The sequence below is a fragment of the Humulus lupulus genome, chromosome 4, assembly GCF_963169125.1.
Source record: "Humulus lupulus chromosome 4, drHumLupu1.1, whole genome shotgun sequence".
NCBI classification, from domain to species: domain Eukaryota; kingdom Viridiplantae; phylum Streptophyta; class Magnoliopsida; order Rosales; family Cannabaceae; genus Humulus; species Humulus lupulus.
In genome coordinates this window covers 40,619,727-40,691,815 of record NC_084796.1, presented here as the reverse complement: position 1 = coordinate 40,691,815, position 72,089 = coordinate 40,619,727, and the positions used below count along the sequence as shown (strand labels likewise).

The window sequence follows — 72,089 nt, the reverse complement described above, 5'->3', positions numbered from 1 at the left end:
TCCCCTCATTGAAGTGTTCATGCTTTTGATATTTTTTTTCCCTGGAATTTTAATGATTTCTCATCTCCTTCTTCTTTTTTATTGTTTAAGTCAGATTTGGACTTTCTGTTTTCTAATTTTTGGGTCATCATCTGTAGTGTCGAAGCACTTGATAATCACTTGACTGCTATCCAAAGGGACCATGAACTCAGGTCCCAGATAGAAGAAAGGAAAATAAGAAGTGATGCGGCTTATGAAGGGGCCAAAAGAAAAGAGAAAGCTCTCCTGGAAGAAAAACTCCGCCAAGAAAAAGCCAAAGCAGAAGCTGAGCTTTGTTGACTTTGCCCAGATTATTCATTTCTTTTGGTAGATGTCTAAAGATGGTTGTCACAGTCCTCTATTATTCTCACATATTCTTCTGACATAATCTTAATGCGCTTTGGTATATTATCTTGGTTTTATGCTGTTGTTAGTAATAAAAGTATTTTCTGATGCAGGCAAAACTCAGAGCTGAAGAAGCAAATAGGGCTGCAATGGAAGCTCAGAGAAGAGAAGCAAAAGAAGCTGCTGAAAGGGAGGCCAATGAAGCGTCAAGCCAGGCTGATGTTCAGAAGGAAGCTTTAGGATTGCAAACTAAAGCCAAAACCAAGGAATCTGAATTTGAAAAACCAATAAATTCAGCATCAGCAGGTAATTTGGCTACCAGGAAAATATAGCAACCTTGTACTGATCTATAAATATAATCATTTGCCCTTTTATCTAAAAATCTAGTTTAGACCTAGTTTTCACAAAGATCAGCTAGATTTTGGCAATAGTTCATTTTTGACACTCCACTGTATTCCCCTCTGTTTTTTTCAGTTTATTCATGTTCTCTGTACTCTTTTAAGAATTTTTCTGTTATCTGATGCGTGAAAGGGGCTATTGGTGGTAGGTGACATTACTAAAGCTGCAGAAGCTGCACTAAAGTTGGAGCGTGAAAGATTAAAAAAGTTGGAAGACTTGGATGAAGGAAACAAGGCATTAGGATTGAATGTAAATAAGGTTTGCTCTCTATATTGTAATTCATATTTATTTGAAAATTGTTAATCTCTATTTGGTAACTAGAAACTAGTATTTTTGTTTGGGATTTTCTTGCAGCATTCTTATAGAGTTTAATTGTTTAAGTATATTAAGCTTTAGTTTATCTTGACAGGAGGTTTCTACTAGTGTGAAAAAGTTATTGAGGGAATCGTCTGGCCAGTACAGCGACTTCAGTATTCTTTCCTCTTTAAATTCTCAGGTAAATCATGTAACTTACTGTTTGTTTAGTAGGATATATGTTTTTATATATATATCTATAATATTTTAGGTGAAAATTTATGATCTTTAAGAAAGTGTTAGATGGCACTAGATGCATTAGATCAATCCATATGTGTTGTTTTAGGTTCAGATCACTTCCAGGACTTGTCAACCAAACCCAAAGGGATATCATAGAATGTAATGTCTGCTTTTATTAGCCTTTTCATTCTTCCTTTTTATACACATTACTATATTGAAGTCATAGGTTGTCTATGATTTTTCATGCTTACGTTTGACACTTCTATCAGATAATAGTACATATTCTTTGATTGCTTGATTGATGCTTTTGAAAGTATAATACAGATATATTTAATAAGAGCTAATAATTTCATTAATGCAACATGGATGACTATAGCTGCCACTTTAATAAGTTCTAATCTTCCAGTTTTATCAGATACTATATTGTGCAGTGACATAATATATCAAGTGACCGATTACACACATGCATAGGCACACACTGACACCTATACTTGGATTGATTGATAAAATCTTATAATTTCATTACTTCCAACATAGAAACCTAGAATTACAACTTTCATGCATTTTTAATTAATACAAGGCAATTTGGTTCTATTTTTTTTTATAAAAGCCCTAGAATTACCACTTTAAGTAATTGATGGTGTGATTCCATTATTACACTCGAATATTACAGGTGTGTAGATGTGACTGGAGCTTACACTGCTCTAAAGACGGAGCTTAACATAAGCTTGACAGCAATAGGATTACAACTAGCTTTATTGCAAAGAGGATTACACATGGACCTGTGGAAGAAAGGGAAACAGGTATATGACAAGTGCACAACAAATGGACTCACAACAAAGACAAGTGCACAAAGGATGATGAATTGAAGGATGGAGCAAGTTTCATGCATGGTTTACTTTTGTGTATCTTGTAATTTTTTGTTTTTCATTTTTGAAGTAAAAAATGTTCAAGATTATAAAACTTTATTATGTTATGCTTTCAAACTTAAGTTAGAACTAAGATCTCATGAAATAGACACATTCAGAGTTTGAATTAGTTATTGTTTAATGTAATACTTATGGTTTATCAATCTATTGAGAATTATATTTTATGATTAATTTTGATTTTTTTTATCAAAATACAATAATGAAAATCTTTAATTAAAAAAAAAACTTATAAGTACCATTATCACAATAAAAAACCTTAATATGTTATGATTTAGAAACATATTATAAGCGTAAAAAATCGTTATGGTTTATATAATATAACAAACTAAAAATGTTATCAAAATAATCAAATGTACCAGTTGAAAAGTGTTATGAAAAAAGTACAAGATTAAACTTCAATTTTATAACCAAAAACTCTATCTAAATGTTATTATTTCAATATTATAGCTCCTAAAAATGTGTTATTGAATAGTTTAAGATAACACCGAACATAACATTCAAAAATTGTTATAGAAAAGACTGGACTTTTAATAACAGGGGCTATGTTAGCATTTTCAGAAGTGCTATCAATAGTCTCGGTTAGCAGTTTTTAAGTGTTATGAATACTGTTTTTTCTTGTAGTGTCAACCTGGGGTCGTTGCTCTATTCAGTTGGCTTTTAAGCCAACCCTTGGGCCTATACCCTAGCTACGTGACCAAAGAGTCCCCTGGGGCCTCGCCCTTAGCTCTGTCCCACTAGCCATAGAGCTAGCCCAACCCCTGTGGTTCATCTTCGACCTTAGAGTCAATCAATGTAATAGTATGTTGTTGGCTTAGGCCAATGCCTTGCGACCAGCGCACAACACGCTATTGCCGTCCTTGATTTATAAGTCAAACCGTGATCCAAGATTACACACCCTACTTATAGGAAACAGAAATGGATAGGCATATCCCAGCAATTAAGCACATATTCATACTAATCATATAATCCCATTGAGTAACCATATCCACGATACTAAACATATTCACATAAGGGGTCGTATGCCCTAATCATAGAATGCATGTAACGAATTTAAGCACTTAAGCATTTATCAACAAGCATTTAGAACAATAGCCTAACATAATCAATCTTGGGGCCCAAGCCCTAATGACATACAACACGTTCTGGGTGCAGTTTTCTTACCTTAGGCACGCATAAATAAGAACGACCCTCGAGCACGACCCAGGTTCTAAGCCCTTAGCGATACCCTAAGTCACAACCATAAAATAGGATTCTATTAATATCGAGTGATCAAAGGCTTCCGGACCAAATTCTAGCCTCCGAAGCTTCGGGTTCCACCAAACCGAGTGGAAACAATCCCGAGCCCTATGGAAAAAGTTCTATTTTGAAAACAAACTCCCAAGGCAAACACACATTTATGCCTGCAACGGGCCAAATTACCAAATCGCCCTTCTAATAAGAAGCGAGCCCACATGCATATTTAATATCCCTAAATATACATTTCTAGTCATATTATCACATAATTCACATATTAACACTTAATATAGCAATTAAACACATAATTTCATATATTGCCATCCTGGCCCCCTAATCAAGGCCCTAAGCCATATTAAGTAATTTTGGGACATTACATCAAGTGTCCTTGCTATCTTTTCGTAATTTGAATGAACTTCCTATCCAAGCTACTCCCAGGTACTCACACCAAGATCCTCCACAACGTTCTCTACACCTCAAGAAGTGTGTGGGCACTTAGAGAATAAAGGATAGTTAATTTCTAATTCTACTTGATGTACTTAACACATGAGATCAAGAGAATATGCCTGAGATTGGTTCTTTAGCTTCTTCAGGGAGAGTTAGAAAAGTATTGTTCTTTTCTTTAGAGAGAAAAATAGTCTATCTTCTTATTTTTTGATAAGTCTAACTTAAATAGAAAATATTTAATTTTAAAAAATTAATCTGTAACTAATTTACAATTTATCTTTTAATTAACTAATTATCACATTAATGAAAATATCCAAAAAAAACTAACTTTTGAATATTCCATTAATTAATTAATTAAATAAATAAAATTGAAAAATCTATCCCTGAAAAATTGTGTAGTACACGTCACACACAGTCCATGGATTGTGTGTGTCGTGTACCACCCTATATTTTAGGGATATTTGATTTTTCCATAATTATTTATTCAAACTACCTTATCAGATAAAAATCCAAAAACCTGCTAATTAATTCAAATTTGAATTAATTATCTTTTTAACTAATTATCAAATATAATTAATTATTTGAATAAATATATTTCTTTTTAAATTCAAATCTAATTTGAAATTATCAGATTATTATCTCCCACTCAAATAAAGATATTTAATTAATTCTGCCAATTAATTAAAACCAATTTAAATTAAATAATAATTTCGAAATTAAATATATAATTTATTACAATTTCAAAAATTACATAATAATTAAATATTAATTAATTAATCACTATTATCACATAATTGCATATTTGGCCCGAAGAACAAATTTCTTCTTAAATATGTCTTTCAACCATTTTTTCCTTGAATAGTGTTGAATAGTGTTGATAGAGCTGTTGTGGGGCCCTATGGACCTATTATTCCAAGCTCTAATAAATTTGAGATTATTAATTAAACTCTTTAATTAAATAATCTTAATTTATTATTCTCGTGATTACTCAACTATAAATATGAGACTACACTCTTGTAATTATTGAAATTTCATTTATTGAGTACTTTATAAAATAAAGTGTTCATTGAATCATTAGATACAAATTAACCCTTTAATAATGGCTCATAATTAATCGGGAATAAAATTATTGTTTTACCCTTTTAATTATATCTTGTTTCCTTAAGTACGATTGACTTTACTTGCATAGGTTAATTCATAACTAAATTATGAATTTGAGCTCAATAACCTTTCAGTCCCAAAAGTCAACCCTTAAGAGAACCATTATTCAATCTCTTACGAGAAGGTATAGATTCCATATCTATATACTATGTCCCTAGCCATTTACATTAATGAGTTCCCAAAACAAATGTTTCTAGCCTGATCATTCTGACAGACCCTAACGAGTGAATCAAAGAACTCATATAACATAAACAGGAGTTCTTAGTAACTTTAGGATTAAGATTTATTTGTATATGATCATCAGAAGAGACATTTAATTAATACTTTGAAATGGTATTTAACTAAGTATTAATAAACATATCTGGTCCAGTTCTATATATTCTCTAATATATAAAGTACCTCCACTAAAGTGTCCTACTACACTAGTAATCCGGATCTAGTTCACATGTATTCATAATACTAGTGGACCATATTTGAAGTAATTAATCTAAAGATTCCTTAACTTTATTTTACTGCGAACTATTCAAGTTCATTTATCTCAAACACAATCCTCCCGTACCAATACATGTTTGAGATCACATATATGAACTTAGGAATTTTTCTGATATTTACATAATATTATCACATAATAATATAGTCCATAAAATATATGCATAACAAATTTAATTTATTTATTTATTTCTTAAACAGTGTCTACTACATATGCTTTCAAGGCACAATTCCCAACAATCTCCCACTTGCTCTAAAGCAAATGAGGCATCTCTCTCATTCCCATGTTTCTTACATGCTCCTTAAAAGATTTCAAGGATAAAGTCTTTGTGAAAGGATATGCAAGATTGTGCTCTGAAGCTATCTATATAACTACAACATCTCCTCAATGAACTATCTCTCTTACCAAGTGATATTTCCTCTCGATGTGCTTTCCCCTCTTGTGACTCCGTGGTTCCTTTGAGTTAGTTATTGCCCCACTATTGTCACGGTATAGGACTAGTGGCTTATCCACATCCGGCACTACTTCCAGATCGGAATAGAACTTCTTGAGCCACACAGCCTCCTTAGCTGCTTCACAAGCTGCTATATACTCGGCTTCCATGGTAGAGTCTGCAATGCTGGTTTGTTTAATACTTTGCCAGACTACTGCTCCTCCTCCAAGAGTAAACACTAATCCAGATGTCGATTTCTGACTATCTCTGTTTGATTGAAAATCAGATTCAGTGTAACTAGTGGGGTTTAGGTCTCCACCTGAATATACAAGCATATAATCTCTAGTATTTCTAAGTTACTTGAGAATATTCTTCAATGCAATCCAATGAATCAATCCAGAATTGGATTGATAACAGCTGACTATCCCTACTGCATAACAAATGTTAGGTCTTGTATACAACAGGGCATACATTAGACTGCCTACCACTGAGACATAGGGATACTATCTCATATCAACCTCAACCTGAGGTGTTTTGGGACACTACTCCTTGGAAAGGAATACTCCAGAACGGGTTGGCATATCACCCTTTTTTGATTTTTGCATATTAAAGCGTTCTAGCACCTTATCAATATAAGGTTCTTGAGACAGTGCCAAAGTTTTGTTCTGTCTATCTCTAAGAAATTTAATGCCCAGAACATACTTGGCTTCTCCAGAATCATTCATTTGGAATTGTTCAGCTAACCAGTTCTTTACCTTTGATAATGATGTTACGTCATTGCCAATCAGTAATATATCATCAACGTAAAGAATGAGGAATACTACTACACCATCTTTGATTTGCTTATAGACACAAGGATTATCAACATTTTCTTCAAAACCATTCTTTTTAATTGTGTCATCAAATCTAAGATTCCAAGATCTAGAAGCTTGTTTGAGTCCATAGATGGACCTAAGAAGCTTGCAAACTTTTTACTCTTGACCTTTTACTTCGAACCCTTGTGGTTGAGACATGTAAATGGTTTCATCAAGGTAGACATTCAAAAAAGTTTTTTTGACATCCATTTGCCAAATCTCATAATCCATGCACTCAGCAATGGATTAGAGTATACGAATGGATTTTAGCATGGCTACAGGAGAAAAGGTTTCTTCATAATCAACCCCTTATTTCTGTCTATAGCCTTTGGCTACAAGCCTTGCTTTGAAAGTCTCTACTTTCCCATCCACACCTCTTTTCTTCTTGAATGTCCACTTGCAACCAATGGGCTTGATATTCTCAGGTGGATCTTCAAAAGCCCAGACAGAATTGGAATACATCGATTCCACTTCTTGGTTCATGGCTTCTTGCCATTTTTTCCTTGTCATAATCATTCATTGCATCTTTAAATGTCAATGGATCATCTTTGTTTGTGTCAGACACAAGCATTTGAACTTCGTGTTCATAGCGTATGGGTTGCTTACTAACCCTCCCACTACGACGAGGTTCTGTACTATTCTGACTAGAACTAGCAGTTTCCTCCTGCCGTTTTTCATTGGTTGTTGCTGGTGACTTTGCAACTTCATTCGAGACCATCTTCTCCAGCACAACATTACTGCGATGTTTGTGGTAGTTGACATAGTCATGTTCAAGAAAAGTTGCATTTGTCAATACAAATGTTTTATTTTCTTCTAGAATATAGAAAATTCCACCTCTAGTCTCTTTGGAATATCCCACAAACATGCACACTTCAGAGCGTGATTCCAACTTCCTGGTCTTTCCTTTAAGCACATGTGCAGAACACCCCCAAATTCAAAAATGGTGTTAACTAGGTTTAAAACCATTCCATAATTCCATGGGTGTCTTCTGGATAGACTTAGATGGAGCAACATTCAATATGTATAGAGCATATTGAATCGCATAACCCCAAAATGACAGTGGTAATGATGAGAAACTCATCATTGATCTAACCATCTCTAATAACGTTCTATTCCGTCTTTCTGAAACACCATTTTGATGTGGCGTTCCAGGTGTTATGAGTTGGGATTGAATACCATGCTCACGCAAACGGTCCTCGAATTCTAAATCCATGTAATGACCCAAATTTACTAATAAGGATTAAGGGCCTTGATTAGTGTGCCGAGAGGGCATAACTGGATTATATGTGAATTAAGTAATTAAAAGCATGTTATATGGTTATTTCAATATCTGTTATGCATGACTATGTGTACTAGTATGCATGTAGGCCCTGGTTAGGTGAGAAGGGCATATTCGTAATTTTGGCCCGTTGAGGGCATAACTGTATATATATTTGTGATAAATTGTTGAGACCACATCATTATGTGGATATACTCGTGATCTGTGACTTAAGGTGATCCTAGTGAGCGATTTAGTGAAAAAGTCACGGCAGAGATTTATACCCGGCTCGGGGCGAGCCTAGGGGTATTTCTGAGAATTTAGAGAATATATTGGGGTCTATTTTGATATTGGGGAATATAATTGGTGATTAGTTAGGTGTCGGGAAGTAAGCGGTAAATATTAGAGACATTCGAGGAATTCGCGGGAATTGGGTGTAATGACCAAAATGCCCCTACGAGGTTTAAAAGCTTAGTTATAAAGGGGAGGGCAAATTGGTCATTTGGCTTATAAGGGATAGGTATTACTAGAATTTATACCTTAGTGGAGTGTGTAGAAGCCAGTAGAGGTCTGAAGAAAAGAAAAGAAAGAGAAAAGAAGGAAGGGAAAAGCTGGGGTTTTCTCTCAACGGTTTAGGCTTCTCATCACCAATTCTTGTGGTTTCTTGGAGCAAAAACTCAGAGAGAGTTTGGGCAGGAGCTTGAAGTTAGGATCCCTGGTTTGGGTATGAGGAATTGGCAGAGGATACTCATCATTTGAGGTAAGGTCTTGAGGTTTTAACTCAGTGTCTAGTTCTTAGTATTGATGTGGATTTTGAGCTGAGTTTTGATGGGGAATTCTAGGGAGTTGAGGCTGAAGCTTTGAGGAGGTGAAGGCTAAGAAAGTGTGGAAGATAACCTAGGTTGAGCTCATCCATCAAAGGTAAGAAACTCTGGTTTAAGTTCTGTGATTTCAGTTGATTTCTGTTGAGTTTTGAGCTCTAGGATCAGCCATGGTGAATTTGTGTTTTGGGGTGCATGTGATTGAATTTCTTGTGGTTGGAACTTATGGGAGGAGTTGAGGATGTTGGGAGGCTTGTCTTGAAGTTTGGTTGAGGTTTGATTGAGTTTTGGAAAGGTTTGGCTCGAGGAAATTCGAAGAGGAGAAAATTGGGTAGTGTCTGGTTGTGACTAGCGGTGTAGTGCTAGCCTTAGGGCGCTACAACGCTAGGCTTGGGCGTCTATGATCCTGAAGGCTCTGTTTGTAGCGCTGTAGCACCCACCTTAGGGCGTTGTAGCGATACCGTGTTCCCAGAAAGGGGTTTTAGGGTTGTTTCTTAGGGTTTTTGCCCGGGGGCTCGGGGTTTGATTCCACCACCCTGTTTGGTGGAATTAGGGCTTCCCGAGGGCTCGGGATTGGTCCCGAGGCTAGGTTTTATATTTGAGGTTTGGTGATGAGTCTGATCTATGGCTGTGACTGGGTGTACGCTAGGGCTTAGACGTGATCGTGCTTGAGGATCAAATTGAACATAGCTATCGAAATCTAAAGGTAAGAAAACTGCACTCGGTTATGTGTTTATGATGGGACTAAGAGCTCCCTATATCTATATAATGTCATAGATGGTATTATGACATGGGACATGTGATAAACGGCCTAAGGGTGCCATAAAAAATACTTGCGCATAGGGCGCGGCTCGGCCACTGGTAGCTGAGGACAGCTTAATATTCATTGAGCTCGGTTTAAGCGGGCCGGAGTCAGTGGGATAAATAGAAGGTGCGGCATAAGGGCGTTAACCTTAGTTATCATATGTGAATTGATTAATGATATGAGATGATGTACTTGGTATGCTAAATACTTGAACAACATGATTGTCTGAACTGTTGAGTATATGTTTATACTGTATAAGTTATCTGGTTGTTTGCTTAATGATTATGCTCTGCTATTGTGTTTTCTTGCTGGGCCTTGGATCACGGGTGCTGCGTGGTGCAGGTAAAGGCAAGGGCAAGTTGGAACAATCCTGAGATGGAGAGCTACGGGGATGAATGTATATAGTCAGCTGATCGGCCACCACGACCGAGGAGAGATACAGGACGAGAAAAGCTTAATTGTCTATTCTGCCTTTGGGTGGCTAATAACTGTATTTTAGTCCTAAAATTTTGTAGACTGTCTTTTAACTTTACTATTTTTGGGATCCCATGTAAATAAAATGTTTGTTTATAAGAAATGAAGTTTTTGAGGCCAAAATCTTTTAACCCTAGTTCAACTGTAGTTTCAGTGACACGTTTCAAATTAAACAACTTGATTAGCAAATCTTGCACCTTTATAAACACACAGTGTAACGGTCTTGGCTATCCAGGGCGTTATAATCCAAGTACTCCCCTCCTTGATCAGATCGAAGAACTTTTAGGGATTTACCAAATTGCTTTTCAGCCTCTGCTTGAAATTCTTTGAACTTTCATAAAGTTTCAAATTTTCTTTGCATTAAGTATAGGTAACCATATCCTGAATAATCGTCAATGAAAGTGACGAAGTATTCATAACCTCTTCTTGCTTGTATAATAAGTGGATCGCAAACATCCATATGTACTCGTTGAAGTGGTTCTGTAGCTCTTGAACCTTTAGCAGAGAAAGGTCTCTTGTTCATCTTGCCTTCTAGACAAGATTCACAAATAGGTAGAGATCCAATAAATAGCTCTCTTAAAGGACCATCCTTTACAAGGCAATTAATTCTGTCTAGACCAATAAGGCCCAATCTCAAGTGCCACAGATATGTTTCACAATCAGAAGTCTTTTGTCATTTAATAGATCTAGGATTAGTTATTTTAAATGATTCAGAATTATAAGCAGATTTCTCTTTAGCTTGCAGTTTATAAAGCCCATCAATAGATTTTGCAGAACATATCTTAAAACCATATCTTGAAATAACAATCGAATTATTATTAAAAAAAAACATTTTAAAACCTTGTTCATGCAACATAGAAATGGAAAATAAGTTTCTATAAAATCCAAGAATATAATAAATGTTCTTTAAAACAAGAAAATTATTCTTCTTAAATTCCAGACGGGTTGTTCCAACTGCTGCTGCAGAGACAATCTGACCACTGCCTACCTTCATAGTCACCTCTCCATCAGCAAGTTTTCTTGTCGAACTAAGAATCTGTACAGAAAAACAAACATGATCAAGAATTGTCTTCCACTAAACAAGCTTCTAACACAAGTAAATCAAATTTACCTTTCTTTTTCTCTTTTAGGTCAGCGAGATACTTTGGACAGTTTCTCTTCCAATGACCATCTACTCCACAGTGAAAATAAGTCCCTTTAGGGGTCTTCTTTTTGGAGCTTCTGGTGCTCTTGTTCTCTTTGCATTTGGATGACTATTTAGGCTTCTTTGAATTCTTGTCTTTTTCTTTCTCCTTGTCCTTTCCATTTCCATTTTGTATCTTTTTGGTTTTAGCCTTTGAAGAGGATGGGATAGAATTAGCAACATTTTCTTCTCCTTCTTTCTCAAAACCTTTGTCAAGAGATTCATAAGTTTGCAATTCATTCAACAACTGTGTCATGTTATATGATAATTTGTTCATGACATAGTTGGTTGTGAAACCTTTAAAATATGGAGAAAGTGATTCAAGTATAATGATTACTTGAGTCTTTTCATCAATGATTTTCCCATAGATAATGGCATCGTGCATTATATTGATCATGTCTAATACATGTTCTCTGACAGAAACTCCTTTCTTCATTTTCTTGGACATGTAGGATCTGGTGGCCTCATGCCTGCACTGATCTAACTGTTGCCCAAACATTTCTTGAAGGGAATCCCAGATTTCATAAGCGTTCTCAGTGTTCTCAAACTTCTTTCTGAGCACATCGCTCATACTCGCAAGCATATAACACTTTGGTTTGTTGTTTGATAATATCCAATTATCAAACTTTTCCCTTGTAGTTTTGGCCGCAGTAGCAGGAGGGACTTCAGGACATTCCTCAGTCACGACAAATTTTTGGTTCTCACATATTAATACAATGTTCAAGTTTGATTTCCAATTCATGTAGTTTTCACCAGTCAACTTTTCATTTGCAAGTAAAGAAGATACAAGATTTGAGCTAGACATGATTGCTAAAAATAAATAAATAAATAAAAATAAATTTATGCATATAATAAATATTAGTAATTTTTGGAATAGTAAACGTGATGTATGAATGCAACAATTAAAGAACACATAAAAAATAATTAGTAATTCCATGATTAATTAATTTGAACATTAATAGACCAGCCTTAGGGTAGGTCAAACTAATTCCAAATTAATTTTGAGATAAGTTCTCAAATTTATAAGTGAAAACTCAAATCAATATTTCTCTTTTGAATTATAAACAACCGCTTGTTTGGTCAAGAATACACTAGTCTGCTCAAAAGTCTAATGTACCTTGTGAGTGTAACCCATTATTTTAGATCAATGACTTAACTCAAGAGTGTGCCTTAGGGTCAGTCAAACTTGAAATACATCATTAAATCTTATTCTTGAAAAAGAAGTTTGCCTTGAGAATAACATGGTCGGAAGCCTTCCTTAGGGGGACACAATCAATGGTGTCGCGAGGCCCTCTTCATGCTACCTCGGTGCCAACTAATAATGGAGACCATGACACTTATTGTCATAACTCCCTCTCCCACTCACTATTTTAAAATGTGTGTTTTCTCAAAACATCCTATGCTTTTTAATTAGTTTGTAAAAATAAAGTGATCTATTTTTACCAAATGATATTATAATAATTACTAATCTAATTAAGCGAAATTAAAATTGTAGAACTATGCCCTAATTGATTCAATTTTAATTTGCTACAATTTTAATTTGCTATAATTACTAGGAATATCATTTATTATTTAATAAAATAATTTTATTAAATACTAGAAATTAAACAATTTTTAAAATCTATTTTCGCTCTTGAACTAGTTAAAACTAGATTTATTACTATATGGTCTATCACATAAAGCATATAATCACAAAGGACAATCCTAAGACATGTTTTTACTCGTATGAGAAGCATGCAAAATTTTTAAATACTATGTGGGTAATATATATGGCATGTAAAAAATGCATGATAAAGTATTAAAAAAATTTAATCACATTCAAACATTTAAATAAATAAATACTAGTTAAATAAATAAATAAATGTGGGCCGGGTGTCTTGGGTAATTCTACAAAAATTACAACACTTGCAAAAATATACACAAAAATGTAAGAGACTAAATGAAACCTAAAGAGGCCTCTATCTTTAACTTTGGGCCTTCATAAGCAGTCTTGATCCATTAAGCTATTTATCCATTTAATTTTGAATTAAAATAACTTTTAATTATCTTAAACAAATTTTAAGAATAATTAACTTGCGCTTTAATGCCCAATAAGTTGTTAGGCCATTTTTGAATTTGGGCTCAAACAATTAATTCAAAATTCAACAATTTTAATTATGGGCAAAAATTAATTAGGCCCATAATTTAAATGAATAACAATGTGCAAACCCTAGGATTAAAAACCCTAGGGCTAGTGGCACACTAAGGTTCGGCATGGGGCACGACAACTGCCATGAGAGGCGGCGCAAGGGCTCGATGCAGCAGGCACAAGGTGCGCGTGGGGCTAGCAGCAACGCAGGGGCGTGCGCGAGGGGCTAGCAGCAGTGCAGGGGCGCGCGCGAAGCTAGCGTGCGTGGCTAGGCAAGGTGCATAGGGGCTGGGCGTGTGGCTGGACGAGAAGCGCAGGGGCTGGCAGTAGTGCATGGGCGCGTGGTTGGGTGTAGGCTCGGACTTCGGGGCACGGAACCCGGGGCTCTGGCCTTACAGAATTTTTCCAATAATTTAATATAGAAAATAAAATTACAAATATTCCTATGCCCCAAAATGACTTACATTTTTCATATAGAAAGTTAATAACAATTCCTAAACCCAAAACATCATATAATTAACGACCCTTAAGAATAAACTTTAATCATACATACATCAATCCATTCACACATATTACAATAACATAAGAATGCATATTATGCTCACAAAGTAATTAATGTATGCAGAGATTAATGACTGCTCTGGTACCAATTGTTAGGAACGAGGTTCCTAATACGCAGTGGAATGGTGGTGGGTAGGCCCAGTGTACAACAAATTTTTTTGTAACATATTTAAACTATCTTTAAATATGCTGATCCATTAATATACATAAATTATTCATAAGCAAGAAAAGAATAGAAAACATACCTCTTGATGCCTATCAAGTGTCCTTGCTATCTTCTCGTAATTTGAACAAACTTCCTATCCAAGCTGCTCCTAGGTACTCACACCAAGATCTTCCACAACATTCTATGCACCTCAAGAAGTGTGTGGTCACTTAGAGAATAAAGGATAGTTAATTTCTTATTCTACTTGATGTACTCAACACATGAGATCAAGAGAATAGGCATGTGATTGGTTCTTTATCTTTTTCATGGTGGGATAGACAAACATCGTTCTTTTCTTTTAATTATATTAAACAAATTTTAAGAATAATTAACTTGCGCTTTAACGCCCAATAAGTTGTTAGGCCAATTTTGAATTTGGGCTCAAACAATTAATTCAAAATTAAACAATTTTAATTATGGGCTAAAATTAATTAGGCCCATAATTTAAGTGAATAAAAATGTGCAAACCCTAGGATTAAACACCCTAGGGCTAGTAGCACACTAAGGCTCGACATGGGGCACGGTAGCTGCCATGAGAGGCGGTGCATGGGTTCGAGGCAGCATGCACAAGGCGCGCGTGGGTCTGGCAGCAGCGCAGGGGTGCGCGCGGGGCTAGCGTGCGTGGCTAGGCGAGCAGCGCAGGGGCAGGGCGTGCGACTAGGCGAGGGGCGCAGGGGCTGGCAGCGGCGCATGTGCGCGTGGCTGGGTGTAGGCTCAGGCATCGGGGCATGGAACTTGGGGCTTGGGCCTTACAAAATTTTTCCAATAATTTAATGTAGAAAATTAAATTACAAATATTCCTATGCCCCAAAATGGCTTACATTTTTCATCTAGAAAGTTAATAAAAATTCCTAAACCCAAAACATCATATAATTAAAGACCCTTAAGAATAAACTTTAATCATACATACATCAATCCATTCACACATATTACAATAACATAAGAATGCATATTATGCTCACAAAGTAATTAATGTATGCAGAGATTAATGACTGCTCTGGTACCAATTGTTAGGAACGAGGTTCCTAATACGCAGTGGAATGGGGGTGGGTTGGCCCAGTGTACAACAAATTTTTTTGTAACATATTTAAACTATCTTTAAATATGCTGATCCATTAATATACATAAATTATTCACAAGCAAGAAAAGAATAGAAGACATACCTCTTAATGCCTATCAAGTGTCCTTGCTATCTTCTCGTAATTTGAGCAAACTTCCTATCCAAGCTGCTCCTAGGTACTCACACCAAGATCTTCCACAACATTCTATGCACCTCAAAAAGTGTGTGGGCACTTAGAGAATAAAGGATAGTTAATTTCTTATTCTACTTGATGTACTCAACACATGAGATCAAGATAATAGGCATGTGATTGGTTCTTTATCTTTTTCATGGTGGGATAGATAAACATCGTTCTTTTCTTTTAATTATATTAAACAAATTTTAAGAATAATTAACTTGCGCTTTAACGCCCAATAAGTTGTTAGGCCATTTTTGAATTCGGGCTCAAACAATTAATTCAAAATTAAACAATTTTAATTATGGGCTAAAATTAATTAGGCCCATAATTTAAGTGAATAAAAATGTGCAAACCCTAGGACTAAAAACCCTAGGGCTAGCGGCACACTAAGGCTCGACATGGGGCATGGTAGCTGCCATGAGAGGCGGTGCATGGGTTCGAGGCAGCAGGCACAAGCCGCGCGTGGGGCTGGCAGCAGCGCAGGGGCGCGCGCGGGGCTAGCGTGCGTGGCTAGGTGAGCTGCGAAGGGGCAGGGCGTGCGGCTACGCGAGGAGCGCAGGGGCTGGCAGCGGCGCATGGGCGCGTGGCTAGGTGTGGGCTCAGGCTTCGGGGCATGGAACCCGGGGCTCAGGGCTTACAAAATTTTTCCAATAATTTAATGTAGAAAATTAAATTACAAATATTCCTATGCCCCAAAATGGCTTACATTTTTCATCTAGAAAGTTAATAAAAATTCCTAAACCCAAAACATCATATAATTAAAGACCCTTAAGAATAAACTTTAATCATACATACATCAATCCATTCACACATATTACAATAACATAAGAATGCATATTATGCTCACAAAGTAATTAATGTATGCAGAGATTAATGACTGCTCTGGTACCAATTGTTAGGAACGAGTTTCCTAATACGCAGTGGAATGGTGGTGGGTTGGCCCAGTGTACAACAAAATATTTTTTAACATATTTAAACTATCTTTAAATATGCGGATCCATTAATATACATAAATTATTCATAAGCAAGAAAAGAATAGAAAACATACCTCTTGATGCCTATCAAGTGTCCTTGCTATCTTTTCGTAATTTGAACAAACTTCCTATCCAAGCTGCTCCTAGGTACTCACACCAAGATCTTCCACAACATTCTCTACACCACAAGAAGTGTGTGTGCACTTAGAGAATAAAGGATAGTTAATTTCTTATTCTACTTGATGTACTCAACAAATGAGATCAAGAGAATAGGCATGTGATTGGTTCTTTATCTTTTTCATGGTGGGATAGATAAACATCGTTCTTTTCTTTTAATTGCACTAAACAAATTTTAAGAATAATTAACTTGCGCTTTAACGCCTAATAAGTTGTTAGGCCATCTTTTAATTTGGGCTCAAACAATAAATTCAAAATTAAACAATTTTAATTATGGGCTAAAATTAATTAGGCCCATAAATTAAGTGAATAACAATGTGAAAACCCTAGGATTAAACACCCTAGGGCTAGCGGCACACTAAGGCTCGGCTTGGGGCATGGCAGCTGCCATGAGAGGCGGTGCATGGGTTCGAGGCAGCAGGCACAAGCCACGTGTGGGGATGGCAGCAGCGTGTAACATGCTGGCCTTGATGGCATGTTACAAGCTAGGATGGCGCTCGGTCAGATGCGCACGCGAGGGTGCAGGCTGGTGAGCATGGTGATGCCTAGTTTGTACGGCAGTGGCATTTTCGTAAATATCTTCAATATTGCCCGGAAATGGACGGGACTTGGTAAGTTCCATATTGAAGGGTCAATGAACGCAATGTTATGATTGGATTTTGGAGATTCGGAGAATTGGCGAGCTGGAAGCCAAATATGTCTCCTAAGCGAAAATCATATATGTTCCTGGTAGAAGGCTAAAAGCTCAGAAGGCTCTTTGTAGGGGGAGCACCTGGTGTCAGCTCTCCACCACCCCCTGGCGCAGGTGCGTCAAGTGAGCTACTACTAGTTGGGAGGACTAGTAGGGCGGGCATATGAGGACCACGAGGGGACTCATATGTCTCCATGAGTAGGAGTACTCATGGACATTACCGGGCCGCCCCGGTAGTGCGTCGAAGTGTGCTGCCAGAGGTTTAAGGGTACGGTTCCCTTGGCTTGCCGGGATGCTGCTTGCATGGAACGTGGCCCAAACCTTCGAGAGATGTCGTGGTGCGCCATGGCCACGAATCTCGACACGAGATGGCACGGGAAGCCATTCATGGGACTTGTTAGCATGCAAGCATTGGAGGGTACACTATGCTTGAGTAGGACAGAGGTCCAGTGTATGCTACTAGTCTGGCAGCCAGTCTCGAGGGCCTGCCAACATGCATGATGGTATGGTGCCTTAAGGATTGGACCATGGACGTATGGGAGTCCTTGGTCTGTGACGTGAGCTAATCGGATAGTATCGAATGGGACATGATGGGAGGTGTTGGCACGTCAGCTTGGTGTTGGCTCTTAGCCACACATGCTACCTTGACTTGCGAATGTCTGGGTGAGCATTGGTGTTGGGATTTGCCTTGCCATAGTGAGAACCTATGGACAGTGTGAGTGTCTTGGCTAGATAGCCTTGATGCATGGTTGCACTCATAGATGCTTGAGAGCATGACTCAGTGAGAGTTGTTCGAGAGACGGAAGTGTGTAGAGGCACACGGTCGCGCGAAAAATGTGCCCATTGTTATTCGAATGGTTGGAAGGCTGACCTTGGCTCAGAGGAGTCAAGGTGCCGCACGGGCATTTCCGCTGTCAAAATGTCAGCCCGTGACAGTTGGTATCAGAGACAGGTTCATCTCAAGTTGGGGTGAACCTGGTTGGCCCATCCTAGAAAGGATGTAGGCGTGCTGAAGGGCCATAAAGGTCTGGATGCTTGGAGAGATGTCGTTGAGCCTTTTAGTCACCTAGAAAGGATCAGTAGGCTGAGACGGGATGAGACTTGGTTACTCTTCTTCGTGGGAATATTGGACATCCTAGAGAGGGGACAAGTTATGGATGCTTCGAATCAAAGTTCAGAGATGCTAGAAAGACAACAACCACGTACAATTGTGGATAGGTGCTACAAAAGAGTTGGAACTCATTGACATGAGACAAGGTTTGATCGAGAGGTCAAGGTTTTATGCTTGGTTCACTAGTTCAGGTTCGCCTGAGTGACAGTGTAAGTCGCGTGAAGCACTATTGTTGAAAAGGGAACTTGTACGCAAGAGTGAGTGAGCATAATAGTGGCCGACAGACGCTTGTCAGTCACGACAGAAGTCGAGAGTGGACAACTTTGGGGAACTAGATAAAGTTGAGCATGGAATGCTTCAGTTGCTACTTGTGTGCCAAATGGCATCACAGGGAGACCAAGGTGGTCGTGGCCGCGATCATCAGAGGGCAGTCGTACTTGGAAGTGTTTGCATGTTTACTTGTTCTGGTCCGGAGGGGAGACGCCGAGACAATTGAGTGGGACGTGTTGGCTCACAGAGATGTTAGCTTGTGTGAGCAACACTAAAGCATTGTAAGATATGCTATGTTGTGGAATATATGCATCAAAGGCCAGCAGGGCCGAGTAGACCGCGCGCAGTGGTCAGAATAGTACTAGGGTTTCGAGAGCGCTGGAGGGCTGCGTCAGGGAAACTTAGTACTGCAAGAAGGCTTAAGGAGGCAGAGATGGTGCTTGAGTTTAAATGTGGGCCGGAGGGCCTTGCTATTGGGACTTAGTGACCATAGAAGCCGAGAGAAGCTGCCCGGAGGGGCGAGATGCTAGTATAGAGCAGATGGATAGCTATGTGGACAGTGCGTGCATAAGGGAATCGACAATGGTGCTACACGAAGTAGTTGACTCGAGAGTCACATCCTACGAGGGGCACTTCTAGATTTGTTGGGTGCCTGAAAACTTGGGGTGGTCAGACGCTCTTGCGTGTGGGCAAGTTGTCGAGGACGCCAACAGTTGAAGTGGGGGAGAGACCTTCACGGTTCAAACATCCAAATAGCAGACCAATGTTCCATTACGAAAGCATCGAGATGAGTTATCATGGAGATCGTTAGTTGTTCAGAATGTAAAGTCAAGGAGACTCAGAGACAGAGACAGAGCCAGTTACCTAGGGTGAAAGTCGTCAGGACTCAGGTACTAAGGTAACATCAGTGCAATGTTTGCCTTAAAGTGAAAGTCAACAAGACTCAGGTACTAAGGTAACGTAGAGATGTCGAGGGGCAAAGAGTCAGAATGGCCGAGACAGTAGTTCAACATCATCTTCAAAAGTGATAAATGGAACGAGGGACCGCACAAGAAAGCGGTTAGCTTGCGAGCTGTACCTTGAGAGGTACACCTCGAGAAGAGAAGTTATTCCTAAGTTGAAGTGGGGGAGCCCACTAATTCATATGTTCGAAGGGTCAGGGTACTTGTTCAGTTTTGGTGTGTGAATCTAGAGAGAAACACAACAACAGATGGGTTGTACAGTGCGAAGACGTGCATGACTGATGCGAGTAGGTCAGGTGACCAATTGAAACTGCAGATAGACAGTATGCATGGGCGTAGGCTGAGACCAAGATTGGGCAGGTTTTGCAGCATGTTGTGGGACATGCTTAGTGTTTTATGGGGACACGTGTTTATGGGAACACAAGACGAATGATTCAGAGAACATATGCCGAAGGGAGATAGCGGATTGGGACAACTTCAGACCTCAAGGGTGAGGTAAAGTGCAGAACTTGAGGGCAAGGTTGATCAAGATTCAACAGGCCGTCTAGAGTTAGGCAAGGTTGAATTGAGGGCAGAACTTGAGGCACGATGCTGAGAGTCAGCATGAGCACGAGCCAGAAGGCAGTGTAGTGGTTTCGAATGATGTCAGATCATTGACCACATTGTAGAAGCTCAGAGGAGCAGTGATGCTTATGGTCAGAAGTTGCCATTTTGCATCAAGCCTTGGGTATGCAGTAAGGCCGGAGGGCCAAAAGTCTGGGAGACTACTTCGCGAAGTCTGTGTGCAAGGATGCACTAGATACTGCATAAGGCTATAGTTGGCATGTGTACAGTTTAAGTTTGCCAGAGGTTTAAGGGTACGGTTCCCTTGGCTTGCTGGGATGCCGCTTGCATGGAACGTGGCCCAAACCTTCGAGAGATGTCGTGGTGCGCCATGGCCACGAATCTCGACACGAGATGGCACGGGAAGCCATTCATGGGACTTGTTAGCATGCAAGCATTGGAGGGTGCACTATGCTTAAGTAGGACAGAGGTCCAGTGTATGCTACTAGTCTGGCAGCCAGTCTCGAGGGCCTGCCAACATGCATGATGGTATGGTGCCTTGAGGATTGGACCATGGACGTATGGGAGTCCTTGGTCTGTGACGTGAGCTAATCGGATAGTATCGAATGGGACATGATGGGAGGTGTTGGCACGTCAGCTTGGTGTTGGCTCTTAGCCACACATGCTAACTTGACTTGCGAATGTCTGGGTGAGCATTGGTGTTGGGATTTGCCTTGCCATAGTGAGAACCTATGGACAGTGTGAGTGTCTTGGCTAGATAGCCTTGATGCATGGTTGCACTCATAGATGCTTGAGAGCATGACTCAGCGAGAGTTGTTCGAGAGACGGAAGTGTGTAGAGGCACACGGTCGCGCGAAAAATGTGCCCATTGTTATTCGAATGGTTGGAAGGCTGACCTTGGCTCAGAGGAGTCAAGGTGCCGCACGGGCATTTCCGCTGTCAAAATGTCAGCCCGTGACACAGCGCAGGGGCGCGCGCGGGGCTAGCGTGCGTGGCTAGGCGAGCTGCGTAGGGGCTGGGCATGCGGCTGGGCGAGGAGCGTAGGGGCTGGCAGTGGCGGATGGGCGCGTGGCTGGGTGTAGGCTCAGCCTTCGGGGCTTGGAACCCGGGGCTCGGGCCTTACAGAATTTTTCCAATAATTTAATGTAGAAAATTAAATTACAAATATTCCTATGCCCCAAAATGGCTTACATTTTTTATCTAGAAAGTTACTAAAAATTCCTAAACCCAAAACATCATATAATTAAAGACCCTTAAGAATAAACTTTAATCATACATACATCAATCCATTCACACATATTACAATAACATAAGAATGCATATTATGCTCACAAAGTAATTAATGTATGCAGAGATTAATGACTGCTCTGGTACCAATTGTTAGGAACGAGTTTCCTAATACGCAGTGGAATGGTGGTGCGTTGGCCCAGTGTACAACAAAAATTTTTGTACCATATTTAAACTATCTTTAAATTTGCGGATCCATTAATATACATAAATTATTCATAAGCAAGAAAAGAATAGAAAACATACCTCTTGATGCCTATCAAGTGTCCTTGCTATCTTCTCGTAATTTGAACAAACTTCCTATCCAAGCTGCTCCTAGGTACTCACACCAAGATCTTCCACAACATTCTCTAAACTTGAAGAAGTGTGTGGGCACTTAGAGAATAAAGGATAGTTAATTTCTTATTCTACTTGATGTACTCAACACATGAGATCAAGAGAATAGGCATGTGATTGGTTCTTTATCTTTTTCATGGAGGGATAGATAAATATCGTTCTTTTCTTTTAATTATCTTAAACCAATTTTAAGAATAATTAACTTGCGCTTTAACACCCAATAAGTTGTTAGGCCATTTTTGAATTTGGGCTCAAACAACTAATTCAAAATTAAACAATTTTAATTATGGGCCAAAATTAATTAGGCCCATAATTTAAGTGAATAACAATGTGAAAACCCTAGGATTAAAAATCCTATGGCTAGCAGCACACTAAGGCTCGGCATGGGGCACGACAGCTGCCACGAGAGGCGGTGCATGGGTTTGAGGCAGAAGGCACAAGGCGCGCGTGGGTCTGGCAGCAGCGCAGGGGCGCACGCGGGGCTAGCGTGCGTGGCTAGGCGAGCTGCGCAGGGGCTGGGCGTGCGGCTGGTCGAGGAGCGCAGGGGCTGGTAGCGACGCATGGGCGCGTGGCTGGGTGTAGGCTCAGGCTTCGGGGCACAGAACCCGGGTCTCGGGCCTTACAGAATTTTTCCAATAATTTAATGTAGAAAATTAAATTAAAAATATTCCTCTGCCCCATAATGGCTTACATTTTTCATCTAGAAAGTTAATAAAAATTCCTAAACCCAAAACATTATATAATTAAAGACCCTTAAGAATAAACTTTAATCATACATACATCTATCCATTCACACATATTACAATAACATAAGAATGCATATTATGCTCACAAAGTAATTAATGTATGCAGAGATTAATGACTACTCTGTTACCAATTGTTAGGAACGAGTTTCCTAATACGCAGTTGAATGGTGGTGGGTTGGCCCAGTGTACGAGAAAATTTTTTGTAACATATTTAAACTATCTTTAAATATGCGGATCCATTAATATACATAAATTATTCATAAGTAAGAAAAGAATAGAAAACATACCTCTTGATTCCTATCAAGTGTCATTACTATCTTTTCGTAATTGGAACAAATTTCCTATCCAAGCTGCTCCTAGGTACTCACATCAAGATCTTCCACAACATTCTCTACACCTCAAGAAGTGTGTGGGCACTTAGAGAATGAAGGATAGTTAATTTCTTATTCTACTTGATGTACTCAACACATGAGATCAAGAGAATAGGCCTGTGATTGGTTCTTTATCTTTTTCATGGTGGGATAGAAAAACATCGCTCTTTTCTTTTGAGTGAATAATAGTTTGTCTTCTCATTTTCTGATAAGTCTAACTTAAATAAAAAATATTTAACTTTACAAAATAAATCCGTAACCAATTTACAATTTATCTTTTAATTAATTAATTATCTAATTAATGAAAATATCCAAAAACTTACTTTTGAATTTTCTATTCATTAATTAAATAAATAAATAAAATTGAAAAATCTTTCCCTGAAAAATTGTGTAGTACACACCACACACAATCCATGGACATTGTGTCATGTACCATCCTATATTTTAGGGATATTTTATTTTTCCATAATTATTTAATTATTTTTCAAACTACCTTATCAGATAAAAATCCAACAACCTGATAATTAAGCCAAATTTGAATTATTTATCTTTTTAACTAATTATCTAATATAATTAATTATTTGAATAAATATTAATCTTTTTAAATTCAAATCTAATTTGAACTTATCAGATTACTTTCTCCCACTCAATTAAAAATATTTAATTAATTCTACCAATTAATTAAAACTAATTTAAATTAAATAATAATTTCGAAATAAAATATTTAATTTATTATAATTTCAAAAAATTATAATTAATTAATTATTTAATATAATTTCAAAAATTGCATAATAATTAAATATGAATTAATTTTGTTAATTACAACCAATTTGTAATTAATTAATTAATCACTATTATCATAATTGTATATTTGTCCCGAAGAACAAATTTCTTCTTAAATATGTCTTTCAACCATTTTTCCATTTATATCAACTCTTGTCTTGAATAGTGTTGATAGAGCCGCTATGGGGACCTGTGAACCTATAATTCCAAGCTCCAATAAATTTGAGATTATTAATTAAACTCTTTAATTAAATAATCTTAATTTATTAATCTCATTATTACTCCACTATAAATATGAGACCGCACTCTTGTAATTATAGACATTTCATTTACTAAGTACTTTATAAAATAAAGCGACCATTGATATAATCATTACATACAAATTAACCCTCTAATAATGGTTCATAATTAATCGGGAATAAAATTATTGTTTTACCCTTTTAATTATATCTTGTTTCCTTAAGTACGATTGATTTTACTAGTGAATGTTAATTCATAACTAAATTTTGAATTTGAGCTTAATAACCTTTCAGGACCAAAAATCAACCCTTAAGAGAACCATTATTCAATCTCTTACGAGAAGGTATAGACTCCATATTTGTATACTATGTCCCCAGCCATTTACATTAATGAATTCCCAAAACAAAAGTTTCTAACCTGATCATTCTGACAGACCCTAACAAGTGAATCAAAGAACTCATATAACATAAACAAGAGTTCATAGTAACTTTAGGATTAAGATCTTTTTCTATATGATCATTAGAAGAAACATTTAATTAATACTTTGAAACGGTATTTAACTAAGTATTAATAAACTTATATGGTCCAGTTCTATATTCTCTAATATATAAAGTACATCCACTAAAGTGTCCTACTACACTAGTAATCCCGATCTAGATCACATGTATTCATAATACTAGTGTACCGTACTTGCAGTAATTAATCTAAAGATTCCTTAACTTTATTTTACTGCGAACTATTCAAGTTCATTTATCTCAAATACAATCCTCTCGTACCAATACGTGTTTGAGATCATATATATGAACGTAGGAATTTTGCATAATATTATCACAAAATAATATAGTCCATAAAATATATGCATAACATATTCAATTTATTTATTTATTTCTTAAAACAATGTCTACTACATATGCTTTCAGGGCACAATTCCCAACAAAGACACCACATGGGGTTTAGAATCATGAGGAAGCCAAGGCTGATCAAGCACATAAATCTTTTTGCCCGACCCAACCATCCACCTAGCTCCCCTCCACACAAGATCTTGAGAAGCCCAGATACTACGCCAAATAAAACTTGGGTTATGACCTAAATGGGCTTCCAAAAAGGATCCTTTAGGATAATAGCGGGCTTTGTAAATCCTAGCAACCAAAGAGTGATCCTTTACTAGGAGATGCCAGCCTTGCTTGTCGAGCATAGCCATGTTAAAATCATGAAGATGACGAAAACCCAATCCACCACCGTGCTTGTGCTTACACATTCGCTCCTAGCGCATTCAATATATACCCCTACCTCGAATAGCAGAAGAATGCCACCAGAATTTACCCATGAGCCTTTCCAAAGAGGAACAACTATCCATCGAAAAAGAAGGAAGACACTCATTGCGTAAGTAGGAATAGATTGAGCTACTGACTTGAGAAGAACTTCCTTACTAGCTCTAGAGAGGAGTTTCCCTTCCACCACTGAATTCTTTTGCGGATCTGATCATGTAGAAACCCTAGAATAGTTTTTTTCTTTCTTCCAATCAAGCTCGGCAGGCCAGGATAAGTATTGTCTCGATTGGCTTCTGATATCCCCAAAAGAGAGCAAATCATGGTCCGCAAATTCAGGTCTGAATTGGTGCTAAAATATATGGGAGATTTAGCTATGTTAACCTTCTGCCCATAGGCCTTCTAAAAAATCTGTAAGAACTCCTGAACTTTTGCTACCTCCTCCAAGCTCGCTTTGCAATAGAAGTAGCTGTCATCGGAAAAAAAAAAACACATGGGTCACAACCGGAGCTGCTCTAGCAACCCAGCAACCATGGAACCAGCCTCTCTTCTCATAATGATGAAGAAAAATGGAGAGACCTTCAGCAGATAGGATAAACAAATAAGGGGATAGCGGGTCACCCTAACGGAGCCTCCTTTTAGACACAATAGGACCAAGAACCATGTCACCATTAACCACCCTATAGGAAATAGTTGACACACGAGTCATAATAAGATGAACTCAGCAGGGAGCAAAGCCCATTTTGAAGAGAATAGCTTCCAAATAAGCCCATTCAATCCTATCGCACGTCTTACTCATATCAAGCCTCAAAGCCATGTAACCCGTCTGCCCTTTCGCTTTCCTCTTAAGATAATGCAAAATTTTGAAAGAAACCATGATATTATCATATATTAAACGCCCTGGAATGAACGCGCTTTGTGAATCTGAAATAACATGATCAAGAAGCACCTTCATCCTATTAGCCAAGACTTTAGAGCAAACCTTGTAGAGAACATTACACAAGGATACATGCCTAAGATCACCCATATGTATCGGGCTGCTTTTCTTTGGAATAAGAACTAAATTATTATCGTTCGCTTTGGCAAGGAAGACACCACTAGAGAAAAACTTTATAGTTTCTGATATGACATCTTGGCCAACAATACTCTAAAACTTTTGATAAAATGCAGTTGTGTGGGCATCAGTCCCGACGCTTTATGTGGGTGCATCTGGAACACCACAACTCTAATTTCCTCATCTGTAGGAGGCCTCAAAAGCTAAACATTTTGATTCTCTGTAATGACTTTCCAAACCCAGTCTGTAACAGTCGTCAACGAAGCCTGAGTGAAGAGAATAAACAAATAAAATACTCAGTTATAAGTTATTCCAACCCAGTACCCCACTCGACCCACGCACCATCGTCCTTACATAGCTTATGAATCGTGTTAATTTTTTTTCTAGCAGAGGCAGAAGCGTGAAAATATTTGTTATTCTGGTCACCATCCTTGAGCCACAATTGCTTAGAATGTTAATGCCAAAATATTTCTTGTTGGTGCAAAATCTCCCCAAGGTTTTGTTCAGCCTCTCGATATATGTGTATAGACTCATCATCCCTACACTTTCTAAGTTTACTGAGCAATTCTTTACACTTCTTTATGCGGCCTTTAAAATTACTTGTTATTCCTTTAGCGCAAACTCCCAAAGCTTTGCTATAATTAGTTACTTTTTCCTCCAAACTCAAAAGGTCATAGACGTCCCAGATATTCTTAACAATTTGAGCACATAAAGGGTCCCTGAGCCACACATTCTCAAATCGAAAAAAGTTCTATGAAAAAAGGCATAGTGCTTATGAACAAGCTCTAGAAAAATGGGACAGTGGTCAGAAGTCGAGACCTCCACATTACACAAAATAGCAGTTTGAAAATGTAGCAACCACTCATGAGAAACAAGAGCTATGTATAAACGAACTTCCACCCAGCCATCTATTCCTCGACCTCTTTTCCAAGTAAACGGATATCCTTTCAACTCCATATCCACAAGATTGCAGTCAAAAAGCACTTGCTGAAAACCTTCCACCAGCCAACAAGGATAAGGATTACCACATCTTTTATCCTCTTGGTGAAGAACATTATTAAAATCACCAATAAGGCACCAAGGATACGATTGTAAAGAAGTCAGGGAACGAATCAGATTCCAAGTTTGACTCCTAGGCACTCGATTGGGTTCTCCATAAGCACCCGTCAACCGCCATTGAATGTGACCCTCCACCTTAGTGAGAAAATCAATTTGATTTGCAGAATAACCCAAAATTGTAGCCTCTTCCTGGTTTCTCCAAAGCATGGCTAGACCTCCGCTTCTACCAATCGGATCCACCATGAAACTACCTTCAAAACCCATGTTGCGCCTAATCCTATCGATTATATCATTGCGAGAAAGAGTTTCACAAAGAAACACAAAAATGGGCTTTTTTTGAGAGACAATCTCCCGAAGGAATTGAAAGCTTCGCGGGTTCCCAAGCCCATGGCGATTCCAGCTGAGTGAACTCATAAGTCGCAGCGGGCCTAAGAACCAACACCCGCCCGTAACAAGTTTTTTGAACCCCTTGTACCATTACCACTGCCTTGTCCACTAATATTTGTCGGACTCTCTGCATCTCCACCCCCACTTGCACGTCTATATTTCAGATCTGTAAGCATCAATTATAGGTCGTGCTCAACAATGTCCTGACCAGAAAGGCCATTCAACATAAGCTGCTCCTCAATAAAGGAATGGATACCTTCCATCATGTCTCCACCAACCCCTGCCATGGTGCTATTATTGTCCCACCCTTGAGATGGGTTATGCGTACGTACAAAAGATTCGACCCCATCTTGAGGACCCAAATCTCCGAGTGTTGGTATCGTTGTAGTTGTATCCATAAACACCCAAGGATTACTCTCAGAAATCCCCTGTCGTAGCCATTTGGACCCAATTAACATGTGTTGTTATCTTGGGTCTGTTCTCAACCAAAGACCATACGATTTAACAATGGTATCCATAGGCTGGTAAAAAATTATGGGGTAAAACATTTTAGCATGACCTATAATTCCAAAAATGAAACAGAACGCGAGCACCCTTTCATACTTGAAATTCACCCAGAACCACTCTCCATCAATTTTCCTAATTTTAAGCTTTCTCTTTAATGGTACTTCAATATCAATTGACACCCAACTCGCAAGAAGTCCCTCCAAACCCCATTGAAGTTATTCGGATCGGATTCAAGAAAGTGACCCACACAGTTTCCAATATCTTTGACCACTCTTTCTACCATGAAGCCAGGTTGTAGATCGTGAATTTGAACCCAAATAGATAGACGATTCAAGCGTACCCTTCTTGGATTATCTTTAGGATTGAGGTGCTCAAAGATCAAATGTGCCCCATTACACATCCAAGGACTTCCTTCAAGAACCCTATTGATATCTACTTTATGATGGAATTGAAAGATGTACAAATTGCTTTCCAGCTACTTAACGTACATTCCTCTACCAAGCTTCCACAAAGTTGCCATCATGTTCTACAAAACTTGAAAATCTAATGGCTTATCTGCCAAGAACCTACCTTCTAAACACCACCAGACATCAATTGCAGAAGCAACCTCGTTAGCGATTTCATAGGATAGGCCACCCTATTCTTCTTCTTTGAGACACAACCCTGCACATTTATCCTCCAATTCCCGAATGTACCAATTCGATGATGCCATTTATCAAACAAAAGAAACCTTCGAATCCATAACCACTTGGATCCATAGACAGGAACGCACGAACCACCCAAACCAGGTCAATAGACCAGACAATTCCTAATACAAAAGGAATACAAGAACCCAACAAAATTCAAACGCAATCCTTAGCATAGCAAAATCCCCATTATTTAGTATTTTAGTATATCACAAATTCACAATCTTTGGCCTATTCCCCATTATTTAGTTAAGGGAACTACTCACATGTATAATTTTTTCATCCATATTTAAATTTTTTAGAATTATGCAATTGTTAAACTAAATGAGTTGTTATTTTTATTTTTTTGAGAGATTTAAATTTAGAATTTTTTTTGTGAAAAAAATAAATAAATATGAATGACTACTAGACAGGACTATATTTGCAGCTACCAAATGAATTAGTTGGAAAAGTATTTATAAGAAATATATCAAATGAAATGAGTTAGAAAAAGAGTATCAATACGAAATATAATATTTACGTCAATTTAAATAAAAGTATAATTATAAATAAATATAAAAAAATGTTATTTATTTCATTTTTATTTAAAATAAAATTAACCGGAAGAGCATGTCAACCAAAGAAATTGAAGCCTAAAAATGAAGGGTTTCAACTTGGAGTTGTTTTTTTCTTCCTTTCGTCTCAATACATCCCGTGACAAACGTCATTTTGGTCAAATTATTAAGCCAAAATATCTTTGAATGGTATTTGTGAAAGAGAAAAAGACATTGAAAGAGGATAGGGTCATCATCAATAATGAGTTGTAGTGTAATATTTTCTAACCTATCCTATTCCTATCCCACTAGATAATGACAACATAAGGTAAGGGATATATTTTTAAATTTGTGATGGGACTTCTGACTTATACTTAACCAAAATATAAAGAGATTCTATTTTCTTTTTGAGTGAGGAGCCAATTAAACAGCATTGAATCCTACAAATTGAAATAATGATTAGAAGTCATTAAAATTAGGAAAAAAAATAGTGGCATGCATGTGACATTAAATTAAATGAGTAAAATAATAAAATAAAATGAAATCATTCTTGCATGCATGTGACCTATTTCTATTTTTTCCAAAAATATTTATTCCTATTCTTATCTATTCTCACATATGGGAAGTTTTAATTATTTTAAGTAGGATTTATTTAATTTTTTTTTACATTATAATTTTCTTATTATTTATTTGAATGTAATGTTTTAATAAAATATTTTTTAAATTATATATTTTGTAAAATAGTTCAAATATAATTCTAAACTTGATTTTGGTCAAAATTTTATTAACTGAAATCACAAATAAATCACCAAACTAGCAATTCAGAACAAAAATAAAATCTTTCTACTTTAAATTGTGTTGTTATATTCAAATTTTTCTTCATCAAAATTAAGTTTAGAGATTTATTTGAACCATTAAAAAAAAGTATAAACCCTTTTAAATATTACCTAAGATAATATAATGGATAATTTTCGGTTTATGTAAGTACTTTATTGATATTATTATTCCTAATAAGTGTCTCTCTTCCTTGGCTGTTTTTATTGCTACCTTATTTTCTTTTATCCTTACACCTCTTTTTGATTTTTTTAATAAATATTCTTATTAATTATCAATGAATACAATTATATTTTCTTACACACACCCTTACGCGTCCTAAAGGCAAACCATCACTTTAAATCAAGAAGAACAAATATACAGTTAAATTATTTATATAATAAAAAATAATTATATATTTATATAGCCACAATTTTTTTTATATATATGTATATATAAAAATAAATTAAGTGAGCCAGTAGCTCAGGCTCTCATCCAAGTTCTCTAACACATTAAGTGCATTACTAATATACAATCAGACCATTAATATTAAAAAATAGTTGGTTGTTACAAATATGAAATTTGGACCTATTATAAATTTACTAATAATTGTTTTTAATGATATATGTTTTTTTTTAATTTAATATTATTTTTTAGGGTGATTCTTATTTGTTATTATATATTCAAGAAAATAATATTAAATATTATGAGTTTTTTATTTAATTATATTTTAGAAGTATATAAAGAATTTTTTTTAATGTAAGGATAGGGCTGTAAAAAGATATATATTTTCAATTTTCACTTTTGTACTAGATAAAAAGTATGAAGGGGTAAAAACAATCTGTCTTTGGGTGATTTATTAAAAAAAAGTTATTGAAGTGTAACAGAAATGCCTTTCTTTATTTTACATTAATTAACTGCCTTGCTATAAAATTGTCCAAAAAGTAAGTTAATCTTTTTATATTTACTACCTTGTTATAAGATTGTCCCAAGAAAAATATACCTTTCTAGAACCACTATCAGTTTATTCATTTATTTAGTTTCAATACCTTTCTTCTTCTTCTTCTTCTTCTTCTTCTTATTATTATTATTATTATAGTTTGCCATTGAATTCATACTTATTTGGTCCAATAAGATGACTTTGGTTAGGTAAGATGTATTATTGTTTTGAACAACTACAACTAACCAATTTTCATTAGGTAATAATAATCCCAAGTGTCTTATGATTACCAAGTCTTTCCCAATTTTATGATTGCACAGAGTATTTTGACAATAATTAATTAAATTAAACGTTTTTTAATAACAAAAAAAATTATATTTATAACACGTTATTATATAGTTCAGAATTTTACAAAAATATATCACTACAGTTATCTAATTTAAATTATACCAAAAAAAATATCTTAGGTTTTGGGGTTGCAAGGTATTAGGTTTTTCAATTACAAAGTATTTTTTTTCAAATTCATAGGTATTAATAGTGGGTTACATGCTGTTTAAAGATGTAAATCAGTTAAAATAGGGTATTATCTAATTTTGTAAACACTAAGGGTCTGTTTGGTAATAATTAAAAAAGTAATTTTATATTTTTTTAAATAAAAAATTGGAAATATAATGCAAAAATATGTTCGGTAACTTTTATTTGGTTTCTTATTTTTTTAAACTTTTAATAAAATTTTGAAAATAACTTTTTTATACTTTCAAATTTTTTTTAAACAGTTTTATTCTCAAACCTTCGCATCTCAGAGACTCCATTGTTGTAGACCCTACTTTCTCCTCAGAGACTCCATTATTGCAGATATCTACTCTACTATCATTCATGGTTACTTCAGGTATCATTTTATCCCCATTTTATCATCTCCATCATATGAACGACCTATTTTTTTCTCAATCTATTTCTCAATAAGAATCTTCTCTCTCTAATATTTGATATCTGGTATTTGCATTGTAAAGGTTCTTGGATCCATATAAAAATGGCGTACTGACTAAATCAGAATCTTAGGGTTGGATTTTTCTAATAAGGTATGAATCTATTTATTATTTTTTAGGGATTAGGTTTTGTACTTTTGTAATGCTTTTTGATGGATCGAGAAATCAGTTGTTTAAACTATAGAATTCAGGCAAGTTTTTTTGTTTGATTAAATCTTTGTAAGCCAGGATAATAGAAATCAGGTTCGAATCTCTACACTCCTCAGTAAAAACAAAACCCAGATCCATAAACCCTTTAAGCTCCTCAAACTCAAGGTCAGACAAGTTTTTACTACTGGCCCCGATTTTTTGTTTTGGGGTTGGTCTGTTGAGAAGTATGAGACTAAGAAGATATGCACTAGAACAAGTAGTCTAGAACCAACTAGATAGATAGGGTTCCACTTCCACTTGTTTGGATTATAGCTCCATCTATAAGTAATCCCTCTTCTCCAAATTGACATCTCCTCCTCCATAAAACCAGACACGGACGAAACATGCTGAAGGCAGAGAAATACAGAGAGAGAGAGAGAGAGAGATTCCCTAATCGAGTTTAGCTTTCTCTCTTCGTTTCTCTCCTTCCTTATCGTCATTGGTTTTCTTTGATCTGTACATTTATCACTCCTTCAGATCACGGAAAAATGGCTTTTCTTGTTTTCTGGGAAAATCCGTCGCTTTCATGGTGAGTATTCCGTGTAATAATGCGATTTCTTTTATGGCTTGAAACTGGACAATGCTGGTCACTTATGCATTTTGATTTGTTTTGTTGATGTGAAAATGAGCTGAAGCAATAAGATTTAAAAATATAAGAGGGAAAAAAAGTTTTTGATTTAATGAAATTGTTTTTTGTCCTCGATTATCATGTGATTTTTTTTCTTTGCTTGCTAAAATTATGATACTTGATATTTCTTCGACCTTTATTGTTATTGCTATTATCTACATATTTGGTGAATGTAATATTTAAAAGATTTGTGTTTCATTCCCCCTTTTCTTTTGCCTTTGATTTGAATGTGAGTTTTGAACTACGAGGTTCATCTTTGTGGATTGTTGAAAATGTAAATGAGTCGTTTTGAGAATTATGAGACTAAGAAGATATGCACTAGAAATATATGGCTCTAGTTGGGAAGTTCTCTCTCTCTATATAAATCTAAGTTGTAAGGGCATTTATTGTAGTCGTCAACTAGAACAAACATGGTTCAGGTTATGTAACAACTTATCTGAATAATCAACCCTTTTTACATTTTTTAATCCGAACTTACAGTAGTGGAAGCTGATCATGTAAGTCTTCTGGCTGAAAAAAAAAAGTACTAGTTTGAATATAACACCTTGTGGTGCAATATTCATACATAATGTACAAGTATATTTCCATTTTTCCTCTCTAAGGTACTCATTAAGATTCTTTGCTTGAAGTCAAACCTTTACGCATTGTCCTCTTCTCTCTAGACCATGCTCTGGTCATGTGATAGTCAACATGTGCTTTATGTCTCAACCCTGCAACACCATTGCTATCATGAGATGGAGATAGAAATATAGAGGCATGTGATATCCTCGAAACATGTATCATGTATATATGATGCCCATTCTCATGTGAGCTTTAGTATTTTCCTTTGTCTTTTATACTCATTAAGTGGTCAAATGAATGGCTATGAACTTGGGTTGTTTTTCATTGACATAGTTTCGTTTCTGTTTGCATGACCAGTTTGGAAATATGTAATCTACCAATTCAATTGGGGGGGGTGAAAATTAGTATTATTGTATAATGATAAGAGGTGATAAGAGAGGTGGAGATTTTAGGAGAAGTGGGTATGTTTTGAATGATTTTGATGGAACTGTGGTCAGATGTGGGGTGGCTGCTGTGAATTGAACATACCAACATTATGTTTACTAGAACTGATTGTACTGTGGGAAGCTATACAGTTCCGAGTAAAAGATACGCTCAAGACAAAATATGAGATAACCATGTTATTTTATGAGAGAGCAGTACTGTAGTATTTTAATGCCAAGGAAAGATTAAGGTTGGATAATATTGGCAAGTTAAGACTACCTGCAGTTACTACTCTAACTTTAGCTTAGTGATAGATTCTACTCCTCTCTTGATAGATTAGTGCCAAATAGTATTTTCAAGCTCTCTTTTTTCCTTGTTTTTTATATGAAGTGCTTACTCTCTTATTTGCATTTAAAATTCTTATTGAATCTTTAGGTCTTACTTAGATGGCAGGGGTTGATAATGAAGTTCTTATTATTGAGAATAATGATGAGGCTTCTGTTTGGACTCAAAAGTATGAAGAAATTTTCATTGAACTTATGGAAGAAGAAGTCTTAAAGGGAAATAAGAATACCACAACCTTTACCAAGCAATCATGGAAATATATAAAGGAGTAGCTTTGTGGACAAGCAAAAAGAAATTATAGTGATATGCAACTAAGGAACAAATACAATCAATTAAAGCAAAAGCATAAGTTGATTGTGAGATTGAGTAAAGACATTAGTTGATTGTTATGACTCGTTTAATACTTTACTTTAAGTTTGGACAATTATCAGTTCATACGTTTTTTATTTTACTATGTAAACTTTCTTGGATAGATATTAAGTTTTGAAATTTGAGATTACTTGAATATTATTAATATAATCTTTTTTTACTATAAATTTCTTATTTTTTATTTTAAAATAATAAATAGTGGTCACAAAAAATATTTTTATTTTTTAGTTTAGAAAATGAAAATAAAAAATAAAATTTCAAAAAAAAATATTTACCAAACATGTTTTTTATTTTTTATTTTTTTAAACAAAAAATAAAAATAAAAGTTACCAAACACATTTTTATTTTTATTTACAAAAAACAGAAAACAAAAATGGTTACCAAACGCATTTTTATTTTATAAAAATAAAAAAACATAAAACAAAAATATATTTTTATTTTTGAGTTTAAAAATTTTAAAAACAAAAATTTTACCAAACGCAACCTAAGTAACTTGTAACAATTGATGTGCAACTTGTGGCACCAAAATCTAACAAATATGGAAGTGAAGCACTAGGAATTGAAGTCTATGCCGTGGGGAGTCTCAAGATGGTGGTTGTATGGCTCATCAGTGCCTAGAACAACCAAATTGAGTTAGAAAAGTTTGGAAATTTGTAATTTTCCATCGACTACATTTAGTATCTCTGGAAATCTTCAAAGTTGATATGAGGATGGACCGTGTTCTGATGAAAGGTAAGAACTCATCTGCATGCTTGGTTTTGGCAAGAGACGTTGTCATCACAGACGGTTGGCTGAAGAAGTTCAACAGAAAGACAAAAGTACTACGTGCAACCACAACCATATTTCGATTCATGGGATTTGATGGGTAGTTCGCGTGGGCAAGAAGAACATAATCGTGGAGCATGCTGTGTTACAAGGTGTCGTTGAACAATGGAGTTAACAATGCTGGTTGTGTAAAGAAATTTTTGGCAAGACACGCCAAGTCCTGATTAGTAATGGGAGTTCGGTGAATATCCTTTATAAATCCACTCTAGAAAAGATGGGATTCATGCTTTGCAATTTGAAAGCGTGTGCAACAACATTGTGCTGTTTTTCAGGAGAAGGGATTGCATGTATGGGATCCATTGAGCTCGCCGTGACCTTGGGAGACTATCCAATCTCAGTAACCAAGATGATGGAGTTTGTTGTGGTGGACCTCCCATCGGCCTACAACGTACTGCTCGGGAGACCTGCCATAGTTGGGTTGGGGGCAGCATCGTCTGTTAGGAATTTGGTCATCAAGTTCCCGAATTCTAGTGGCATCAGGAAGTTGAAGGGGGACCAGCTTGCGGGAGGAGAATGCTATAGCATCCCCATAAGGGGAAAGAAGCAAACAAGTTCACAGGCACTTGTAGTTATTCAAAACAAGGATGGGACGGTCTTCGAGATAGATGAAGAGATCGACCCCAGGATAGAAGAAAGGCTGACCTCAAACCTCTGGAAGAGCTTGAGGAGGTCAAGATCGAAGAGGTAGATCCCACGAAGACGGTGAAAGTGGGAAATAATCTTTCAAATGATGCGAAATAGCAATTAATTTGCTTCTTAGGAGAAAACCAGGATGTGTTCGCATGGTCACACTCGGACATGGTGGGAATTAGTCCAAATGTCATGAGCCACGTGCTTAACATTGACAAAAGCTTCCCCCCGAAGCAACAAAAGTGAAAACTCTTGGATGATGATAGAAAGAAGGCCCTCAAGGAACAAGTCGGCAGGTTGAAGGTAAATCAATTCATACGAGATGCCTTCAATCTCGATCAGATTCCAAATCCAGTGTTGGATCTGAAACCCAACGTCAAATGACGAACTTGCATCGACTACTCAGACCTTAACAAGGCATGTCCTAAAGATTTTTTCCCCTACCTCAAATTGATCAGCTCATAGACGCCACTGTAGGTCACGACATCATGTCATTTATGGATGCTTATTCTAGATATAACCAGATTGCCATGCACGCATCAGACCAAGAACATACGAGCTTCGTAACCAACAAGGGGTTATACTTCTACAATGTCATGCCTTTCGGGCTCAAAAACGCTGGAGCCACATACCAAAGGCTGGTGAACAGGATATTTTCCTAACAGATAAGGAATAACATGGAAGTTTATATTGACGACATGCTTGTCAAGTCCAGACATAACAATAACCATGTGGATGATCTTGCCAAATTATTTACTGTGCTTCGAAAGTATAACATGAAACTTAACCCACAAAAGTGCTCTTTCGGAGTGTCTTCGGGAATGCTTATGGGATTTATAGTAAATGCGCGAGGAATATAAGTTAATCCAGACAAGATCAAGGCATTGATTGATATGCCCTCACCTCGAAAGCATAAGGATGTCCAGAGCTTAACTGGACGGATGGCGGCACTAAGTAGGATTATTTTGAAATCTACAGATCGTTGTCTTCCCTTTTTCAACCTTTTAAGACGGGGCAAAAAATTCAAGTGGTCAGAGGAGTGCGAGCTTTTGTTCCAAAACCTAAAGAAGCACGTCACCGAACTACCAATCTTGTCGAAGCCTATCACGAGAGAAATCTTGTATTTATACCTCGCTACAACTGAGCATGCAATTAGTGTCGTGCTCGTTCGAGAAGAAAAGAAGGTACAAAAACCAATGTACTATGTAAGCAAAAGGTTACTGGGGGCAGAATCGAGATACCCGTTAATGGAAAAATTGGCTCTCAGCCTGATCCACTCCTCTCAAAAAGCTCCGACCTTATTTCTAAGCACACCCCATTCATGTGCTAACTAACCAACCACTACGACAAGTTCTATCTAAACCAGAAGCTTCTGGAAGACTATTAAAGTGGGTTGTCGAGCTCGGCCAGTTCTAGACCACATACCACCTGAGAACGACCATCAAGGGACAGGCCCTGGCGGACTTCATTGTCGAGTGTACTGGATTATCTAACGATGAAGTTGTAACCCCAACCTGCGAGCTATGGAAACTTTATGTCGACGGATCGTCCAGTGAACATGGATTGGGGGAAGACATTATATTGATCAACCCAACAGGAAATTGATTCCACTCAGCCTTAAGGTTCAACTTCGAGGCATCGAATAACGAGGCTGAATACGAAGCATTATTATCAAGACTTTGAATAGCCAAGGAACTCAAAGCTAAGGCTATACATTGCTATAGTGACTCACAGCTGGTGGTGAACCAACTTTTGGGGGAATCTCAGGCTCGGGGCATAAGAATGGCTGTGTACCTAGAAAAAACTAAGGATGCGCTTGGACAGTTCGTATTCTACACTATAGAACAAATTCCACGAGAACAAAATTCAAATGCAGATGCATTGGCCAGGCTCACTACCACCAGTGAGGCCAATACATTGAACATGGTCCTGGTAGAATTTCTATTGACTCCCAATATCAACGAGCTCGACGAAGAAGACGTATGCATGATTGACTGTCAACCTACTTGGATGACCCCGATAGTCGATTACCTTGAAACCAGAATTCTCCCAGCATAATAGAACGAGGCTCGAAAACTGATGTATCAGATCCCGAGGTACACTATTGTGGATGGAAGGCTGTATCGAAGAGGGTATTCTATGTCGTTACTCCGATGTGTAACTCCACCCGAGGCAAAGAAAATAAATGGAAGAAATTCATGAATGATTTTGTGGAGATCACACCGGGGGGCATAGTCTATCAGAAAAGGTGATAAGGCAAGGGTATTTCTGGCCCACAGTCAAGGCAGATGCGTTCGAATACGTCAAAAGATGTGATAAGTGCCAGCGGTTTGCCTCAATTCCACGAGCTCCACCTACTAAGCTCACCATGTTGACCTCCCCATGGCCATTTGCGGTGTGGGGAATCGACCTTATAGGCGCACTACCAATAGGCAAAGGTGGAGTAAAGTACGTTGTGGTCGCGGTCAATTATTTCACAAAATGGACCGAAGTCGAACCCTTGGCCACGATTACCTCGAAATTTTTTTTAGACTTTGTGGTAAAGAATATTATCTATTGATATGGGATGCCCAGGAAGATAGTGTTAGACAATGTTACCCAGTTTGACAATGACCTGTTTAGCCATTTCTGCAAGAAGAATGAGATAATAAAAAGCTTCTCCTCTGTTGCCCATCCCCAATCAATGGCGTGGTCGAAGAAGTCAACAAAACCCTAAAAAGCTCCATAAAGAAAAGGTTAGAGGAGGCTAAGGGGAGGTGGCCTGAAGAGTTACCTCAGGTTTTATGGGCATATCGAACCATAGCTCAAACTTCAATAGGGCATACTCCCTTCTCCCTAGCGTATGGATGCAAGGCCATATTTTTTATTGAAGCCGAAATACCCACAATATGGAGCCATGCCTACAATCAGGCCTCGAACCAATCCTTACTCAAAGAAAGTCTAAACCTCATTGAAGAAAGACGAGATGAAGCTCAATTGAAAAATGCTGCATACTAGCAACGAGCTACTAGATATTTCAATAAGAGGGTTCGAGATAGAAAATTTGGATTAGGAGACTTGTCTGCTGGAGTACTCGGACCTAACTGGGAAGGACCTTACTAGATTGAGTCGGTCATCCTGCCTGGGGTATATAAATTGGCGAGACTAAATGGAGAGTTGGTTCCACGAGCTTGGAATGGAGAACATCTATGACCTTACTATCAATAATGTAGGAAGGGTGTTTTGTTGTGACCAAGCTTGTATTTTAGACATTTTGTTAATAAAATGTTAAACTTTACTCAAAAAGTTAACTTCTTTATTATATGTTGTATTTGCAAACTATCTTAATTCAATAACCTATGGTCAAACTCATAGGATATTAAGGGGGCATCAATGGTATACAATCATACCATAAGTTTGAAAAAATAAATAACATAAAATAAAAATGTCTGGATCATTAACCCAACATAAAAGTTATAAGTATACACATAAACTAAGATAGTTTGGTCATAACCAGACCATAAAAATTACAAGTGTATGGATTAATAATCGAACACACGAGCTAAAACTGTCTGGATATAACCAGATTCACGAGCTAAGATAGTCTTGTCATAACCAGACTATAAAAATTACAAGTGTGTGGATTAATAACCTAGCACGCGAGCTAAATAGGTTTGGAACAAACCAGCTAAAACTAATCAATAGAAAGTTGGAATGTAAATAAACCTACTTCAAATTAAGTCGAGTCTAAGGCTGGAAAATTTTGCAAAAATTAGTTTCAACCTCACAACCTTGAGGAACTACTCGAGGATGAGAAAAAGTAACTAGAATAGAAAAATATAACTAAACTACTAAGATTACATGCCATATAAGTACTTTCGAGTGCATGGTAGAAGTAAATTCTGACCTTGACAATAACAAGGTTGGACATGGATATATCGAGTAAACTGTGCCTGAATTCATTGAAACTCGAGCTTAAATTCAACAAGTGTGTTTGTACGAATAAACGAAAATAAAAGCAAACATTTAGTATGCAATGCTTGAAATATTTCAACCCAGAAATGCAAAGCAAAAATATTAAAGTAAAAGCTGAATGTAAAATCAAATGCATAAAAGTTTTTGAGCTATAAAATTGCGTACATACAGATTAAAATTACTGTTTAAATAAACATAAAATAGCCCTAAAATGAGCTATGTATTGTCTTTAGCCAAAGCGCATAAATATAAAGGGTGTTACAAAAATATTTATGGGATGCAGCCCATGACCTTGCTTCTATGAACCAGGCACATCCTTGTCAACAGCACCTGACTTCTTCGCTGCCTCCTCTACCTCATCCCTGGCATCCTCCTCATCGAGTCGAGCTTGCCACCTCTTAAGGAATTCATCTTCGAGGTTGTGCAGAAAGCTTGTGTCGAGATCAGCACTGTTGGCCCAGATATGGTAGATGGCCATGTCGACAATATGATCCTTCTTCTGTTTAAACTCCTCGAGGAGGCGAGCCTTCTCACCTCGATTGTCTCAAAGGTGGCCTTCTTCTCCTCCTTGAGCTTGGCATTCAACTCTTCAAGCTTTTTTATTCTAGAGTCTTTCTCCTTGATTTCAGAATCCTTAGCCTCCAGTTTTGACTCGAGCTGAGGCACTGTCGACTTCACAGCCTTAAGCTCGTCTACGAGCTTTAATTGGAGATTCTTCGCCTCCTAAGCATAGGCCTGACTCGAGTAAATATCGTTGTTCAACTTAAAATTCAGTTGAGCAAACACATCTTTTGCATATACATGAACAAAAATGGGTTAGTAAACATACAAGATAAGTTCGAATGAGCAACGTGATAGAATAAAAAGGACTTACTGAGGTGAGGAGCTCGCTACCCTTGTCATAAAGGGTATTTTTGTCTCGGTAAGAGGTGCACAACTGCCATTGAGGGGCGCCAAGGTTGCTAAAAGTTTGGCCAACTCGGGATAGTACATCTGAGCCCAAGCTGGCTCCGTTTGCCTCGCAGCGTTGTTGATCACATACATAGGGGCATGGGTCAAAACCGACAATAAGCGTTCCCGTGTGGGAACCTGCTTCTTTGGAGGCGGAGCAGTCTGTTGAGATGTTTGGATTGCAGGAGGAGGCGGGGGCAGTGAGATCTCAGTGGATACTCTGACCTCAGGGTTTGGATCAGCAGGTAGGCTTGGGCCATGAGTGTCCGAGATGGGAGGTGTTGCCTCGAATTTCTTCAAAATTTTGGAGGGGCGCCCCGCTTTCTGCGACGCCCTCGGGCGTTTACTCTGCTTAGCTCTGAAGCAGTGGTTGAGCACATTGTCTAAATCAGACTCCATGTCGCCTGCACATACAAAATTCACACATTAGTGATCGAGCTTAAACTATAAAAAGAAACAAGGCTAAAGTCAAAAGATACCTAACTGGTACTCTCCCCTGAGCTTGTGCTTGGCGACCAAGTAATCCCCCTATCTTCAGAGGATGCTAGGGGAGTCCCTTCCCTATATGTGGGGGATAGCCTCGAAAGGTCTCTATAGTCATTGGTCCTATATTGAATAGTAACCCCATCCCAAACTTCGTTTAAACTATACATAGTTTGGAAATTCCCTAACCAACTATCGAACCTATGTACCCTATGATCTACCCAGGACCAAACATGAAAGTTATCTCTGGAATCCGGGAATAGGATCAGAGTGTCGGGCTTATGCTTAAGCATAGAAGGAGACCACATGGCCGAGCTAAGTATTACTTTACCTCCACCACCCGAGCTTGAGGCCTCGTCTTAGGCTTCATTTCCCAATATGGGTTTGTCGTGACATCGAGCCATAGAGGGACAGGTCCGTGAGCTCGACGACCTCTGTCTTGGGGGGAGCTCCTCAGTGGGAAGTGGCACATGCTCCCACTTGAATTACTTCTAGTAGGTAATGTCTTCTGTTGACTGATCTTTCTATAAGAGACCACAGGCTCGGAGTCATTCTTCATGGAGAAGATAGGATAGAGATCGCCGACCATACAGCAATTACAGCAGAGCTGCCTTTTTCTCCAACATTGACTCTGAAGGAGTGGGACGTTGATAATTGGCTGGAGAAATGGAGGCGTGTTATTATTTCGAGCCTAGTCATTAAATGAACAAAAAAAGGAATTTGTATGAGTACTTATGGATTCGTTGGAATGACTAGAATTCGGAAGGAGCAAGGCCATCCGTCCAGAAGAAGGCCAGCTTGAAGTTCGGAGGATGGTTCGGCATATCCTCGAAAATCTTCTGCTCCTTTGGGTAGCTTGACAAGTAGTAGACTCCTCCCCTAGCTCGAGAGGGGTTGATCTTCAGACAAAAGCGATACAGGATCTCTTGAGGTGAGGGTCCTACTCACTTCAACTCGTGGTACAGGGAATTGAGGGCGGACGAAACCCTATAAGAATTGGTCTGGAGTTGGAATGGGGCGAGGCCAACAAAATCTAGAAAATCCTTAAAAAAGGATTTCAGGGGCAGTAGGGCCCCTGCCTTCATATGCTCGCGACACCAGGTCGCGAGCTTAATCTTGCTGCCGGTCTGCCATCACGTGGGGCATAGTAACTCCGCTCGTTCAGATTTGCAGGTCGACACATCAGCGTGCCGGAGAGCTTTAGGCCGTAGCGAGCTAGAATGTCAGAAATTTAGCCCGTTGAGGTGATCGAGCTCCAATAATGTTCCGCCTCAAAAAAACCTTCTTGTAGGGTCGGAAAAGATGCTGCTTGAGATGTAGAGGTGCGGTCTGAAGGGTCCTCCATCAATGGAAAGACAAGTACACTAGGCTCGTAAGCGAAGGTGACTTTGAGTTTGGGATCGAGTGGGATAGGAGTGATCTCGGGGTTAGGATCTGGATAAATCGCGACCCGAAGCATTTTCCTCGACCTCGTCAATTTGACAATAGAAATGGGCTCGGATATCCTTTTGTTCGCACCTCGCGTGGTGCTCGCGTATTAGTCGCTGGTTTTGAGTGCAGGGAGACTCTAGACTAGGAGTTTATGGGGAATAAGGAATTGCGAGCACTGACTCCCACCGATTCTCAGAGTTCTGCGACATCTAGCAAGAAAGAAAAGGGTGAGGGTCAGGCATACAAAAAATTAGAGTATAGTTTTGGTGATTCGAGCTCGAAGGCTCGAGGTCACGGAGTAAGCTCGATCGAGACCAAGGTCTCAAAAGGACAAATTGAATTCGAAGTGGAACCCCGAACAATTGTAAAGTTTGGGTTTCGAGCGTGCTTAACGCAAGAGTGAGAAAGTTTGGATTCATTTTAAGAATCCTGAATTTTCAGGGATAAAGTTGACGGTTACCCAAACAGGTGATAATTTTGGGATTTGTCCAATTAAAAATCCCATTTCAGAACCCCCATTTGTTGGCTTACACGATACACTACCTATAATCTGAGAAACCCTATGTATAATTTGAAAAACCTTATGTTTGTATTTTTTTGCACTAAATATGGGTTTTAGAACTATGTTTTTAAATACTTTAAATCAAAAGTATCAGCTAAGAAGTGTGACTTAAACTACCAACTACAACATACTCGTATCGAGATGAAGAACATAAAAATGCATGAAGAGACAAATGAACAAGAAACTTACACACAGTGGTTGGCAGATACAGTGAGATCGATGACTATAGGAGCGGTTGCAAGGAAGCTCTCATGGAGTCAAAAATGCCAAGGTTGTTATGTCTCTTTGGTTTTGAGAACATGCAAAGAGGAAAGTAGAATTTACAGCCTAGTTTTTTCTTTCCCTTTGAAACTTGAGATGTAAAGATGAAAGTGAAAAAGAGAAAGTGAGGCTATATATATACGTCCAAAATGGAGGTCAAGGGTCAAGATAATCTAGACCTTTGGCTGGATTTGGTATTTGATCAGACGGATGGGTGCAAACGTGATGATGGCGGCAAAACGTTGAAAAGCGAAGAGACGTGGGCGCATTGGAAAAGTACTCATGTACTTTGTTTGAGCAATCCGTGGCTGATGCATGTCCACAGTTGAGTGTGGTAGGTGGCCTGATTTTTGAAGGTGGCAGTTCAAAAGTTTCCTTCTCATAGGATTCGAACTGATACTTTTGAGGGGACAAAATGTTACACCCTGAGTTTGAGAGTGGAAATCTTGATCTCAAAACTCAGGCTCGTAAGGTGTAAGCTCGAAATAAGCAAATTCATCATGTAATCAACATTAATGAGAAGGTCAAAGACATTCTTGCTGAGCACTAAATGCGACAACATCAGAATTCATGATCTCATAAAATACGTAGTTTTGGAGGTGTTCCGAGGTTATAAGTCAGGCTCGAAGCTCACGATGGCAATAGTTCAACACTTGTAAAAATCTCCTATCATTAGATAATACGATTCAAGCCCGAGCATTGTGACCTCGTAGAAGATGATCTCGATAACATTACTTGTTGAGATTATAGGCGAGCCGAGGTGTTAAGTTCGCGATGAACGGTCTCGAAAGCATGAAAGTCTAATGTCCCAGCTCGTAAGTTATGTGTGAACATGTTTATTGTTGTAAAATCCCTATGTTTAAGGGATCAGATGTAATCTATTATTAAATCCCAAATATCATGGGATATAAACGCGTACGTAGTAACTGAATGCATTTAATTGCATTTATTTTAATTGATTTGTATCGTATCTTCCCGAAATCTGTGGGAAGATATTCGATAAACCACTCTATAAATAGAGTGAAACAGTTCATTCGTAAGATAGAGAAATTTGTATGGGGAAGACTCTGTAAAATTGCTTCCATAAAGCTTTAAGAGAATTCCAACAAGTGAATAACACAGACTCGTGGACTAGGCAGATTCTAACTGTTGAACCACGTAAAAAATCGTGTTTATATTGTTTGTTTCCTCTGGTAATTTTTTTTAATTTCTCTTCATTTCTAAGTTGACGAAAAATGACATCAACAAATTGTTGACCCTGATTTTAGTCAACTGACACGAAGTCAAAATGCTTGATGTGGATAGATATGTTGGAATGAATATAATGACAAAAACAGTAAAGCACACAAGAATTTATAGTGGTTCGGCCTCAGAAACTGGAAAGAACCTACGTCCACTTGAGCTATTATTGATATGGGATTTCAAAGGAGTGATCAAAGAACTAGGGTTCTATGAGTTTCACCAATCTCTGAAGGATAAACAATATATCGTAATGTATTAGCTCTAATTCTCTCGTGATTCTATACTCTCAAGTAATCAAAAAGCCCAAAAGTCCCCTCCTTGAACTATCTTTCTCTATTTATAGGCTCAAGGAGGATTACATTAATTTGTTACAGATATTCTCTCCTAATTAATCGGATCATCATGAATTATTGGAGACAATCTCGGGATTAACTATGATCTTTACAAAATTATCTTGAAATATGCGGAGTGTACGACCAGGCTGGTCGTAAGAAAAACTCAACTGTTATGCTTGCAATATCTTATTGGTCGATACTCTAACAGAACTCTGCCAGGTGTCAGCCACGTGTTCAGAAATCACCTGCCACGTCATCTGTGTCTGTTTTTTGGATAACATTTGCCCCCTAAGTTTATTTATTACGGCCAACAATAAAAAAACTTTGAGGAAACGACCCTTCGATTACCCCACCAGATCTGTCAGAGTAGTTCGTGCCACCTTGGGAAAAGTAACCTACCCTTGTCCAATCATGGCTTTTTGGTTCCCAAGTAACCTTTCGACGACTATCACCCTTCCCCATGCTTCGAAAAAGAGGAACTGATGATTACTTCCTCTTTCATGCTACGGACAAAATATATATATAGGCTTCCCAGAGTCTTCTTTTCCTTTTTACGCAAGTCATTCCTCCTTCAAGAAACCCTAAAATCAGAACCTCCATTCTCTTCTGGAGACCATCTTCCCATTTGAAGATCCAGCCCGTCAATTCGTCGACGCTCAAAACTCTTTTAAACCTCCACAATCTTCTCTCTGGTAAGTCTCAGAACTTCTATGCTCTTTACTTTTGCTGTTCATGCCTCTGTAGATTGACTGTTAAGCCTTTATGTTTCTGGGTTGAGATGCATGACAGTAAGGGGTTTAATGGGTGATGATGTATAGGATGATATTTCTTTGCCATTAAGGAGTTATGGGTTAGTTTGATAGTTGAGATCACAACTTTAGGACGTAAAATCGAAGTAAAAATTCGATTTTTATGCCAGTTGAAAAACCAAGTTTTTCCCGCCCTTAAAGGAGTTGAAAATGCTTTTTTAAAAAACTTTTTGCTTTCACTTTTTGATCTGTTTTTCAAACTGTTCTTGTGAAAAAATTAGTTTCTTGTTAGAATGATGTTGTATAAAAGTTTGACTTTTATACTCGACCAGCGTTATTCTAAATAAAACTTACTAAATTCTTCATCCTCACCTCTCCATTCTTCTATTCGCTGATTTTAATGCCAGATTTGTGGGGAGGTGAGTGGCCGATCGACGACGATCTTCTTGCACAACTGCTTGAAGGCAAAGAACAGCTGGCCCAACGCGTTAACGAGATTCCGTTTTCAAGAACTTCTTCTAGACCTCAACCATCACCACCTCAAATGGCCTGCTCTAAATCTCCAGGCAAGAAAAAACCAAACCCCGAAAACAATCCAAATTCACCTGCCCAGCCTGATTCGCAGGCTAGGATTCCCTCGACCAGTGGTCGAGAAAACGTTGCCCCGGACCCTAGCATTCAAGTTAGGGCTCATCCTCGGCATCAAAACCTTCCTGATGTCGAGTGGTATCTTTCTCCCACCAGCCAGGTGACTCCTCGGATGCTTGCCAATTACTGTAGGAAGTATCCTCTTACCGGGGTTAACCTCAAGATCCCGGCTGCTAACCAAAGAGCTAACCTGCCAATTGGAAGAATGGCTTGGCAATTGGAAGAATTTACTTTTCACATCCTTCCACTGGAGAACACTTCTATATGAGAATGTTTCTCAATTTTGTCAAAGGAAGCACTTCGTACGAAATTATTAGAATAGTAAATGGGGTGACATATCGTACTTTTAAAGCTGCATGCAATGGTTTTCGATTATTAGACGATGATAAAGAATGGATTGATTGCTTGACTGAAGCTGCATTATGGGAAACTAGAAAGGAACTAAGACATCTTCTTGTCACGATACCCATTCACTGTTATATTTCTAATGCATCATAACTTTGGAAATCTAATTACATTGCATTTTTAGAATACATAACCTTATTACAAAGGAAGAGATTCAGAATGAACAATCTTCAGTATATTGAACAACAAGTTGAAGCATACACATTGCTCGAGATTGAAAGTATCATGCTGAAGATGATGTGAAAAAGTTTGAAAGATATAGATGGAATGCCCCTGGATAATTCTTCTTTGACAAGAGCCTTAGGAAATATATTGGTCAATGAAGAGCTTGATTATGACCGAGATCAATTAAAGATATTCCATTAGAAATCATTTGTTGCTCTAAATCTTTGCCAAAAATTAGCTTATGAAGCAATAGTACATTCAGTAGAAAATGAACAAGGAAATTTATTTTTTATCAATGGACATGGTGGTATTGGTAAAACATTTATGTGGAATACAATTACTGCAAAGCTCAGATCACAATCCAAAATAGTCTTGCCCATTGCAATTTCAGACATAGTTGCTTTGTTATTGCCTAATGGTAGGACAACTCATTCACGATTTCACATTCACTTGGATGTTATAGCAGAGTCATCTTGTAAAATTTGACAAGGCACCCTATTACTTGGACTTCTTGTGAAAACTTCTTTGATCATTTGGGATGAACCACCTATGGCAAATAAGTTATGCTTTGAAGATTTGGATAAGACCTTAAGAGATATTCTAAGAACAAGGTTTAAAAATATTGATTGTCAAACTTCTTGGTAAATAGTCCATTAGAGGTGACATCATTTCTGGAACAAATATTGGTCAAAACATCTTAATTCAAAGAATTATCATGTCTCACAATGAATCAAGATGACCATTAAAGCTTAATAGACAACAACTTCATTTGGCACTATCTTTTGCCATGACAATCAACAAAAGCCAATGACAATCTCTTAAACATGTTGGCTTGTATCTTCTGAGTAAGTATTCACCCACGGTCAATTATATGTTGTCATGTCCCGAGTTACCACAAGAGAATGATTGAACATACTAAATGCTGATGATGAGGTGGGAGACCCAACCTTAATAAAAAAATATTGTTTACGAAGAAGTATTTCAAAATATTCACTCATCAAAAAACTATTTATTCTATAAAATGATATAGTCTCCTTATTCATGTCCCCACTTCCAATTCTCAGCTTATAATGTATAAATTTTAAGATCGTACAATTTATGAAAATAAATTCTCATGTTCGTTGTTGTACATAGTTCAGGTCTATCCTTAACAATTTGTATATATATTTTCAAGCTACATGTGTTTATATTATTGTAAATTACCATGTCAACTTCATTACACAAACACAGTAGTAAAAAAAAAAGAGTATTAACTAATTTCAATCTTATTCCTTACCTTAATTGTTTCTTGCCTCATCTAGTCAAAATAATCCTACATATGATTTTATTTTTTTTCCCATATCGTGAATTACAAATCTTTGAGTTATTTACTAAATATAATATCAATTGTTCATCTATATGTATATTTATATTTATATAAATGATTCCTAAGGAGCAAAAAGTCATGACTTATGTTATTCATTCACTGAAAATATTAACAACTCCTTAAGCTTTAAATTCTCCACCATAAAAATATAAAAAATCATAAATTTTTTACAAAATAAACAAAAATATTATTTTTCTAAAAATAAATATAATATTACTTATTATAAACACCGTGTGAAGTGCAGTTATATTACCTAGTTTTATAAATAATTCGGAGAAAATTTTGTGATAGAAATTTCAAGAAAATTTTAGAATATTATGAATAATTATTTAAGACTATAAATATTTTTAATAAAACTTTGAAAAATAAAAAAGATTCAATAATACAACCATGACTCTTTTTTTTTTTTTTGAGAAAATAATACGTACATGAATTTAATTAATTATTTCTAACCGATATTATATAAATCTAACTTTTCTATATTCAATAATTTTTAAAATATTAGTTATAACATCTTTGTAATTATTATATAAATATACATTCACACTTAACAATAGAAACTATATATACCTTTTTTTTTTATAAAATAAAACTATACATATCTCTTATATATAAAAATTCTATATAAAAAGTACGTAGATAATGAAAATTCTTAGTTTTAACAATTTGTTTTATTAACTTTAACGAAATATTATAAATATTTAACAGAATATATCATTAAAATTAACTAAAATAGATATTTATTAATTATATTAATATAAATTCAAATATTATAAAATATCATTATTATAAAAATATTTAATATAAGAATATATATAATAACTATATTAATATAAATATAAATTCAAATTCAAATTCAAATGTTATAAAATATCATTATTATAATAATATATAATACAAAACTATATATTTAATAATTATATTAATATAAATTTAAATGTTATAAAATATTATTGTGATAATTAATAATATATAATCCTAATTTTTTTTACTAATCATATTAATATGAATTTAAATATTATAAAATATATTAATTATAATCATATTTAATACAAAACTGGATATTTAATACTTATATTAATATATATTTAAATATGATAAAATATCACTATAATAATATATAATACATAATCTTAATTTTTATGGAAAAAATTATCAATTTATGTTTAAAAATGTTATTATATTATATATATATAATCATAAATAATGTTTTGGTTTAATTTTTCATTTAATATGTTAATGCCATTCTTTTATATATAATATTGTTTATTTATTTAAAATTTACATGACAATAATATAAATTTAATAAAATGTTAATAAATTTTGTAAATAAAACTAAAGCAAATGTGCATTGCATGTTATTTGTATATAGTAACGTTAATATATATATATACAAAACTTTTTAATTAAAAATATATGAAATTACATCTCAGATATTTATCACATTATTTTTCCTTTTTAAAACTTTTTTTTTTATTTAATGGGATATCTGATCGAAAGTTGTTGATATTTTAGAATTTTGTAATTGAATTATTTCGATTTTTTATTTTAGAGATATTAGGGCATACATTTTTTTTTCAAACTATAAAAATGTACGTAGGACCTCCAATTTTTTTGAAGTAATCTATCTATATCTACATATATTATAAATGAAAACTTTAAGGAGATGATGTGACACTCTAAAATTGTTCTAAAACTTTCTATCTATTTTCTCCTTTAATCTAATTTTTTATTCATTTTATAGTTTATAATAATATAGTAATTTAAAGAAAATGTAATTAGTGACATATTTTTTATATTTAAATAAGATATTTAAAAGATATTATTATTTACTCTATTTATTTTCCAAGTTTAAAAAACTAAAATTGCTCCAAAGCACTTGATCTTATTTCTCATTTAATCTAATTTTTTATTCATTTTATAGTTTATAATAATATAGTAATTTAAAAAAATTGTTAGTAGGTACATGTTTATCTATATATTATATAAATGAGAGCTTCAAAGAGATGGTGTTTTAAAAAAAAATGTAAGTAGTTACATATTTTTTAAATTTAAATAAGATATTATCTACATTTATATATATATATATATATTTGTTGACGCCGTTTTTCGTCAACTTAAAAAGGAGAGCAATTAAACAAGAATATATCAAAGGAAATGAAAATAAAAGATGAAAACCAGATCATTTTACGTGGTTCAGCAGTTAAAATCTGTCTAGTCAACGAGTCTGTGTTATTAGCACTTGGGAATCTTCTGGAAACTTTCAAAGAATAGTTGCCCAGAGTTTTCTCGAAAGATCTCAAAACTTCATCTCTTTACAAATGGAGCTTCCTTTTCTAATTATAGAGAAGGTTTTAAAAATCATTCCCACATATTTCGGGAAGATATTCTGTGAAGCAAATAATATAATGCTAATTAATGCATTATTTGCTAAGTGCATGATAATATCCCATAGAATGTGGGATCGGATAACTAATCATTTTTGCAACCACTCTTCCAGTCACCAATCTCTCTGTATCCACAAGCTACTGTGTGTAAGTTTCTGTTATAGATCACATATGTTTATATATATTTTGTTTTGACATTTCTGTGTTCCTGTTGCACCGCGAGCATATTTACTAGTTTTGTACTAGGATATTTGTAGCAATTAGTAACTTTAACCATATAGTTTAGTTGATACTGCGTAGACATTGGGTTCAAAAAATTTCTGAAATCATGGGTTTCAAACCCAGATTCAATGTAGAGGATGCGAATGTAACTTTTTTATTGTTATTTTTTGTTTATGGGTAATGTACCGTGTAGACCAAGAAATGGGGTACTGAGTTAGGGTTTTAAATTGCACGTTTCCCAAATTATCACCTTTTTTGAGTAACTGTCAAATTTTTCCCTGAAAATTCGGGATTCTTAAAATGAATCCACTTTCCCTTCTCCGCGCAAATACACGCTCGTAGCCCGAGCCTTACAATGGCTCGGGGTTTTCCTCGAGTTGGACCTATTCTTTTGAGATTTCGATCTCAATCAAGCTTATCCCGCGATTTTTGAGCCTTCGAGCTCGAAGCACTTAGAATTTTTCTCTTATTTCTTGTGTGCCTGGCCCACACCCTTTTCTTTCTTGCTAGATGTCGTAGAACCTTGAAAAATGGTGTGGGTTTGTGCTCTCAATTCCCTATTCTCCGACAACTCCAAGCCCTGAATCTCCCTTCACCAGAAATCAGCAGCTAATTCGCGAGCATAAAGTGAGGTGTGAGCAAGAAGATATTCGATCTCATTTTCAACGTCAAATCAATGAGGTTGAGGAGAGGAAAAGGAAAATACTTCAGGTCACTATCCATCCAGACCCAAACCTCGGGCTTAGACCAATCCCTCTCCACCTTGCAATCAACTTCCATTCCTACCTCAAGGGGAGAATTTTTCAAGGCCGAGCATTACTGGAGCTTGGTTTCTTCATTAGGAAAAATCACTGACATTCTGGCTCATCATGGCCTAGGATTATCAGGCTCGCTGAGGTGTTGAGCTCCTACCACCAACGAGCGAAGCTGCTACGCTCCGGGCGATGGTCACCCTGACAATAAACTTAAACTTGCGGCCTGGAGTCACGAGCATATGAAGGCAGGGGCTCTATTGCCCTTGAAGTCCTTTTTTAAGGACTTTCTGGATTTTGCTGGGCTCACACCCATCCAACTCAAGACCAATTCATACAGGGTCTTATCAGGCCTGAGTTCGCTATACCATGAACTGAAGTGGGATGGACTTTCGTCGAGAGAGATGTCGTATCTCTTTTGCCTGAAGAGCAACCCCTCTCGAGCTCGGGGAGGATATGGCTTCTATTACTTGTCGAGCTATCCAAAGGAAAAGAAGAACTTTGAGGACATGCCCAACCATCCCCCCAACTTCAAGCTAGCCTTCTTTTGGACAGATGGCCTGGCTCCTTCGAAGTTCTATTTATTTCAACGAATTCATAAGTACAAATTCTTCTTTCTTTTCATGCTCGATTACAAATTAGGATCGAACTAATTGTTATACATTCGATTCTCCAGCCAATTACCACCGTCCTACCCCTACGGACGCAATGAAGGAGCACAAGGAGGCTCTGCTCCTGCTGCCCTACGGTAGGCGTTCCCTATCCTATCTTCTCCACGAAGATAAACTCTGAGCTTACGGCCTTCTAGAGAAGGATCAAACAACAGATGACGCCACTTACCAAAAATATACCATGTGGGAGCATGTACCACTCCCCACTGACAAACATCCTTCGAGGCAGAGGTCAAAGAGCTCGAGGGCCCGATCCCCAACTCGTCGCCATAGGAGTCCATGTTCAAGGAATGATGCAAATGAAGAGGCTTCGAGCTCGAGTGATAGAGGTAAAGTCATCCTCAACTCGGCCTTTTGGTCTCCTTCTCATCTAAAATATAGACCCGACACCCTGATCCTATTCCCAGATTATAGGGATAATTTCCATGTATGGTCTTGGGTAGACGATAGGGTCCATAGATTTGATAGCTGGCTGAGGAAATACCAAAACATGTATAGTCTGAATGAAGTTTGGGATGGGATATTCATTCAATACGGAACAAATGATTATAGGGACCTTTCGAGGTTAACTTCCACGTATACGGAAGGAACTCCCCCAGCTTCTTCTGAAGATAGGGGGATAACTTGGTCACCGAGCACGAGCTCAGGGGAGAGTTCCAGTTAGTTTTCTCGCCACTTGTCCCTTTGTTTCCATTAGACGTTTGCTTCACATGTACTTTAGTATTTTATAAACTCGTACACTAATGTGTGACTTGATTATGCAGGCGACATGAATTTTGACCTTGAAGACATGCTCAACAGCCGCTCGGGAGCCAAGCAGAGCAAGCGCCCGAGAGAGTCACAAAAAGCATGACGGCCTACTAAAGTCCCCAAAAAGACCGAGGTGACTCCTCCTTCTCCGGACCCCCGAGTCCCGAGCCAAGTTGTGACCTCTGACCCCTAGGTCGGGGTTCCTGCGGAAGTTGTCCCTTCCCTGCCTCCTGCCACCCAAACCCTTCAAACGACCACACCATCTCCGAAGAAGGCAGTTCCCACTCGGGAGCGCCTATTGTTGATTTCGACTCATTCTGATGAGTTTGTCATCGAAAGTGCTGTGGGGACTCACAGAGCCACTCTCAGCTCCGATGTCCTATCTCGAGTAGGCCAAAGCTTCAGCAATCTTGGGGCTCCTCAGTGTTAGTTTTTGATCAATGCTCGGGACTCCAATGTCCTTTACAACAAGAATACTGAGCTCATCTCCTCGGTAATTTTTCTTACTCTGTTATTCGTTTGAGCTTTACTTGGAAAACGTTCTGACTTAATTTGTTTGTGTATTAGGCTCTCGCTGTAGTTGCTTAGCTGAATTACAAGCTGAACAACGAGGTTCATGCGAGCATGTCTTATGCTTAGGAGTCGAAGAATCTTCAGCTTAAGCTCGTCAACAAGTTCGAAGCTGCCAAGCTGAAGCTGGTGACTGAGCTCGAAGAGAAGAACTCGAGGATCAGGGAGCTCGAGGAGGATAAAAAGGCCACCTTCGACATAATGGAGGGTGAAAAGGCTCGCCTCCTTGAAGAATTCAAGCAAAGGAAGGATCGAGCAGTGGACATGGCCATGTACAGGATCTGGGCCAACAATGCCGATCTCGACACAAGCTTCTTGGGTACCCTGGAGGACGAGCTCCTGGCTAAGTGGCAAGCTCGGCTGGAGGCGGAGGAAGCTGAGGAGGAGGATGAGAAGGCTAAAGAGGGGTCGAATGCCGCTAAGGGGGGGCTCCTGAGAAGGAAAAATGTGTTGCTGACCTCGAACGCAAGATTAATGTGCTTTCGTGATCGACCAACACTTCGTGGTCGTTATTCTAATCAGCCTCCTCCTTAGTCAGTGATTTCATCAAGCTCAATCTTTGGAGACCAATGTCTTCGAGCTTGCAACTAAGGCTCGAATAACACCCATATGCATCAGAGAAGATTTGTTCCTTCGAGCTTAATGCTTAAGCTCGAGCCTTTTAAACTTGTGCTCGATCACCAACAAGAACAAGTCATTTATGACTGTGTTGAAATTTTGGTGTAACATTTTTCCCCCTCAAAAGTGTTAGTTTGAATCCTATGGGAAGGAAACTTTTGAACTCCACTTTTCAAAAAATGTGCCACCTACCGCACTCGAGTGTGGACATGCGTCACTTGGGGATTGCACACCAGGAGTACTCAAGTACTCTCTATTCCTGCACATGTCCTTTCCTTGGACATTTTGTTGTCAATGTTAAAATTAAACCCCACCCATCAGATTCTTTTTTGATTCAAACCAAGGTCCCAGATCTTTTTGACCTTTGACATCCCCACTGGGGTATATATATTCACACCCCCTTCTTCTTCATCACTGTCACTTCCCAAAAAAACACGAACCAGAGAGAAAAAAGAAAAACCCAAAATTTTCTTTTCTTTTTCTCTAAGCCAAAGAAGCAAGGTAATCTTAGCACCTTCAACTCTGTGGGATCATTCCTAATTCCCATTCTTCAGTCGACGATCTCCTTGTTGCCACGAACAAATTTGTGTAAGCTTTCTGTTCTTTCTCTAGTATTCTTTATTTTTTTTATGTGTCATTTGTTCTAGATAATGGCCTTCAGGTTTTTACCAGGTTTTTAAGGCTCCACCCTTTCATTAGGCAAATTTTTGATTTGGGTAGATTTGGGGTGATTAAAATCATGGGTTAGACCACAAATTTTTTTGGGTAGAAACATGTGAAAATGAAGTTTTTTTTATGGGGTATTTTCAGTCGTAATTTTAGTGTGGCGTAAGAAATAGGGTTTTGGATTAGGGTTTTAATGCATGAATCCCGAAAACTTGGCCTTTTCGGGTAACTGCCAACTTTTCCTCTAGATATCCGGGATTCTCTTTTGTTTGAAACTAATAGTATCCATCCAGGATTCTCTTTCTTTGGTTTATCTAGAATTCCAACTTTTGTCTGTCGATTAGGTTTTGCTAGTTTATTCCAGACTTATTTAGTTCGAGTGTTTGGTTAATGGTCCATACACTTATTGTTTTTGTTTTCTTCATGTCGGTTTAATAATCCAAACATTGCTACTAGAGTTTATTTTTATTTATCTTATATTTTTTCGAGCCTATGGTATGATTGTATACCACTTATGCCCCATTAGTATCCTAAGATTGTGATCTTAGGTTATTGAATTTTGAGGGTTTGCAAAAAAGTATAACAATAAAACTACAACATATGAATGAAATTCAATACTTTATTAATCAAAAAGTAAAAATCAAATACATGCTTGGTTAAAATGAATAAACATCATTCCCACGTTACTGATAATAAGGTCGTAGATGTTCATCATTCCAAGCTCTCGGAACCAGTCCTCCATTCAACCTCGCCAGCTTATAAACTTTAGGTCGAATAATGGACTCGATCTAATAAGGTCCCTCCTAATTAGGCCTAAGCACCCCAACAGATGGGTCTCGTGTAGCAAGAAACATGCACCTTAACACCAAGTCTCCCAATCCAAATTTCCTATCTTAGACCTTCTTGTTAAAATACTCGTAGCCCTTTGCTGGTATGCATCATTTTTTAACTAGGCTTCATCTCGTCTTTCTTCGATGAGGTCCAAACTCTCTTCGAGCTGGGATTGGTTTGAGGTTTGGTCATATACGTCACGCCTTATGGTTGGGATTCTGACCTCGATGGGCAACATGGCCTTGGACCCATAAGCTAGGGAGAAAGGGGTATGCCCCGTTGAGGTTCTTGTTGTTATTCTATATGCCCACAAGACCTGAGGTAGCTCCTCTGGCCATCTCCCCTTTGCTTCTTCTAGCCTTTTCTTCATAATTTTTTTTAAAGTCTTGTTCACTGCTTCGACCTGGCCATTTGCTTGGGGATGGGCCACGAAGGAAAAACTTTTTATTATCCCATTCTTTTAGCAAAAGTGTGTAAACAAATCACTGTCAAACTAGGTCTAGAGGAGACTTCCGATTTCGAGGTAGTCGATTATCGGGGTCATCCAGGTGGGTTGCGAGTCAATCATGTTTACATCTTCTTTCTCAGGCTCGGTTATGCTCGGGGTCGGTAAGAATTCTACTGGAACCACGTTGAGTGTGTCAGCTTCATTGATCGTGGCGAGCCTGACCAATGCATCTATAGCATAGAGCTCAAGCCCCCCAAATGCTGCCTCAACTTTATCAAGGTAAGCTGCAATTTTTATATGCCACAAGCCTGATATTCACCCAAGACCTGATTAACTACCATTTGTGAGTCACTGTAGCAGTGTATGGCTTTTTCTTTGAGCTTGGTGGCTATCCGAAGACCCGCTAACAATGCCTCGTACTCAGCCTCGTTGTTCGATGCCTCAAAGCCAAACCTTAGCGCCGAGTGGAAGGGATTTCTTGTCGGGATGATTAGAATAATTCCTGCCCCCGGTCCATTTCCATTAGGGGACCAATCAACGTAAAGTCTTCACAACTCACGGGCTGGGGTTACGACTTCCTCTTTGGAGATCCCTGTACACTCAACGATGAAATTTGCCACTGCTTGTCCTTTGTTTGTTGTTCTAGGATGATAGGCAATCTCGAACTGTCTGAGCTCGACAGCCCATTTCAACAATCTCCCGGATGCTTCGGGCTTGGACAATACTTGTCTTAATGGCTGATCAATTAACACTCGAATAGGATGTGCTTGGAAATAGGGTTAAAGCTTTCAAGATGCGTGCATTAGGCTCAAAGCCAGTTTCTCTATTAAGGGGCATCTCGATTCTGCCCCCAGTAACCTCTTTCTGACGTAGTATATGGACTTTTGTACTTTCTTATCCTCCTGGACAAGTACTAAACTAATTGCATGCTTGGTTGTGGCGAGGTATAAGTATAAGACTTCCCCTAAGTTTGGTTTAGATAAGATCGGTGGCTTGGTGAGGAGTTTCTTAAGGTTCTAGAATGCGAGTTCACACTCATCTGACCATTAAAATTTCTTGCCCCCTTTCAAAATATTAAAGAATGGAAGACATCGATCTATAGATTTTTAGATAAACCTACTTAAGTCCACTATTCGTCCAGTTAAGCTCTGAACATCTTTATGTTTTCGAGGTGAGGGCATGCCAATTAACGCTTTGATCTTGTCGGGATTTTCCTTTATACATATAGCATTCACTATGAATCCTAGGAACTTACCCAAGGATACTTAGAATGAGAATTTTTGTGGGTTGAGTCTCGTATTGTATTTTCAGAGTATAGTAAAGCATTCAGCGAGATCGTTCACATGGTTACTGTTATGTTTGGACTTGACTAACATATCGTCCACATAAACGTCCATGTTATTTTCATTTTTCTTAGCAAACATCCTATTCACCAATCTTTGGTATGTGGCTCCTGCATTCTTGAGCCTGAAAGGCATTATGTTATAGCAGTACAAGCCCTTATCGATCATGAAGCTCGTATGTTCTTGGTCGGGTGGATGCATGGCTATTTGGTTATATCCAGAATAAGCGTCCATGAATGACATGATGTCGTGACCTGTAGTGGCATCTACGAGCTGGTCGATTTGAGGCAAGGGAAAGCAATCCTTGGGACATGCCTTATTGAGGTCTGAATAGTCAATGCAAGTTCACCACTTGCCGTTGGGCTTCGGGACCAACACAGGGTTGGCTATCCAATCAGGATAGAAAGCATCTCAAATAAACTGATTTGCTTCTAACCTTTCGACCTCCTCTTTCAAGGCTTTTTTTTTTATCGTCGCCGAGGAGCCTCCTTTTTTGTTGCTTCGGGGGAAAGCTCTTGTCTATGTTGAGAACATGGCTCATAATACTCAGACTAATCCCTACCATATCCGAGTGAGACCATGCAAACACATCCTTATTTTCTCTCAAAAAGCAAGTTAATTGCTATTTTGCATTTTCAGAAAGAATTTTCCCTATTTTTACCACCCTCGTGGTATCTTTCTCATCAAGCTTCACTTATTCAAGCTCCTCAATTGGTTCGAGATCAACCCTCTCTTTAACCCTAAGGTCGATCTCATCTTCTATTTCGAAGATGAATTCGTTCATCTCCCAAATAACTACAAGTACTTGTGCATTTGTTTAGTTCTTCTCTCTCATGGAAATGCTATAGCCTTCCCATGAGTTGAGCTGGTCTCCCTTCAGTGTCCCTATGATACTATATGTTGGAAACTTGATGGCCAAATGTCTAACAGATGACACTGCCCCCATCCTAAGCAGAGCTGTTCTCCCTGAGCAATACATTGTAGGCCGATGGGGTGTCCACCTCTATGAAGTCCATCATCTTGGTCACCGAGACTGGATAGTCTCCCAAGGTTACAGGGAGCTCGATGGATCCTGTACAAGAAATCCCTTCCCCTAAAAATCCATACAACATTGTTGCACAGGCTTTCAAATCTCAAAGCATGAGTCCCATCTTTTCTATAGTGGGGTATCTTGAATCCATGAGGGAATGGCGTGTTGGAAATAGGCGAAGCAAAGGCTCGAGCTCCTCATCGAAGTTGTCAACCTTGTCCCTGTTCCTTTCATCCTGAAGGAGCCTTAACGGTCTTTTGATCTGATTAATTCTCTCCTGGACCAAGTTCACTGGAGGTTGAGCTTGTGCCTGGGGTAGCTGGTTATGGCTTATAAAAACTCCAGTTCCCTGCCTCGACATAGGGTTATTCCCATATACTGGTTTCACAGGTTCCTTTCGGCTGTTCAGATGATCGCATAAATCGAGGTTCTCAGGATTGGCCTGCCCCCAGTTCTAGTTCAGATGATCTCGAAGATCAACATTATTTCCATAATTTCAAGTACTCCTTGGTTCGGTATCATATACGCTTACATATCTAGTGAGGTCTAAGCTCCCACTCATAAAACTAACGTTTTTTTCTAGTTGATGGGCTCGATTGTTACGAGGTGGATCTTCCACCTACCCTCTTGCTCCAGTTTTTTGTGATCTTGACATGTGGCTTCCCATTGGCTGGGCAGCCCTATGTCTTCGAGTCACCTCTCGCTTGCCCCCGTGTCCAGGTCGAGTTCGACGATTCTTGTCTCGGGTGCCACTGTGAGATGACCTTTGTGGTGTTGGCTCCCCTGTCCGATTCTTATGAGGAGTTGGCTAGGGTGCCTCTCGGAGTGGTGAGGGGTGTCTAATAGGAGATGGAGGATGCCTTATAGGCGATGGTGGTGGCCTCCCATTGTTGGGCCTGGAAGGCCCATAATTGGCTCGAATTGGTTCCGGGTTATTCCCGACAAATTCAGGGTTAGAACTCCGAGCTGCTAGGGGAGCTCGGTTATTCCCTATCCTGCAGTTACCTCCGTAGTTGGGTTGCCAGTAGTATTGGCTTGAGTATTCCTTCCAGGGCATTCATTTCCAGTGTTTTCCCTGGGCCTTGGCTGGCCTTGTTGAACCCCTTGTTCGGCCCTCCTGACGGTCGTGCTCCCGTGGGGATGTCCTCTGGGCCTTCGGGGTGGTGCCTAGACTTCAGCGACCTGCCTGGCCAATTCTTCATTGCACCTTGTGGCCTCTGCCAGTTGCTGACGTAATTGGCGATTCTCTAGTTCCACGATGGGAATGTACCTCTCAGGATTGTAATAGAGGTCCTCGTCAGGTCTTGGAGTGGGCGGCCCCTAGGAGTTAGATGATGCACTCCCCTCGTCTAGGCTACATTCTGTCATGGGTTGCTTCCCAAGCCTTCGTGGGTAATCTTCAGTGTGAGTATTTTGCTCCTCAAATATTTGGGGCAATGGTCGCCCACCAGCTCCTGGGTTGTTTGCAGCAGCCATTGGTAATGCAGGAGGTTTTTTACTAAACAATCCAAGGATTCGCTTAATGTTCTCAATGAAAGCACCAAATTGTAGACACTATTTTTCATCAACTTAAATCGAAAGAGCACTAAACAAAGACTCATAAAATAAGAAATGAACAGTAGGATTTTTACATGGTTCAGCAGTTAAAATCTGCCTAGTCCACGAGTCAATATTAGTAATTCGTAATACTCTTTCAATGCTTTCTAATAGAAATTCAACAGATTATTCCCAGTACAATATTGTGCGTGAATACAAATGAAATTCCCCAGGCTATTTATTGACCCGGTTGACAGAATATCTTCCCCTTATTTCGGGAAGTTACAATAAATTATATAGATTTGAAATAAATGTAAATTAATTCATTAAATGCATAATATTCAATGAAAATTGGGATTTAATACTAGATAACAACAAATCCCTAAGAAATAAGGATCTCCTAACAGTTGTCATGTGAAAAACGCATTGCTGACCTCGAACACAAGGTTAACATGCTTTCGAGATCGACCAACACTTCGAGCTCGTTATTCTAGTTAGCCTCCTCCTTAGATAGTGATTTCATCGAGCTCACTCTTTAGAGAACAATATCTTTGAGCTTGCAACTAAGGCTCGAATAACACCCATATGCATCAGAGAATATTTTTTCCTTCGAGCTTGATGCTTAAGCTCAAGCCTTTTAAACTTATGCTCGATCGCCAACAAGAACAAGTCAGGAATCATGCAAATTTGTACAAGTTTCCAGCTATTGCTTGTCATTTTCGAGCTTACACTTTACGAGCCTACATTTCGAGGCTTATTTATGACTTTGTCAAAATTTGGGTGTAACAACTATTAGAGCATAACTTAAAAAAATTGAGGAATTACAAAAGGTGTAAATTTATCACTCACATTATATAAATTATAAAATTAATCTAACAAATATAGAATTATGTTAAATATATATAATTGAATTACAAAATGTATAAATTCAAATTATAATATTTATCAAAAAAATATAAGATTAACTTAAATATATATTTTGACAAAACATAATGTAGTAACCGAGGTTAACTTTCTCTTAGACCTCTTTATTTATGTGATTATAGGTTGTCCTTATTTATGTGATTATATGTGATTATAGCGTTGTAGTTAGAATCGAAGGAAAAGAATTACCAGTAGATTTGATCGAGTTAGGGGTGTACACGGTTTGGTTTGGTGTGGTTTTTTCAAAATGAAAAACCAAACCAAACCATTAAAATTAAAAAACCAAACCAAACCATAAATAAACGGTTTGGTGCGGTTTGGTTTGGTTTTAACCATATAACCAAATTATTAAAATTTAAAACTTTTCTTATTATAAAATAATTAACTAAATAATTGTATTTAAATAATAATAGTTTTATCTCTACTTTTAAGACCATAAAAGTCTACAAGAAGCTTATTGTCTTTGTTGTTGTAAGTTTAAGTATTTTGAATCATTTTATAGAAGTGAGAAAAAGAAATATTTACTTTCTAAACAATGTGGGACTTTACATTTCTCTTATTTTAGTTTTAGAAACTTGTGCATGTATTAAATACTACTAAAAACATATTCTAAACAATTAAATTGTTTGTCTTGAATGGTTTGGTAGACTTTATATTAACTTAAGTGTAGGGGTTCAAACCTTTGAACCATCATTTCTAAAAATTATTTTTTTAGAAAAAATCATGGTCCGGCCCGGTTTAATTGGTTTTAAAAAATTAGAAACCGTGACCAAACCATTAGAGTTGAGCGGTCTGGTTAAACCAAACCATCGAAAAACGGTTTTATCAGTTACGGTTTTTGGCGGTTTGGTGCAGTGCGGTTTGGTTCCAAACCGCAGTTTGCAGTTTATATGAACACCCCTAGATCGAGTTAGACCTTAAGGACTATGATATAAGGAATGGATTGGTTAGAAAAATATGGGGCAACAATTGACGGTAAGGGGTAAGACGGTCAATTTTCGAACAGAAGATGGCGAGAAGTTCACTTACAGATGAGTAATTTCTAGAACTCGTATACTATAGTCTCAGCTCTCAAAGCTCAATGTTTAATTGGTAGTGGTTGCCAGGCATTTCTAGCCAGCATAATAGACAAGTCGCGAGAGACGCAACTCAAACCAAAGAATGTGCACATAGTATGCAAATTTCCCGAGGTATTTCCAAAAGATCTACCGGGATTACCTCCGAGTATGGAGATCGAGTTCAAAATAGAGTTGGCACCAGAAATGGCACCAATATCAAAAGCTCCATATGGGATGGCGCCAACGGAGCTTAAGGAAATAAAGATACAAATGCAAGAGATTTTAGACAAGGGTTTCATTAGACCAAGATTTTCACATTGGGGTGCACCAGTGCTTTTTGTCAAGAAGAATGACGGGAGCATAAGGACGTGCATAGATTATCGAGAGCTAAATAAAGTGACGATCAATAACAAGTATCATTTGCCTAGAATAGACGATATTTTTGACCAATTGCAAGGATCCACGATGCTCTCAAAGATAGATCTATGGTCAAGATATCACCTACGAAGAGTACGAGATGAGGATATCCCAAAGACGACTTTCAGGACTCGATATGGACATTACAAGTTCTTAGTAATGTCATTTGGATTGACAAATGCACCAACTGCGTTCATGGAGCATATGAACCAAGTATTTAAGGATTACTTGGATAAGGTCGTGGTGGTATTCATTGACAACATACTAAACTACTTGAAGACAGAAGCCGAACATGAAGGGCACCTGCAACTGACGTTAGAAAGACTCAAGAAACACTAATTATACGCCAAGAGATACGAATTCTAGCAAGAGAAGGTTGCAATTTTAGGACACATCATATCCAAAAATGGTGTAGAAGTAGACCCAACCAAGATAGAAGTTGTGAAATACTAGCCCAAGCCTAAGAGTGCCACTGAAGTAAGAAGTTTTCTGGGCTTAGTCGGATAGTACAGACGATTTGTTGAAGGATTCTTCAAAATAGCTATGCCCTTAAGAAATTTGACAAGGAAGCAACATAAATTTGTATGGGCGGAGAAGTGGGAAAAAGCTTCCAAATGCTAAAGGACAAGCTCATAACAGCCTCAGTTCTTGCATCCCAAATGAGAATGGAAAGTATGTAGTACATTGCAACGCGTCAAAACAAGGACTTGGATGCGTTTTGATGCAAGACGGAAAGGTGGTCGCATACGCCTCGAGACAAGTAAAGGAGTACAAATAAAGGTACCCGACCCATGACTTGGAGTTGGCAGCAGTGGTCTTCGCTTTAAAGATTTGGAGGCATTATCTGTACGGAGAGAAGTGCGAGATCTATACGGACCACAAGAGTTTAAAATACTTCTTTATGCAAAAGGAGTTCAACATGAGGCAATGAAGGTGGCTGGAGCTAGTTAAGGACTGCAATTGTGAGATTTTGTATCATCCGGGAAAGGCTAATGTCGTGGCAGTTGCGCTTAGTAGACAGAGTTATGGTAGCATATCGATGCATAAGGGGATTGCACAACCCTTACAAGATGATATTAAGAAATCCAAAATCGAGCTGATAACGAGACAATTAGTTGATCTCATAATCAAGTCAACATTTATGGAGGAAATTAAGGAGAAACAACAAGAGGACGAATTTCTTCTTAAGAAAAAGGAAGCACTACAAAGCTCGGAAAATGTTGATTTTTCGATAACAAAGTAAGGTATGCTATGATATAGAAACCGAGTGTCTGTGCCGAATCAAGACGTATTAAGAGAAAGTATCATGCGAGAAGAGCACACCACTCCATATTCACTTCATCCAGGATCGACCAATATGTACAACGATGTCAAGACAATGTACTGGTGAGAATGAAGAGAGACATAGTAGAGTTTGCAGCAAAATGTCTTACATGCCAACAAGTTAAGCCCGGGGTTTATAGGTCCTTTTTGAGATATTGGACAAAGTAGGGAAAATAGCATATTGTTTGGCTTTACAACAATCATTAGCTAAAACACATAATGTATTCCAAATATTTATGTTGAGAAAGTTTGTATCAGATCCATCCCATGTGCTCAATTACGAGGCTCTCGAGTTGAAACAAGATTACAGTTATGAAGAACGACCAATATGCGTCCTACAGTGGGGAACTAAGGAGTTAAGGTCCAAAAGTTACCCTATAGTTAAAATCTTGTGGAGCAATAGCACTGAAGAGAGACAACATGGTAATTGGAGGAAGATATGAGGGATCGGTATCCCGAGGATTTTAGTAAGTCAAATTTTGAGGATGAAATTTTTTTAAGGAGGGGAGAATTGTAGTAACCGAGGTTACCTTTCTCTTAGACCTCTTTATTTATGTGATTATAGGTTGCCTTTATTTTATAGAATATATTTAACTTGAGTTGTGGTGATAGAACAAGGTTTAGTTTTTTTAAATATTTAGTGGTAATAATTATTATAGCATAGTAAAGATTTATGGTATTAGTAGCCTTGTTTGTGGGAAAAAGGGTGATTGTTCAAGAATAATTATGGTATTATTAATTTTGATATGGATAGAGTCTACATAAAGCCCTAAAGCCCAATAAGATTTTGGGCTTAGTAAATTCAAAATCAAGCTAGAGAATCAAGGTCTGTTATTTTATGGTTAGTTAGGATATTTGTGGATTATGCTGTTATTTAGATAATTAAATAAAAATTTCGTAACTTTAGGGTACTGTAACTTCGGATCCATTTTTGACCCATTTATATTATAATTTTAGAAAAATAGTATTTGCAAAAAGTTGTACATAATTGAATTAGATTTCGAACGACATAAAGATTTTTTAAATTCGACTCCTACAACTTTAGTTATGTTGATTTTACTACAGGTGAGTCCAGAGTTACGAGATTTAGGTAGTTAGAGGTTGAGATATTTTTCTTAGGTAGTTTGATGTTAGATTATTCCTCAATTATCTAATAAAAATATTATTAAGATAATTTAGAGACATTTTTTTTTCTATAGAAGTTAGGATTCTATTTTTTTTTAAATTTGGATTATAGTTAGAATGAAATTAAGATTTTTTAGAGCCTATAAATAGAGCCTATTCCTACTCATTTTTTTTCATTCATTCTTGCTCTTCTTGAGACCCTCAAGCACAGACTCTCTCTCGCTATGTCGTGCACCACCATCAAAACACAAACCCTAAGTCCAAAATAATCATCACCATCACCTCTTCATATCTTTGAAACTCTAGTACCCAAAGAGGCCACACGACCAAAGCTATCTTTCTTATCGTCAAAACCCTACAAGCAAGCATTTAAGGTTCTAGGGTTTTTCTTCAAGATCAAGGTTAATCTATAGTTAAGTTTTGATTTTTTTTTTAGTTTTAGATCTATTATTTTATGTTTTAATAATGATATTATGTTTATGAAATAGGGTTTTAAGCGAGATTAACATATAAAAGACTCAAGTATAGTTTCTGTGCACCACACACAAGGTAAGGAAAATTAGGTAGCTTAGTTTATGACATAGTTTATGTTTTGTATGACCTAACATTTTAGGTACAATAAAGGGGTAAGTGTGGCTGGACCTAAGGTGTCCAATGATGTGTGATGGACTTATTTCCAGTAGGCTCAATTGCCAAACTTGTATGACGGACCTAAGTTGATGTCCGATAGGCTCGGTTGCCAAACTTGTATGACAGACTTATGTTCGGGGCTTAATTGCCACCCCTATATAAGCACTTATCTTTTTATTATATTTGTCTTGTTATTATGAGTATAACCTATGATTATGACCTATGACCTAGGGTATATTTTAATCTTGTATGATTAGTATAAATTAGTTAGTGTTGTTATGAACTCTTGTATGAACTGATGGTACGATTGTTTTGACTAATGTTATGATTGCAGGATAAAAATTATAATCTAGATATGTGTGTGATCTTTGGTATGACACTGATATAGGATAGATTATGACCTTAGTTTATGTTATGAATATAGTAGTGCATGTGAAATGATTTGTTGTGAGTTTATGATTGATTTCTGTATGAATTTAAGTGTATTTTCCTTACTGGGCTTAGAAGCTCATTCCTTTCTTTTATTTTTGCAGAATAAGTTAACCTTAGATGATCGGTGTCGAGCGGATTCTCAATAGAAAGACTGCTGTGAATATGTGGGGGCCATATAGCCGTGTGTTATTTTCTTGGGAAATTATGAATTTTATGATTTAATGTTGCGTAATTTTAATTTTATTTTATTGTAAAGACTATTATTTATTTTTCCTAAACCCGGGTTATATTTTTTTTAAATTATCAATGAAGAAGGCAACACTTTTTACGATTTATTAAGTTAATTTTTCAACATCTTTACTTTCAACAATTATAGTCAACATTTAGGTTGTTATACACAAGGTCCACAGGTTAATTTTAAAAAATAAAGAATCCGAACGGGTAATCAACTAAAATAAAAAGTTCAAAATGAAGTGAACCCTATAGAAAACATAAATTATATGGATAATTATATATATTTATATAATTTACATTTTATAAATAATTTTAACACTTTGAATAAATACATGGTCCAAAGGTTAATTTTTAAAAAGAGTAAATGACAGCTAAAATATCCAATATTTTCAAAATGTTGCACTTTTGTACCCAATCTTTTTTTGGAGGTAAAAATACTCATTGTCTTCAAAATGTTGTATTTTTATACCCAAACTTTTTTTGGGCGGTAAATATACTCAATATTTTAAAAATATTGTACTTTTATACCCAAACTTTTTTTTGGCGGTAAATATACATAATGTTATTAAAATGTTGCACTTTTATACCTATAAGAAAGTGAATGAAAAATATATGACTTTAATTATTTTAAATTTTTTTAATTATTTTCTCTTTATTATTCTTTCTCAAAATAACCATTTTAATTAAACATTAATAAATGTTTTATTAAAATTAATAAAAATGATTTAAAATAATTAAAAACTTATATATTTTCTTCAATTTAAAATATAATTTTTTTTTAAAAAAAAGTAAAGAAAAAATACAAGTTTTAATTATTTTGATTAATTTTACTAATCATAATTTTTTTATTATTTTGAAAGTGAAAATAATTTAAAATTTTAAAAATAACTAAAATCTTATATTCCTCCTTTACTTTCTTATTATTTCTCAAATTAATTTTAAGAAATAGGTATAAGAGTGCAACATTTTGCAACATTAGTTATATTTACCGCGAAAAAAAGTTTGAGTATAAAAGTGCAATAAAGAGTCAAAAGGAGTAGTCATCCCAAATATATTGTTCCAATAACCGATCTATCTATTCTTATTTTTAACATTTTGACGAAACTTGAGGCCACAAGTTAATTTTTAAAAATAAAAGTTCCAACGAGTAATCAACTAAAATACAAAGTTCAAAATGGTGTGAACCCTTAGAGAAAACATAAATTATATATAATTTAATTTTTATAAAGAATTTTGAACCATTTGAATAAATACTTGGTTCAAAGTTAATTTTTAAAAATAAAAGTTCAAAACGAGTAATCGGCCAAAATACAATGTTCAAATAATCGATTTATCAATTCCTATATTTAACATTTTGACAAAACACGAGGTGTAAAAGTTAATTTTTAAAAATAAAGGGTTCAAACGAGTAATCGGCCAAAATAAGTCTTACATAAAACATAAATTTTCTTATACATAATTTAGACTTTTTATAAAAAGATCACGCAAAGCGTATAATAATGATAATAATAATAAAAAATAAAACCACATGTACAACAAATTTTTTTAACTTTGTTTTCAGCACTTTAATTTTTCAGAATTTTTCAAAAACATGAAAGAGGTTTGCTATACAATAAACACCATTATGAAAAAAAATTGTGGTCACGAGTCCATATAAAGAGCATGTTGTATGAGTATGGTGAAAATGAATCCCTACCCTACAATCTCCCAAAAAACTATTTTATAATATGTATATTTTTTAATAGTTACAAAAGACTGCACGAAATGCGATTATATTTTCTAGTATTTATATAAAATAGAGCATGAAGGAGATGATAAGACGATATGAAATCTCTTCAAACCACTATATCTATTTTCTCCTTTAATCTAATTTGTTTATTCTATTTTCTCCTCTAATCTAATTTTTTTATTCATTTTTATTAATTAATAATAATAATTAATTCTGATTCTACTTCTTAATTGCTTAATTATTAAAAATTAATGATGATGTGGCACTCTAAAATCACTTCATACCACTCTATCAATTTATAATAATAATAAATGTTATTTTTTAAATTTAAATAAGATATTTATAAGATATTATTATTTAAATACACTATAAAATCTCTTCAAATCACTCAATCCTTTAATCTAATTTATAATAATAATAATAATAAATAAATTTTTTAAAATTTAAATAAGATATTTATAAGATATTATTTTTTAAATTAAGAATAAATATATATAATCTATAAATTTATATAAACGAGAGCGTCAAGACGATGATATGGTGCTCTAAAATCTCTTCAAACCACTCTATCTATTTTCTTCTTTAATCTAATTTGTTTATTCTATTTTTTCCTTTATTCTATTCTTTTATTCATTTTTATTAATTAATAATTATAATAATATTAATTAATTATGATTCTACTTCTTAACTACTTCATTATTAAAGATTAATGATGACATGGCAATCTAAATCTGTTCATACCACTCTATCATTTAATCTACTTTATAATGATAATAAGTGTAATTTTTAAGTTTTAAACAAGATGTTTATAAGAAATTATTTTTTAAATGCACTCTAAAATCTCTTCAAACCACACAATCCTTTACTCTAATTTATAATAATAATAAATTTAAATAAGATATTATTATTTAAATTAAGAATAAATATATGTATAAATATATCTTTGTAATTTTATATATACTCTTAACATTCTCTATTAATCTCAAGTTTTTAACAAATCAGTAAGTAATATTACAAATATATATGTTTATTATTGAGTTTTATTTTTTCTTAAATGTCATATTTTATTCTGTTTTTATGTTTATTGTATTATTAACTTTTGTTCAATTTTATGAATAGTTCGATCACATCAAAAATTACTTTGTGGGGAAATTTGGGAGAGATATCCGATCCAAATTTGTACAAGAAAGATGACGGTCCATTTATTGTGATAGCAACTTCTACAACCATTAAAAAAATTCGAACTAATTATTTATTTAGATTACAGTTTAATATTTGAAAATGTAATATATATATATATTAATTTACATTTATTGTAAATAAGTGAGGTTAGCTTCTCTACCACAATTGCACTCTAAAATCTCTACAAAACACTGTCTATTTTTCCATTCTTTCTTATTTTTTTATTCCATTTTTCCTAATTTATAGCTATTTAATAATATAAATATAAATAATAAGTATCATATATATATATTTATTTATTTAATAACTTTAAAATCTACTATAACCAATATAATAAGTATCATATATATATTTGATAGCTTTAAAATCTATTATAATTGTAAACCTAAATCTATATTATAAATATATCTAATATTTCAAATAACGTAAAACATTAATTTAATTATAGAAAAAAAAACTAAAATATTTATAATAATTAATTAATTAGTCATAATAGATAATCTAAAAATTAAATTAAAAATAACTAAAATATTATATACTATTTTATTTAATGTAACTTAAATTCAAATAAGTGTTTAATTGGAATTTAAATATTTATTATATTGCAAGAAGATATTACTAATATCTTATCTGATAAATTTTCTAAAAAAAATATACAAAATAACTAAAATATTATATATTACTTTATTAAATCAAAGTAATAACATAATTGCTATTATTTAGTAATACGAGAATTTCTTAATTTTTTTATTTATATTTATGCTTCCTTTCCCATTGTTAAAGAGATATACTCTTTGTATTTTTTTGTGTCAGTAATTTTGTTTCCTAATGGAATATGAAAAGAGTAGCCAATACATTTATTATTAATAAGTATTCCTGTACAAAAATGTAACCATATTTGGAGCAATGGTCATAGTAGCATTTGATTCATCAAGTTCTTGAGAATCTAAAAAAAAAAAACTATTCAACGTATTATTATTTGTTACACCCAGATTTAGAGATAAAAAGTTATGACCCCAAAAACTGGGCTCGTCAGGTGTGAGCTCAAAAATATAGGCGGTCGTCATATGATCCAACCGTCAGACCTCTTTGAAATAAACAACGACCTCGAGGATGTATAGTCTCGAATATGCTCTGAGCTCGCAATGGCCATAGTAAGACACTTGTATATATTTCTCCTTGATTGCCTTCAGGCGAGATGGCTCGAACTCGGGAAGTGTAAGCCCGAATGTGGTAACATCGTCAACATCTACTTGTTCCGAGCATAAGCGAAGCTGGGCGGCGAGCTCGTGAATAATTCATGGTCTCGGAAAACTCGATACCAATGACATATCTCGAAGATTTGATGAATCATCTGGGATAATCAGTTACGTGTGAACATGTTTATTGTTGTATATATTTACGGGATATCATTTAATCTATTATCCGTTCCCGATCTTCATGGGACGTTTCCATGTATGTAGGAAATAATGCATTAAATAGCATTATATTAATTGATTCACATAATATCTTCCCAAAATATGTGGGAATGAAATCTGCGACCTTCTCTATAAATAGAGAAGGAAGCACCATTTGCAAAGGACCGATTTCTGATTTCTTGAGAGAATACTCTGGGCAACTCTTCTCTGAAAAGTTTCTAGAAATCTCCAAAATCTTAATAACACAGACTCGTGGACTAGGCAGAGTTAACTGTTGAACCACGTAAAAATCCTCTGGTTTTCCTCTTTGTTCATTTGCACCAATATTTTATTGTTTAATTGCTCTACTATTTAGGTTGACGAAAAACAGCGTCAACATTATTATTTTGATTAAAAAATTATTACTAATAATAAAAAAAAATATTATTACTATTATTAAAATCTGTTTATTTAGTATATACACACTTCATATCTTAAGATCATATATAATTTAAATTTGATTATATATTAATTTTGATTAAATAATGTATGTACAATCTATACAAACATATATTTAATCAAATTAAATATCTAATTTAAAACAATTGACATATCATAATTAATAAAAATAATTAAATATGTAATTAAAAAAATTGAAATATCCTAACCAATACACATTCAATTTTATTTTTAATGAATATTCATATAAAGAGAATAAAATAAAATAAAAATCTCGAAATGACAACCAACCTATGTATACAATTTAAATTTTAATTATCTATTTTATCTTTTTTTCTCATTAATATTTTAATAATTATTATAATAGATGGCAATTAAATATATATATATAATAATAAATAAATAGTATATCTATTTATATTTTTAACCTTTAATAAAACATGAGATCCAAAAGTTAGCTTTTTACAATAAAGTATCTAAACGGGTAATCAACCAAAATACATTTGGTTCAAATAATCTATCTATATATTCCTATTTTTAAGTTATTGACAAAACACGAGATCCACAAGTTA

The 72,089-nt window shown here is 36.3% G+C and overlaps 3 long non-coding RNA genes across 3 annotated transcripts in view; all 3 read left to right on the top strand.

The window, feature by feature from the left end:
- The window catches only part of LOC133828935 (uncharacterized), a 972-nt gene extending 669 nt beyond the window's left edge, over window positions 1–303 (top strand). The window contains exon 3 of the long non-coding RNA XR_009891402.1: window positions 138–303. This is a non-coding gene — a long non-coding RNA (uncharacterized LOC133828935). The remainder of the gene's footprint in view (window positions 1–137) is intronic.
- A 287-nt stretch (window positions 304–590) lies between these two features.
- LOC133828934 (uncharacterized) lies at window positions 591–2,031 on the top strand. The gene is made up of 3 exons (XR_009891401.1): window positions 591–669; window positions 895–1,020; window positions 1,172–2,031. It is a non-coding gene; the product is annotated as an uncharacterized LOC133828934 (long non-coding RNA).
- Window positions 2,032–32,073: 30,042 nt separating this feature from the next.
- LOC133830351 (uncharacterized) lies at window positions 32,074–66,875 on the top strand. The gene is made up of 3 exons (XR_009892018.1): window positions 32,074–32,164; window positions 32,286–32,354; window positions 66,618–66,875. It is a non-coding gene; the product is annotated as an uncharacterized LOC133830351 (long non-coding RNA).
- Window positions 66,876–72,089: the final 5,214 nt, after the last annotated feature.